Genomic DNA, 72089 nt, shown 5'->3' on the forward strand with positions numbered 1-72089 from the left:
CCACCAAAATCAGGGAGAGAAAGAGGAAGAAGAAAAGGAAGGGGTATGAGTCTAGCAGGAAAGTACAAGACCAAAAGAAAAATAGATATAGAAGTGGAAAGTTTGGAATCGGATACCCATAGCACAGAGAAAAAGAGACAAAGAACTGAAAGTCCGATCGAAACTGAACAAGAAACCCATAAACAAGACCAGGAGCCCCTTTTGTTGATCCTTTTTTATTAAAATAACTCTTTCCAGGAGAATATTATAATAATTAGACAAAAGAGTAAATAAAAATCAGAATAATGAAGAAAAAAATGGTATCCCTATATACGTGTACCTGCAGTGTTGGTGTACGACGCGCGTTTTTGATTTTCGTTATGTTAATTGATATGGAAAAAATTACAAAAAATAATATTTTACTTGTAAAAGTAAATCTTGAGCCTGTAATAGCTGCTCTTCTTGTTCCGTTTGAATTAATAGAAACAACGCTGTTGCCTTTTTTGTTCTCATAGAATCATATGATATGAGCTCAATGTTTTGTGAACGTCTTTCTTAACTGTCATATTAGACTGACCAGTGCATATCGCGCATGGAATTTTAAATGTATTTTGGCGCTAAAATTAACTTACATTTAGATGGATTTATTGCCGTCGTAGTTCCATCTTGTCGCCTTCGTACTTTTATTCGATGGCAACATGACGGGATTACGTGGTCTTCACGAAGTCGTGTTGCCATCTTAAGACCTTAGGGTAGCTTCGTGATTCATTCGTGTAGACATCGTAATGTCAAAACTGCCCGATGGAAACGATGGAAACACGAATGCAATACGATGTTCACAGATGCATTCCCGGTGACATTACGATAGTGAGGATGGTGATACGAACTCAATACGAACCCTCAACATCGGACGCACCTTCGGGGAATTTTTAACATGTTAAAAAATTTAGAACCCTTCCCGAAGTTGTCCCCGAAGGCTAGAAAAGCAGGCCGATGGTTAAAGATGGTTAAAGATGGTACTACGAATAGCCCGATCTGGATACGATCAGTCCCGATTTTGAAATGTTTTACAATCGTGTTGCCATCAGCGTACAAATCGGGACAGTGTGACGCGGGCATTAATCTAATGCTCATTTTGGTATATGAGTTTCAAACAGTATATGTTGTGCTTTGTAATGCATGGTCCTGTATCCTTAATTATCTGAACGTAAAACCTAAACACCATGTACATTTTTTTTCCATTTTTCCTTAAGAATGATTTGTATGATTTTATTTTAAAACTCTGTTCAAGAGGCATAAACGATATCTTTAAACTGTTATTTTCTTTAAAGAAATGTATCATGATTTGTTTACAAAGGATGCATAGTAATCGTTGTTCGTTGGCTTGTAGGAGATTAAATTGTATTTGGTAAACTGGAGAGTATTGTATGTTCGGACTATGTCCTATGTAGGTCAATCATATATAACAGAAGTTGTTCTACTTCACAGGTTAATAGAGAGATAAGAGTATCACGTTCGATATTAGAAATAGATTCATATGTAAAATGATGGAATTACTTCGTTCTATCGTGTTTGGTAAGTCTTATTATTTCTTTTCGAAATATGGTAAACAATTGACTTTCAGTCACAAAGTTATATGGTTTAAAAGACATATTTACATTAAAGTAGATATAAAAGGGAAACTGTTTAATCAATCCTATTATCTTAATAATGCTAAACTTTATAATTGTTACTCTTAAGAATTGTCTTATCAATATTATAAGGTTAAGTAGAATATAGGTTTTTTTGTGATCTTAGAAGCAAACCTTAAATGCTGCTATAGGTATTTAAGTCAGATTTTTTGTTACTAACATGTCGCGAAGAAAAAGCTAATTGAAATACAATATGTATTCGTCTTGTATGTAACTTTATCAACAATTATCACATCATATGGTCGAATAAGAAAAAAGGAAAATATTGTATTGAAATAAATGTGTTTGTCCTTATCCAAATCAGGAAACTCGAACCTTACTATCGTAGATATTTTATTTAACAATTTGACATTTTTGGGTTGAAGACAGATATTCTTAAGTCTCTAAACAAATGCTTAATAAGTCTAAGACTACTTTCTAGTTGGTTTGCTCTGTATATATGAATGTAATTCAAGACATTATCATGTTCAAAAGAACGTAATGAAGCTTATGAGTGTCGGTCTAATTTTCTTTCGTTGATTTGCATATTCCATTCTGTAGTATGTGCTCACTTGGTTTTTTTTACTTTGAAAGCTGAAATCATTTCTTTAATTGTAAAGTTTTTTTCAACTGACCTCATTTTCAATTTCGAGATGTAAGTTCTAATCAAATGGTAAAATCAAATGTTCAAACACATCAAACAAAAGAATAACAACTGTCATATTCCTGACTTGGTACAGACATTTTCTTATGTAGAAAATGGTGGATTGAACCTGGTTTTATAGCCATAAATCTCTCATTTGTATGACAGTCGCATCAGCAGATGCGTGAACAAAACAAACATACATAGGAGGTAAAAAATCAAATTAGGGGTACAGCAGTCAACAGTGTGTTATAATCTTAATCACAATTAAAACTATATACCAGCTTTGATTATTTGGAATATCTCCTAATTTTCACTTCTTCGTACTACATTTGTATAAACTTCAAGATTTACCTGTATTAATAAAAACCGGGTTTTTTTTTAAAAAAAGGGATTATTTTCGAAGGGTTAGATATTTCGCAGTGGTGTCTTTCCGTGGCTTTGTTTGGACTTTTTGTTTGCTTTTTGGCCTTGAATGATTGTCCCATATATTTTATTAACTGTTCATGTGCATTCATGTATCGCAGATCAAATTTATTCGTTCATAATGTGTTAATTTACGTTTTTTGATCGAGTTAAGCCTGCCAATTTTATTGTGTGTTTTTCTGTGCTGAGATGTTATGTTATTGTCAATCTGATCATTGAATTGTTTCGTCCTTTCGTCAAAATACCGAATAAAAATTGCTTTCGACTTATATCAACTTTACTTTCAAACAACAAATCCAAATGTTTTGATACTTACGCTTTGTTGTAACGAATGGCTTCCTAAAACTTAATCACATGAACAATAAGATGTGTGGAATGGTTAACAATGAGACAACTCTCAACTAAAGACTTTATGAAATAAAAGTTTACATATATAGGCCACCGTACGGCTTTCAATGATGATAAAAACAAAAATCCATAACGCGTAGTAACTTATAAACATGTTCATAGGCTGTATAAAATTTTTAAACATGATTCGGGTATCAAAATCAAAACATTTTGTGTCAGTTTACTTAAAGTCGTATAAAACTTTGAATTAAAAAAAAAGTTAAATGTGATATATAGTTTTGACTATTTTTTTCTATAAAAAATATGAATGCTCCGATATTGAAGTATTGTCTTCACAGCCACGAATTCGCCGATATTTCCCGGTATGCAGTGACTTTTACTACGAGACATTCCGTTAGTACTACGGCTACCGCATAGCGCAAGTGCGAGAGGAAAACCCTTATGAATAAATGTTAACAAACGTGGGTTTTTTTTAGTAAATAGACATAACAAATTATTTAAGAACAAATAAAACAACACATTATTAAAGAGCAAATAAAACAACAAATTATTAAGGACAAATAAAACAACAAATTATTAGAGAACAAATAAAACAACAATTTATTAAAGAACAAATAAAACAACAACATAGTACCCCAAAAATTGAAAACAACACGTTTAATAATTTCAATGCGTCCGAAGTGCTATTCTGGATTTACCTTCATCAGAAACGCTCAAAGCCAAACAACTGTTGAGGAAAAGTTTAATTAACAAATGGGAAAACTTGGAAAATAAAAAAAGAAATTTTATGACTTTTTCAATTCACTTATCTATCATGTTCTCCGTTTGCTGTTTTATTTTGTTTAACAATGTCACGATCGGGTAATCTTTGGTAACAAACTCAATAGTTAACTGACTTACGATCACCAATCACTAAATAAAATATTATATTAGACTGATATCATATAAATAAAAGTTGAATCTCGACTGTTGCTACAATGTTCTTTCAGTCGTGTTGGTTTCAATTTCGTACGCTGATGTTTGTGAAGATGTGGATACGAAGTCATGTGAAATATTAGCTGCTTTACGTACAGATTTATGTTCCAATCCTTGTTTATCTAAGCTGTGCAACCGACATTGTGGCCATTGCCGTAAGTTTAACTCAATTTTCATTAAATAAGGTAGGTTAATATAATATACTTGTTGTAACAAATGGCTTCCATAAACTTAAACAAAGATGAAGATAAGAACATGTGGTATGTGGAGAGTTGTCTCATTGAAAATCATACCACATCTTCTTGTTTTTATCTGTGATTACGTTTATGGAAAATATTCGTTAAACAAATATCTTAAGTTAAATATAAAAATTGTCTTGGCAATTATTTATTCTAATCAATCACTATTTCTATTCTATTCATACATTTGTTTTTATTTAAAGAATTGCCTCTGTAAACGAAGAAATGTTTGACTTCATCAATCTGTATATTTAATCTTGACTTATTGATTTATTGTTGCTAATCAACCATTTGCAAATATGACAATCATGCATGACCATATATGTTCATTATTTTCGGAATATAATCAAAACAAACAAATATGGCTCTAATTGGAAAAGTGATGTTTAGGAGATCTTTGAACCTTTACTTATCTGAATATGATTAATATTGATTTCACTGGAGAGTGGATGCGTACTTACAAAAACTGTTTTTCTGTAATGTACTAATATGTTTGATCATTTTTTTTCTATATAAGCTGTTAAGTGTTATCAGTGCCATGAAATTGATGATCCATCTAATTGTACCAATCTCATTGCCTGTCCAAGTGCAGATCACGTGAGTATAAAAAAGACCATCATTGGTGCACATCTTTTTATTCTTTTACGTATGGAGTAAATCTGTAAATCCCTACAAAAAATGCAATCAGCAGGTAAATAAAAAGAGGCCTCTGTAAGGACCAAGATAGGTTAACACGTCCTTGTTGACTCCATGCTATTGGTTCAATATAATCTATTTATTTCAAATTGATTTTATCCAAATTAACCAAATTTTCTTAATAGAATATATATGTATGTACTAAATAACTTTAGATCTGTCGGTCAAGAACAATCATATGAACAATCGGATTGATTTATCAATTTATATTAAAGAACAGCAAAAGGCAACATTTAAAAGTACGTTGTAATTTTAAAAGATACATATCTATCTACTAAAAAAAGTATTGAAGTCTTGATTTAGCACTTTATTTTTAGGCTGTCATTACGTACGTGGAATAACAACATTTTTTTATTTAGTAACAGCCGATGATATATTTATATGTTCTTAAAAGCATATTGATTATGTTAATGTTTACTTGGTGTTAACCTCCAGTGAAAACTATTTGATGAATATCCGGACATTCACATATCACCACATCCTGACCCTTTATTGTAACTCCGAACCAATGATTCTTTGCTCTTACTCCTAAATTCCGCGTGCTTTACGGAGAAGCAACACATATCCATATTTTAAAAGTCTTTGATTTTGATCTTGTGTGTAATCAAAACAACGACCTCTCAAACTCGAGGTAAACACGCTATATCTCGGGAACAGGTAGATCGTTTATCATAGTTACCTCAACCGCTAACTAAAGTACTTCGAATGTAATTTAAATACGAACACTGACAACTGACGCCTAATAACGCTATTTAGTAACTGAAAGCTACATATAACGCATAGCATTATACAACCGCTATCTACCATCTAACATTATAATGCACAACCGGAAATTGAAAACTAAACAAGCGAAGCCTCCAAGGATATCCGATGTTCATCATAGTTAATAGCGAAGGACGCCATAGCTTACAAAATATATGATATTAAACATGTTAAAAATGAGTCTACAGCAAAATGTGTTTTAGGAGACCACTTTAGGGAGAGTAAAATAAGTGGTCTCTTATTAAAGGCGATCTTTGTTCCAATTTATATGAAATGTACCACAGAGGGATCTAAAACTGGTGGTCTTTTATCATAGGTTTTTGACAAATACAGATGGTCTCTCAAGCAGGTTCGACTGTACTTTGACCTAAATAGTTGTTTACTTTTAAGAATTATGAATTAGATAGAGAGTTGTCTCATTGGCACTCATACCTCATCTTCTAATACTTATATGTCTTATTTACAGTACTGTTATACCACACAGACATTTACAGACGATTTCACAGAAGTCTACAAAATGGGCTGTGCCATTAAAAGTGTAAGTAGAACAATTAGTTTTCTTATTTTCCGAGAGAAAAAAAACAATCTTATTTTATTTGCAAAAATTATCAATATAGTTGTTGCCGTTAAATCTGTATGATTTTATTAACCATTATTGTAAAAACATTTATTCTCACAAAATAAATCGATCAAAGTTCCAAGTTCTACAAAAGTTAATGTTATCAGTATATGTATAACAATATGTATTATAGGTATGTCAGCAGTACCTAGGTGGTGCAGAAAGTATGACAAGAAATATAGATGTAAATGGAGCTTGTTGTATGCAGGATAAATGCAATAACAAACTACCGTTAGTCATCATGGGCGCAGAGGTTCCAACAACACAACAACCAGGTATATTATGTCATATACATTTGTAGTTAAGCATAAACAAAGATAACGGATACATAAATTGAAAGAAATCAATAAACTTTATCGAGAAAAGTTTTTCTTGCAACTTTTTTCCATGTACAAATCTTTCAAAATAAAGTTGATGCTACTTCGAATGAAATATATGTCAATACACATACAGAATTATTTATTCCAGAAAAAAGAATGTTTTTCCTTACTCTTTCATCCGCTTTTTGAACCTGTTTAAAAATCGAACATATAAAACCCCTCTGCGTAAAAATATGTGTTCCAATCATCACACTTCTACATATTTATAAAGCTGATGGTAAAAACATTATGAGTTATTTTTGGTTTGAAATCTTTTCTTATTTTTTTAAGTTACATTCGTTAATACAACAGCAGACCCCAGTTCATGTAAAAATCTAGATGATGGCGTATGTCAGAGATTAGCAATGGCAAGCCCAGGCATATGCTCTGATAAATGCTTTGCCGAAAATGTTTGTCCACGTATGTGTGGATCATGTTGTAAGTACACTCTTAACTTGTAGCAAGACTTCACCTTTTCATCGGTTTCGTCTCGGTATTACATTTTTAATTTTTGTTTTCTTTTTTACCCTTTTTCATATAGTCAAAATTACACTAATATCGTTTACAGCTTATCCATAGGTTAGCTGAAACGCATTTTTATATAAATTAATGTATTAGATTTTCTAAAACTTGTTGTCTTTTTTGTTTGTTGTTTAGTTGTTGTTTCTTTACATTTATCTTTCATCGAAACATATTGTATTAAGCATCCAATCCGTTCGAGAATTACTTTATTGTTGTTTGCCTAACGTTCAATTCAAACACATATATTATAATATTATTACACAATGATAATGCTGCATTTGTCAATATATATTTTGCAGTGAACTGTTACACTTGTAATGATATTGACAACATAACAGACTGTACAACCATTAACGTTTGTCAATCTGGACACGTAAGATTAATAATATATATTGTATGTATAAAATCAGCAAAAGATATGAAAATATTGTCTGTTCTATGGTTTTATCAACTTTGATAAAATCCAAAGCAAATGAAACTCAAGTCTCGAATGTTTAGATCATAGAAGACATATCGTTGATTTATTTTTGACAGAATAGAGGTTTCTCTTGAAGCGCCCAAAATGTACGTTAAACTTACGTTCATGTAGGAGATTTATCTGACATACATAGCATTCAACTTATATTGGTGATTAAACACTGGTTACAACTGAGTTGTCTTCCTTTTGGCAGAATTCAGTAGAATCTGTTTGGAAATAGTGTTAAAAGGCTTTCGCCTGACTCTGTATACGTATATGAAAAACACGGTATTTTTAACAATTGAAGACTAAAGAGTTGTCAATTTTTGTTCATCTGAGAGAAAAAGACTTCTAATCATAATAGTTTTGCAATTAAGATGTATTATTTTTTAGGAATGTTTTACCCTTGAAACATTAAGCATTGATCTGAGACCAGTGTTCAGAGTTGGATGTATCGAGGAAAAGGTGATTATTTATATTTAAAACGCAATTTCTATCCAATTTCAGTTTAAAAGAGAAAAACAAAGAAAACTCTATTTGGATCAAATCGGGAAAACCAAAACGGGGACCATGGCTTCGTACGTACATGGCAATAAAAACATTTGCACGTAACCCACAATGTGTTGCCAATTTGTTCTCATTATGTGTTGTTATACCACTTCTAAGGAGAGAGTTGCATGCCCATTTTCTATATTGTCACTACACACGATTATGTAATACAGTGGTTCTACTTTGTTGTGGTATATCATATTTTTTCGTTAATATGTTTGTACATAAATCGGAAAACTAGTTTTCTCTTTTGTAATGGTTACAACTATTATTATTTGTCATGTCTGGGCCTTAATTGCTTTCTATAATGTATTAGTTTTGCTTATTCTTACGGCCGTATGGTGATCCATTGTAGTTAACTTAAACATCATTTGTTCTCTTTTAGAAAGTTGGTTCGTAAATAAACACAAGGCTGTTATTTTGTAAATTCATGTGAGCAAAACCCTAATTTGATCATTTGTGTTTCCCGGTTAACATCTTATTGAAGATTGTTCGGCTAAGACTTATTATTTTCTGCATATTTTCAGTTGTGCTCGCGATTCCAGGCTAGCACCGGTAATATATTTGGCCGACGGGATGGATTTTCCTTAAAAGGAGGATGTTGTAAGAGCGATTTGTGTAATGACCATGTGGGAACGATAAACAACCAACCGACAACAACAACAACTCAACAACCAACAACATTAGGTAAGTACTCATTAAATGTTTAATGGTGTCAAAATAACATTGATTTTTCTGCACCAAAACACAATTCGGCATTTGATATCAATTCAATGTTGCCTTAGAACAGAATCTGGAAAATATATACCCTAATATAATTAGTTATCAAAAGTACCAGGATTATAATTTAGTACGCCAGACGCGCGTTTCGTCTACATAAGACTCATCAGTGACGCTCATATCGAAATAGTTATAAAGTCAAATAAGTACAAAGTTGAAGAGCATTGAGGATCAAAATTCTAAAACGTTGTGACAAATACGGCTGCGGTAATCTATGCCTGGGATAAGAAAATCCTTAGTTTTTTCGAATAATTATGTTTTGTAAACAGGAAATTTATAAAATTGACCACATAATTGATATTCATGTCAACACCGAAGTGTTGACTACTGCGCTGGTAATACCCTCGGGTATGACGATTCATTAAAACCAAATACTAAAGGAACTGACAGTTGTTTTCGACTCGGTCCGTTTATTGGTAACGTTCGATATTGTCAGTTTTTATGGAGATCCTCATTCTTAATTTACATTGGAGTTCGGAGTATTTCTGTTATTCTTTTTTGTTAGAATAAAGTTTATACTGTAATATACAAGTAAGATTTATATGTTATCATGATATGTAATTTGTATAATGATATGAAGTTTGTTTTTTTAATTAGGTTGTACCAACTTACATCAGCACTGTCCGGCAGGATTCCACTCTTTAGATTCCTCTTGCTACATGATTGGACCACAACGGATGTCTTGGCAAGATGCTAAGGTTAAAACTCAATATTATGCATTTGTTTTACCCTACATATTCCCCATGTAAATGTCTAAGTCAAATAGCTTTATTTTTCAATTTGCACGGGGTGTTGACATATTATTATCAGAGGTAGTAGTAGTAGTAGTATAAGTATTTTGATCTATATTTTTATTTGAAATATTACTGTAATGAAAGTAGCGTTCAACAACGTCAATCAATTAACCAATCTGTTGAAATTACAGCAAAATGCGTAGGTTATAAACTCGTCATATATACCAGGATATTTACTTTACAATAGCAAACGGACTTGCAAAAAAATATCCTAGTTTGTAATAACTAGGAATCATTTCAACCGCTAACTGACAGTCTAATTTAATTAACTTTGAAATTCTAAAATCACGCAAATCTATACCAAGAGATATCTTTTTTATATAACTAACGTCTATTAGTGTTATTGTTTTTATCCCTTCAGAGCTACTGTGAGTCTCACTGTGCCAGACTAGTTGACTTTTCATCTAGGTCTAATATGCAAGATATTTTTGCTTTATTAGTTCCACATCGTCAAGGAAACTATCAAGGTTAGATTATATTTTGTTTTTCATTGAACCGTGATTAACATTTAATTGTTTTCGATAAAACGATACGATAATGATTAGATACAATTTACTGATATTTCTGAATGTGATTTAAATAAGTGATACTAAAAATGTGTTTATTTGAATGGCCTGTCCTGTAATGTGTAACGATATTTCCATTGGCTTTTCGTTAAGACAGTAATAACTCTCATATTTCACCGGGCTACTTTCCACCCGTAAAATTTCTTCCATACTATACATAACGTATTTATATAATCACCCACAACGCTCGTTATTAAATTCTATATGCAATGCTGACTGAATTTATCACATACTTGTTTGGATTTTATTGTAATTTAATAATTAAGGTCGTGAAAGATCTGGTATCGCATTATTTTAGATCGTGAATGGGATCATGTAAGAGATTGTGTCGTTTATATGTCATTGCAGTAATTATTAATAGTGATCGAATCATTTTGTAACTATATAAGCTTATTATGTCCGACAGCTAAAACAGGACATTAATGACTCGTTCATTTTTTGTTGGGAAATATTTTTTTATGCTATAACGGTTGAATGACAAAGGACCTGGGTTTTCAATAACATCTTATGAACACACTAATCCGTCGTGCCCTTACGCAATAACTTCCTTTATCTATCCGTCCGTCAATATTTATGTATCGTTTTTAATAATTATATGTTACGTTGTTGTGAAGAGTTAAATTATTCTCAGTTTTACAGCAATGTATTATCATTGTTTTGTCTTTCTGTTTCATTCATATATTTCTCATTTTCACTCATTTATTTTTTTTAAGACGAAAGAGTATGGACCGATGCTACATATAGTCGGAGTAATTGGGTATGGAGTCACAATGGTAATTACATCAGCTCACGTTCCTTTAGAAATTTGGTTCATTCACACTCAACCACCCATGCATGTGGATTTGCAATGGTTCATACCAGTTCAGGAGGGATTATTTTTTCACCTACTACAACCGAAGACTTGATAGCCGATAGGTGTAGCGCAACATATCTTCCACTCTGTGAAGCTTCCAGAAATTAATTTACCTGGTTAATTCTCCAGTATTGTATGTGAAAGACAGAATGTGAATAAGTAATAAATTAATTGAATATTTGTGTTGTGAATGTTAATTGATATTTTTTGTTTATAATTTCGAAAGTGGTTTGATTTTTGTGATTTTACTTTTTTTTTAATTAATGTATCTTACTCATACATGGCTTTTATTCCTTTCCGAGTTTAGCTTTACATTTGGGCTTTTTCCGTTTGCTATACCCGCCAACGTTTGTTTTATATTTCGGATGTAGAAACAGTTTTTCCTCAATCACTATGGAAATAAACTCATCATAGATACCAGGACTAAATCTTGTATATACACCAGACGCGCGTTTCGTCTGCAAAAGACTCATCAGTGACGCTCGAATCCAAAAAAGTTTGAAAGGCCAAATAAAGTACGAATTTGCAGAGCATAGAAGAGTCATTGATTGTTGAAAGCGCATTGGTAGCATTTATGATGTAACGAAATATCAAACTCCCTTTGCGTGCTTTTGTACTAATTTAAAATTTTATCACAAGATTTTTTTTAAACATGTAGGCATATTAAATAAAATAATGTTCGTACATTAAAAAAAAACAAAAATATCTTTTCCAAGACCATTATTTCAACCGTTGGAAAAGACTAAATCTCCCTCTTGCCGACTAGATCATCAATTCAGGTGAGGCAGGATTCAAACAGAAGTTTATAATAAAGAATTGAAAGACACTAGCATTTTTCCTTTCTTTCACGGTCCACTTTAAAAAAAAAAAGTTCTATCACCTTAATGATTGCGTAAATATTCTCATCATAGATACTAGGATAAAAAAAAGAATCAACCATTAAAAGAGGAAAAACAACAGTTCAAGTTTCAAAATAAATTTTCACCATGAAATAATAAGTTATATGGTTTGCTTCTAAACCCTCTATGAATCCATAGTCTTAGAAAATTCCATTAGGGGTGGGACCAAACGCAGAATTTCCCATGGATTTTACTTAACATCTATGGTCCTTAGTGGCTCAGAAGTGAACCGGACGTATTTACCTGCCGAGTTTTGCAAAAAAAATAAACAATGAAATACAACAACATCAACAGATGACATCACCATTAACAATAGACGTGACCTCAGGATTTCCAAACGAAATTTAATAACCACTTTTAAAATGATCCATAGGGTCCTCGTGTGACCTATCACTGCGTCATAATTTACCGGCGGTGCTATAAAGTAGTAAAATTTATAGGATAATAATAATAAAATTGATTACGGAAATGGGGCATTAGTACCTTAGGATTAAAATATGAATTTAACAAAAAAAAGTTTTGAATAACTTTAAAATTTATACATTTCGCAATGTCCGGATGACGACAGTTTGGTATAAACATATCCAACATTAGTATGCCGCTGTTCAAAAGTCACAAATTGACTTAGAGAAAAACTAATCTGGGTTACAAACTAAAACCGAGGGAAACACATCAACTATAAGTTAAAAACAACGAAACATTGAAACACTAAAATGCAACAAAAACAAACGACGATGGAACATACATAGAAACAAACTATATGATAACAGCTGCCATATATCTAACTTGGTATAAACATTTCAATGCCTGGATGACGATATCAAATGTTGATTTACGATCAAAAGAAGTATCAAATATATATACAAATTAGAATGAAAAAAGAATCAGGCACTAACTTAAAACATTATATGTTGCAACAAAAATTTGAATTTGAAGAACACGCACACCAAGATTACAAGAAAAGGGTGAAAAAAAATATTAACGGAAACATTACTATAAGACGTGTCACGGTACTTTTCTATCCCAAATTCATGTATTCAGTATTAATGTTATATGTGTTATTCTCATCGTATTTTGTCTAATGCTTAGTTCGTTTCTATGTGTGTTACATTTTATTGTTTTGTCGTTGTTCCCCTCTGATATTTAATGTGTTTCCCTCAGTTTTAGTTTGTAGCTCGGATTTTTTTTATATATCGATTCATGACTTTCGAACAGCGGTATACTACTATTTATTGCCTTTACTTTTAAGTAATTATTCATGAAAACCATCATCAAATATTAGAAAAAAAATAACTGTAACATAGATAATCAATGATGTGTTTAGAATGATGTTTCCGATCTTCTGTCCTCTTCATGAATTATTACCGACTAGCTTCTACATGTTCTATCAATGGTGTTACATGTTACGTATTAGATACTAGTAGTTTTAGAAAGACATCGAAAGGTCATTCACACTGTTATCGCTATTGTGTGTGAAGGATATTCCTCGATTACGTTCATATAATATTAAGTAACTTTAGATAAAACATTGTATATATGATTATCTTGCCACCTAACCTGAGTGAAGTAGAAATCCTTGTTTACACATTTGCAACTTTTTGCATTTACGAACTTATAATTATTTTTATGAAAGGGTATTAACTGAATGACATGGTATTTACTGTCTCTCTAAAAATTTCAAACACTATTGTTGTGGCTATACTTAGTCATATAACAGAGGCAACAGTAGTAATCACAGAAATGCCAATCAAGGTAAAAAGAAAAAATCCGTAGGTAATTGTACAAATACAAACGGAGCCAGTACGTTTGTCTCGATAGTGTTAGTGTCTCAATGGCTCATGTTATGCATGCAATACATGCCATACAATACATGCCATGCATATTTACAATAAGTAAACAAAAATCACATTGTCAGTTCATAAATCGGACGTTTGTTCCGGTATCTTAACGTTTAAGACAGTAAAATGTTGTCGTTAATGACACGAATGATAATGACCATAAAACTTATGATGTGCCGATCTCACTCGTTATTCCTCGTATAAACTCTTTTGTGGTAGCACTACCCTAATAATGAAATCTATAATTTTACAGCATCCACGAGAGTAACGTATAAGCTGGTAACTGTAATTCGATTGTTAATATTACAGTGGAGAAATGGGAAGAAGACAATTGAATAGATAAAGGCATCAATCTTGTCATAGATTTCAGTCCTCGAGCCGTGTCTTTATAAGAAAAAAAGATCATGAATTAAAGCAGACCTTAGTGTTTAAGATGAATTCTTTGAAATAAATTAACAAGGACATATATTATATGTGCACTTCTATGTATTAAATGTAGACATTAGTGGTATACCGCTTTTCAAAAGTCATAAATCCATTTAGAGAAAACAAATCCGGGTTCCAAACTAAAACTGAGGGGAAAACATCAACTATAAGAGGAAAGCCACGAAACAACAGAACACTGCAACAAATACAAACGACAACGCAACAAACATAGAAAAGAACCATTAGATAACAACTCCCAATTACAGGACATTTTAAGAAAAAATGGTGGATCTTACCTGGTTAGTGGTTAGTGTGGGTTTTTGAGTAACCGAACATCTTCAATATATATGAAAGTGAAATTAAAGGAATTTGGATGAACTTTGCTCCTGATTGTGTTTGGAAATGGCTTACATAAATTATGTCCCTACTGTTTGTTAAAATGTTAATATATCAAACTAAACATACAATAGTTTGCATGACCTACAACAAGGAACTTGTGTCTAAGATGCCCATATTTTTCTCGAAAAGTTCTATTTGTTGACACAATGTACTTGTTTTTGAATATAAGGAATCTAAAGTTGTATATTACCGGATAATTGCGATGTGTATGATTTGAAAATAAACAAAACTAATCTTTCTATGTATAAGGAAAATACTTGTCAACAAAATGCCATCATTTTAGTGGGTTAGATGCAAAAAAATACATTAATGTTTGTTTAAACATTTTTACATTTTGAAGTTACTATGTATTTGTAGATGTTTGATCGTGAATCAAGTTGGACCAAACTTTGCGGGAACAGAAATTATCATTAGCACACATATTGACCTGAAATAATGAATCTATATATTGCTTACCAACCATATCATAACTAACACAATTGATAAGGGAAAAGTAGATCAAATGTTGTACTATTGACAATCTTCATTCTTACTTTCATCATGGCTAATATGATATGGGCTCTTCTGATGGGTAATTATTAAACTAATTAAAATCATCTTTATTTAATATGTTTATGCAATTTCCAAAATTTGATTGAGGAAAATTCAAATTGCTGAGGTACATGTATGTGTAAGCAATCCCATATATATAATATATACACATCTTCATTAAGATTATATAAATTCAATTATAGTAGATTGCTATAACTGCATTTGTCAAAGTCATATGAAACAAGTAATTGGTGAAAAATAATGTTTATCTAATTTTTGAACCCAATGCATGTATATATTATTAACTTAGTCTTCTGTGCACGATTTTATCATTTTATTACGCAAATCTATCGTATAATCGTCAATTGTGTTGGCTCTCTATTTGTTATGATGTAAAAATATAGCGTCTCATTACTTATGTCGGTGAAATACTTTCTGAAAGCAAGCTATTAAAAAGTAAACTTCTAAATGTGGACAATTTAAAGAATATTCTTTAAAAAAAAGATATGTACATTAGTTTAAGAATTAAAACTATCAATTTTGTTATAAAAAAAACCTATGCATCAATTTTGTTTTAATTTGAGGTTTCATATGACTTTAAATTTGTCTTTACCCAGCGGAAGCTTAGACGGTTAGTCGTTAAAAAAGTGTTAATATCATTTCTTTTTCTTTTTCATACATTCAATACAACTTATTTCTAATATTCTGTGACATTTCTGAATGTTTTTTCATATTGTTATTATTTCGGGTTTTTGATTACATGCGATTGCGTAATTTTTTTTAGTTTGTCACCGTTCCCTTAAAGTCATAAGAAACCTCAAATTAAAACAAAATTGATGCATATGGCTTTTTTTATTATTTGTCTGTCATTATTTTTAACAGTTGCAGGTGCCACGCTATGTGTATCAGCATGTGATGATGTGGACACGAGGGCATGTGAACTACTTGCTAACAAACGACCAGATTTATGTAGTGACCCATGTTCGTCTGCATTATGTAACCGCTTTTGCGGACAGTGCTGTGAGTACCTTAGAGGCGAAAGAAAAAATGAAGATTACATTTTTGTTAATTTTAGATTTGTTACATCATTTCTTATCCAGCATTGGTTCCTTTTAAAGTAATGGCATACTTCAGTTTACAGTGCTATATATTTTATTACATTCCATTGTAATCTACATTTTTTGCACAATTAAAGAAAAAACATTTAATTGTATATCTTTATGTTTTCAGCCGTGAAGTGTTATCAGTGCGATGAGGTCAATTTTCCCCAGAACTGCACAAACGTCGTAGAATGTCCTTCAAAAGATCATGTAAGGTTCCTTCAATTATGCACACATAATGCAACGCGTTCTTGTTGGTACTTTGAACTCAATATTTTTTTAGAAGATAAATAAAGGCAACAGTAGTATACCGCTGTTCGAATTTCATAAATCATATCAAAAATAAAACAGTTCCGGGTTACAAACAAAAACCGAGGGAAGTCCATCTCCTGAGAAACAGGAAGAAGATAGTTAGCAAGTAATCGGGGAAAAAAAGTAGACGAAAAACACAAAACTTGGATCGAAGAAAAAACAGAAGGTCCACAAACTCTACACAGAAAACCTTATATTAGGCAAGACTTATCGCCAAAAGAGCAGTGGTTATCATGACAGTGTTATATTCTAAAGGTTTCTGTGACAATAGTGGCACTCGGGGTTTTTTCATAAAAAGTAAATATTGGGTGAATAGTTCCATAGGATTGGGTGATAAAGTTGATGGGATTGCGAGAAAGACAGGTGAAACATAGTTCTAGTATTCCATAACATTCAACAAACTTAGGACAGCATCAGTCAAACTTTGTTAGTTTTTTAATACACCTACTTATAATAGAGAGAATAGCGGTTCTCTTTTAGTTGCAATTTAATTATTCGTACATTATTTCCTTATATTTAATATGAGTAACAAACTAAAACAATATAAATTTTGCCTTAAAAAACAATGAATAATATGATCCAAAGTGTCAATATTTTTATATTTCAGTATTGCTATACTACACAAAGTTTTGCCTCTGATTTTAGGGAAATCTACCGGATGGGATGTGCTCTAAAATCTGTAAGTTTTATTCATATTTGGGCTTTGTCATATCATTTTAAGCTGCTAAATGTTTTGGTTTATTTACATAAAACTCTTATTTCAGATACCGCCTTCAATTAAGTGTCACACTCTTTACAACACTAAACAACTTTCTGCGACACCTCATAAAAGGTTAACAGGGAACCAGTTGCAATGGATCCTTTCCCCCTTAATAATTCATCTGGACAATATCTGGTTGAATTTTTTTTTTAATTTTGTCACATGTTTAAGTCAATTAAATAACTAATACATTGAAAGATACAAATTGGAAATATATCAACTATAAAAAAGGATAACTTCCCTTTTATTGGATTTGGAATTGCATTTTCCTCTAATGAGATTTTCAGATATAAATAACTCAATATTGAAAGTTGTATCATAACAGATATGCAGTCTTTACCTGGGTCCAGATACAAACAGGAGAAACATAGACGTCAATGGGGCCTGCTGTACGCAAGACAATTGTAACAACAGATTACCCTACGATATAATTACTTCACAGACGCTCCCTTCTCAGTCCGTCTCTACAGGTTAGAATTTACTTTGTGTAGGAAGGCGCCCAAGGTGGCACGGTAGTATTTGCTTTCCAGAATTTAGGTTGCTCTTTTGTGTACCCTACTTAGGTAAATGTATCTAAACAGTGTGATTGGACAAAAAATACAGTATCAACTGAACATACTTTCCCAAACTGAGTGATGAATCAGGTGTAGAAAAATATGAAATAATTTTATATACAGATGAAAATGAATTTTTGAGAATTTTTTTAAATTTTGCATTCCCTGCACCATAAAAGACCTAAAAGTACTAGTGGCCTTAGGATTTTAAAAATAGCAAAAAAAGTAAACGGTCATGGTACATATCCAAATTCATTTCTGAATGGTAAAATGAAAGTACTTCAGTTAACTGTGAATGTAGAATTTTTGCAGTGTAAGAAAGTGGTGAAAATTCTAAAAAGGCTATCATTATCCCTTTTGGCCAGGAAATACTACCGTGCCACCTTAAGGGGGATATATATTTTTACACTAAATCAATAAAGGAACTTTTTTTACCTATGCAATTTGTAAGTTTATCAATACAAAGTTGATTAATGGCAACTATGAAAAAACAAGCCTTAAATTCCACCCCTGAGAGTAAAAATTGCTGATTCAGCAAATTTTGCCTGATCTGTAGGTAATAATGTAAAACTTTACCTAGATAGTAGAAATTCATTATTTTTATGTAACTTGCACTACATTTTTAATTATAAATGCTCGCTTTGACTTTTCACAGTGTCTGACACATGTGCAACCACTGAAATTTGAGACGCGACATTCTTCATTTGCATGTACAACCTATTATTTTCACCGAAATAAATAAATTGCATAATTTCTTATTTTTTTCAACACAAATACAGCTATACTAGTTTTCTTGAGGTTTAATTTGTAGTTCTGATGTAACATGACACCAGTTGGAGCTTTTGGGGAACTAGTAAGTGGTTAAGGGGTCCTTACTTATTCATTAAGCTCTCATACTGGTCTGAAATAGAGATAGAAATAGGGGTTTCTTTACATTGAATAGACCTTATTTTTTACAAAGAATGTATTTATGATGTTATATCAGCAAGATTAAATGGTTTATTCATTTTCCATGCAAATACCATTAGTTGTTAAGATTTTCTGACAGTGAAAAGCACAATAAAGGCAAATTGATGATGTAAGGGGACATAATTTAACTTAATGCATACATGAGAAATAGACAAACAGTCAACTTAGAGATGTGTTCTAGTACATGTATTGTCAAACAGATTTTGGAATAATAGTTAACTGCAATCTAAAGACTCTTGTTGTATTATTCTCATAATCTGAAAATGTTTAAAGTAATATAAGGCATGCTGTCAAATGTGGAATGGACTTTAATACCAGTTTTCATGATTTGGTGCTAAAACTGTTTCTTTCAGTCAGATTAAACATAAACAGAGTTGTCAATCTACTAATTCCTCCTGAATCATCATGTTTGACTTCTGTGTTGATTTCAAACATCATATATTTGGGTTTTGTTCACTCCTTAAGTAAAAATGGTAAGATGAAAAAAAAGTGAAAATCTGCCAGATGGGGTAGGGGTGTAATGTTTCATTTTTTTTTGGTAAGAAATGAGTGCAGCCTAGTATTCTTTATTATAATATGTTCCAAAATAAGAAGTCTATGCATCATAGGTGTCATGACTGGTTTCAAGTTTGTTATGTCTTGGTTAAGGTGGCACGGTAGTATTTGCTTTCCAGAATTTAGGTTGCTTTTTTGTGTACCCTACTTAGGTAAATGTATCTAAACAGTGTGATTGGACAAAAAATACAGTATCAACTGAACATACTTTCCCAAACTGAGTGATGAATCAGGTGTAGAAAAATATGAAATAATTTTATATACAGATGAAAATGAATTTTTGAGAATTTTTTTTAATTTTGCATTCACTGCACCATAAAATACCTAAAAGTACTAGTGGCCTTAGGATTTTAAAAATAGCAAAAAAAGTAAACGGTCATGGTACATATCCAAATTCATTTCTGAATGGTAAAATGAAAGTACTTCAGTTAACTGTGAATGTAGAATTTTTTGCAGTGTTAGAAAGTGGTGAAAATTCTTAAAAGGCTATCATTATCCCTTTTGGCCAGGAAATACTACCGTGCCACCCCAACAGGCAATGAAATCATAAATATAATGGTTAATTTCATATGCAGGTATGTATTATGGGGAAATCTTATGTTTTATGAATGTCGAGATATTGATATGTTTTTTCTAGTACATTTTTACAAATGAGTTTCGCCGAAGTTTCTGGAAATACATCACATTGGTTATCACACGCCCGAAAATTTGTCTATTGTTTTCTGCATGGCCATAATATTTGTTTTGTTTTTTATGCATTACGATTCTCTGCAGGCATCTTTTAGACAGTGCACAAGGTCACATTTTCATTACTGAATTTGATGTTGTGCATTAAATCACATTTGAACTAGAGCTTTCAAAATTTACGTGTGCAACGAAATAATTTCATAATAATTTTGTTCGTTTTCATCGTCATTAAACATATTGCAATGTTGTATTGATTATCATACTTTTGTTTTTGCTTATGTTTATCACCTTGCAGTTTTAACAGCGTGATTTTTTCCCTGTAATATATTTTAGTAATTATTTATACCACTTATTAACAGCAGACTATCATAATTAGGTATATCACCGACACACGTTTGAGAGAGTTCTGCCTTTTACAGATCCTAACAGATTGATGTGTTTGGATTCATTTTTTTAAGTTAAGGATTGACTGTATTACATTTTCTAAAGATAAAGAAATAAAATCAAATATGTGGTGCACACTGAAGGGTGTACTCGAAGTGTGCACCAAATTTTATTTTGTTATCTCAGATAGACACAGAACAAAAATAAACCAGTCATTACTTATAATTTGATTCTTAATTTCATTGATGACGTCGCGTTCACATGACAAATATATGTCTTTGAGCTGATAGACAAAATACTTTCTGTCAATCAGAAGACGTGCTAAATTCCAAAATTAAAGGGTAACTTATGTTAATGACACATAAAGATAATTTTTTTCTACGCTTTTTGTACTGTAGTGATATTACCATCGGGTGCTTCAACGTTGAACCAAAATAGTTGCACCAATCTTGATGATACTGCATGTGCACGAATGAATCAAGCAGATCCGTCACTCTGTTTATCTGGTGGATGCTTTGCAGCACTGTGTCCAGGTTTATGTGGGAGTTGCTGTGAGTATGCGAAGAAAAACTTCTCATAAAGTAGCATGTTTTCCGAAGATATAATAAAATTACGATAAAGAAGTGTTAATGATGTAAAAATGCTATGGCATAACTCCGTTTTTGGCTGTTGGTATGCTTTCATTGATATTAAATGTACACATGTTCTACCATAATATTTATTCAAAAGATAACCTACTCTGTAACAAAAGTTAAAATTTATTATACTCAACAGAGCTCATAGACCCTTGCAATCGATTGAACCGTGTATGTATGACATTGAACTATTTGTGTTTGGTTCTGTTGACTTGCTTGTACTTCCTGCAAGATATTAAAGCACAGTCTGCAACGAAGTCCATCATCATTATAAAGTCCTTTTACATTGCAGAGAAAAACCCGAATTTAAACTCTGAAATTTTTAGAAACAAACGTTTAACGCCGCTGTCAAAACCTTTTTCTTTATTCTTCAGTTAATTGTTACACGTGTGATGATATCAACAGTCTCACAGATTGCAAGAATACCACTCACTGTTCATCAGGAAGCGTAAGTTAAACTTTTATTTCCAATTCACCGATTACTGTTCTGTGTTGACACATGGTCATAAAAATATATAACCTGTGAAAAAATCATAAAATTGAAAAAAATGTTACTTCAAGAAAATATTACATTAGCTGTATTCGTAACCTTTTAGAATGTTTGTCCTCAATGCTTAAACTTTGTTCTTTACTTGGCATTTTTTTAGCGTCAGTGTTGACTCTTTTAAAGTCGAAATGCGCGTCTCTGCGTACAAAATCTAAATATTGTATATGTGATGAGTGTATTGTTCCATGAATGAATAAGAGAAATTAAACAGTTTATATATTCATTAAATTGTTTGCAAAAACCTGTCTTGTAGCACTTTCATTATTTTTAAATAGGCAATTGAATAAAAACAATGTATATCAGCAACAGCACATTTGAACTTATTGATTAATCGACATTAGATTGTGCTATTTGCTTAGTGACTTTGTATTTAGAAGTTTCGGTATTTTTTTATTTTACTTTCGACGCATAGTTGTAAAAAAAAACCATGATAATGACTGTCTGTAACAGAAAGGTGAATGATACCAAAGGTGCGTTCAAACTCAAAAATCGATCTATACGACCAACAAACATAACAACAGTACACAAAACACAACATAGAAAATTAAAAACTGAGCAACACGAAACCTACAAAAGGAGGATGTAACTGTCTATTGAAAATTACAAGACATTATTTCAATATTGAGTTACAACTAAATTTAAGAAAATTTTTCTAGAGAATATTCAAACATCTAAAAATTTTATAGTAAAATATGCCGTCTACGAAATATAGTTGACCTTCAAAAAAATATACAAGCGTCTAAAAAGTATGGTTATCAAATGTAAATAGTTATGCTCATGCTGTTTTATCTAAAGGGACTGAAAGATGGAAAGCATTGAATACGTGTTGTGTAGATGCATACCGATATAGAAATATACAGACTAACAAATACATTGATATTCCGCCTGGAAAAAGGAACAGCTTGCCAGTCACTTTCATCAACAAGATTTTGTTGAATAAGATTTTTTTTTTAAACAAATGTTAACAAAAATACTCGACATCTAGGAAAATTCAATATAGAATGTTACATAATATAAATATCGATAGAATTGTTAGTATTGTTTATAGAAGCATATGCCGAACTCAAGAAAAGTCACCAAGTAAGTGTTCTGGTTGACAAGCAATATTCGTAAACTCGAGTTCATTGATCAAGCATGCAGAAATATTCAACTGTCTAGTTTTCCATGGAATTAAGTTATATATTACTACTTTCAGGAATGTTTTGCCTACGAAACTTTGACTAAAGACTTCCGTCAAGTATACAGAGTCGGATGCGTACAACAGCAGGTAAATTGCGTATTCAATAAGGATTCGAATGACCAAGTGATTCGTGTATTACAGGAACGCTTACCCGGGGTTAAGCATTCAGTGATGTCGCTTAAGGTTCCCAGAGGTCTGTATCTGTTTGATATATGCAAACTGTATTAACACGTTCTTAACATCGGTCAATGCTCTTCGTACTTTATTTAGCCATTTAACTTTTTTTGGATTCGAGCGTCACTGATGAGTTTTTTGCAGACGAAACGCGCATATGGTGTAAATACAAAATGTAATTCTGGTAACTATGATGAATTTATTTCCCAATGTTTTCATTTTTACGGTACTTTTAATATTACCATATAAGCGGGAGGTTATGCTAGCCATCAATCCAGGTTCAACATACCATTTCTTTTCTTAAAATGTCCTTGGCATATCAGGGACATGGTAGTTGTAATCAAATCGTCCATTTCTATATATGTTGGAGTTGGGTTTTGAAGCAGGTCAGTGTTTATGTTGTTTCGTTGTTTTCATCTTAAAGTTGATATGTTTCCCTAGGCTTTTGTTTTTTGACTCGGATTTGTTTCTACTTATTTGATGTATGACTATTGAAAAGCGCTATACTTCTATCGCCTCTATTCATTACTACTTACTGCTATATTTTGATAATTAAGCGACTGTAACTGATTTCGGAATATTGGAACTGATATATAAAACAGGAAGTTGTGATATGATTATTGAATACAAAAATCTAACACGGATAAAATACAATGTCAAAATTTAAGGCTCTAATTAAATCAAAGTTTATAAAATCATACGATCTGCTTTGTTTCCAGACAGTCAGAGACAAATAATGTTATATAATGAGTAGATACATTAATTAAGAGCTATCAGAGACCTGTAATACGATAATGCAGTAATGTCTCTGGAGTCACATCAAGTAGTTCGTGCATTGAACTAAGTGGGTTTAAAAACATTGCAAACAAACGTACTTTACTGCTGAATAGCATTCGTTATCATTCACCATCTTTTAATAGATTAACATTTGTTCAATTATATTGATTATTTAGAATTTTCTTTAAAGCTGGAACTTGAATGCATTGTTAATCCACACTTTTGGTGTGTCATTTGTATGCAAGAGTAGTGACATCTCTTTAAACTAAGAAGACTATATTCCCTTGAACAGTTTCGTTATTTTACTTTTACCAATACAAAGAACCTGTTATAATTTTAAACATATCCATTCATCAAAATATTGGAGTATTGTCTTATTATACTCTAATAGAAAGGGTAGTGCATCTGCCACGAATTTATCATGATTTGCTTAACTTGATTATCTAACGACAAGTACGTGTATTTTTTGTTAAACCCCATCCACAAACACACAAACACATGTTTAAACTCCATAACATTCATTACTTCCAGAAAGTTTAAATTTTAGACAAAAAATTGCGATGAAACCTACCTTAAGCATTTGAACTATTTTGAAAAAAGACGTTACACGAAAGTCAAATTTATTATCTCCCCATAATGATAAAATGATGACAAAATTTAATCAGAGTTATCTTACATTAATCGCAAAAGTGTCTCTAACACGCAATCTTAATTTTCAAATACAAATGTATATGAAAAAAAAACATATCATTTCCCAATAAGCTGCAAAAGTATAGATTGCATGTGATGTCTATTGTCGATGACAATACCGGCGTCACACATTAGCATAAAGCCCCGACAAACGCCGGACGTGGTAATACAACATGAACGTTGCCAATACGCTGGTAATCTGGTCAATCATATCTGTATCGTGTGCACAACGATCTTTTAGCGTGTATTGGAAGTACGAGAAGCGTACCTAAGCGTTTAAAATGGCGTTCAAGTAACGTATGTTGGCGTTTGTCTGGCGTTTGTCTTACGTAGATGGAATGCACGCTACGAAGGAAAAAAGGTCTCTTGAACGTACTTGAGAAATGCTTTCGGACGTTTAATTATGGGGTGTTTGTTACAAACATATCCGCATACGTTTTACTTAAAGTCAAACGGTCTTGAAGTGTACACAACGTGCCCTTCGTGTGTCTCAAACTTTTATGTAGCGTTTTCAACGCGCTTGTAGCGTATGTTTTACGTGCGTGTATACGTAGCACAAAGGTATTCGCTTGGCACAGGCCTGAGCTGGATAAAAAATTGTTATGCTGCATACAAATTTCCTGTAGTTAGAGCGTTTACCAAGGGCACATCTTTGCATTTCGACGTACTTCAAACTTATGAAACGTGCGTTTTACGATTTCTTAGCGTTCCTCTGACGCGCAACCAACGTATATGGAATTTTTCAATTTTTTCTGTACGTCTGGTGCACGCCGGTCTATACGCTAATGTGTGACGCCGGTATTATATTACAACTGAGTAAAACAAACAAGCGGCTTGAATAAGCTCGTTATTATATTGTTCAAGCATAAAAACATAACCACATGAATATTGTGCGACTTTGGTTATGTTCATTGTTGTTAAGTTTGCTGATGTTCCGAATTTGTACAATATAAAATGTACCTCGGTCAACGCTTTTATATCTCAATAGAACTAAAGAAGCATTCAGCTTTTCATTGAAAATCTGTTTTGTTTTATTGTGTTATTTGTTTATCTAGTCATGCAATAATCATCCACTCTGCTCTTCAAGTTTGTACTTTTTGGGGCGTTTTTAACTGATTTTATTCGAACGCCACTGGTGAGTCTTTTGTAGATATTAAATATAAACTCATCACAGATACCAGGATTGAAATTTAATATTAACGCCAGACGCGCGTTTTATCTACAAACAACTCATTAGTGACGCTCGAACCAAAACCTGTTTAAAAGGTCATATAAAGTACGATGTTAAAGAGCATTGAAGACCAAAAAGTCCTAATCGTTTGCCAAATACAGCTAACTAAAGGTAATCTATTCCTTAGGTAGAAAAGCCTTAGTATTTCAAAAAGTTTTGTGAACATTTATTATACTGAGCATATCAATGATAACTCAATGCTGACTTCTGGACTAATGATACCCTTGAGGAAATGAATCTCCATCAGCAATGGCATCGACCCAGTGGTTGTAAATAAACTCCTCATAGATACCAGGAATGCACGTCTGACGTTCATAATGTTAAGCTTGGTTTCTATGATGAGTTTCTATTGTAACTTGATATTTTTAAATAGATTATTATATCATATGCAGACTTTCTTTGTGGACATGAAGTAGAATACAAAAGCAGGTAGATTGTTTATCCTATAGAAATTAATAAAGATTTATTTTCTCTACTTTGTTTTGATATTTGGTCGTTTATACAAATTACATCCCTCTATTCAATCGATAATAAAAAGAAATGCACTAAAACATCAGGTTTAAATACAAGAATTGAATTAGGTCCTCCATTTAAATTGTAAAGAATGTGAATTAAAAATTTATATAGAAAATTGTTTTGACCTAGTTAAAGATAATCATAAAGCTATTTGTCAATATGAATGTGAATGTGAACTTAATATTAATTTACATAGAAGGACAGTTAATTTCAAGTACTTTATTTATTCAAAACTTGTTTCTAATGATAAAAGGGTTAGATAGTCTGATCAAAGTATGTATAATGTTTGTAAGCATACACAAACTTTGTGTTTTAAAATGAAATAATTGTGTAAAAATTTGAAAATCCAAAATTATCTGATTTTACATACAGAACGCATAAAAAACCAAGCAAATAAAAATTTTGAACTGACATTTTGTTTTTCAACAACTTTTTTTTTCTGTTATATAGTAAGTATAACTACGTCATCAATTAAGTTAAATTATTATAGTTGAAAAAAATACGAAAATATTTGTCCGTGTGATATAGGAATATATCATCAAATCAAAGGAATACTAGTATTATACTTTAAAAAAAAATCATCTTTATATAGCAAAATTAAATATATTCTGTGTTATCACAACAAACCGTATGATGGGCTAATGGACATCTTTGAAAACATCAGAGATTGAACCTTTAGTATTGCAGTAATTTGGTATCGAGTCTTTTTTTTTTTTTTTGGCTGAAACTAAAGATTTACAACTTTCATAACTTTTATAAGAATTGAAAATGTATTTTTCAGTCTGTAATGCTCTTAAAATTGTTTGGCCTTTTAAACATTTGTTTATTCGAGCGTCACTGATGAGTCTTTTGTGGACGAAACAAGCGTCTGCTGTAAATATAAAAATTTATTCCTGGTTTCTAAGATGTGTTTATTTCTTGGGATCCAGGACAGATTGCTATATCTTTATCTGAAATTCTTGATGACCTCTCTTCTCCCTACCACCTAACCTACGCACACATGTTTTAATCAAATAACTGTGCCATTTTACCACATACATGTATGTGTTAAGAAAACGTGTAGGACGAGAGACAACGTATAAATCATATATATAGTATTTAATTATATAATATCTCTTGTGTGTTTTCTCTTGCATAACATTTATAACGGTCCGGTCGATATAATGCTTGAATTTATTATGGCAACCATCATTCCAATTCTGTATATACATGATATATGGGGCAACCTTTACTTCCTATTGAAATAGTTTCTTCTATTATGGTATTATTCCATTGACTCCTTTTTATGAAGCATTGATAAGCTAAATCGATATGCGAGTATTTGTACTGACGTCTCATGTTTCAATTAACGTTTTTTTTTTCACTTTAACAAACTATAACAGCAAGGATATAGATTTTATTTTTTTCAAACTTAACATAAATTGATTCATTGTTGAAGTATGATATTGACTGTAGAAATTTAACACAAAGTGGTATTTCATATATAGTAAAATTGAGAATGGAAATGGGGAATGTGCCAAAGAGACAATAACCTGACCATAGTACAGACAACAGTAGAAGGTCACCAACAGGTCTTCAATGCAGCGAGAAATTCCTTCACCCGGAGGCGTCCTACAGCTGGTCCCTAAACAAATATGTATACTAGTTCAGTGATAATGAACGCCATACTAAACTCCAAATTGTACTCAAGAAACTAAAATTAAAGATAATACAAGACTAATAAAGGCCAGAGGCTCCTAACTTGGGACAGGCGCAAAACTGCGGCGGGGTTAAACATGTTCATGTGATCTCAACCTCCCTTTTTACCTCTAGCCAATGTATAAAAGTTTAAAAGTAAACGCATAAAAATACACACATTAAAAGTTCAAGAAAAGTCAGAGTTTGATGTCAGAAGATGAAACCAAAGAAAACAAACAAAATGACAATAGAATTAAATACATAATACATAAATAACAACAGACTACTAGCAGTTAACTGACATGTCAGCTCCTGACTACATTTAACTGATTGAAAGATTATGTATTCATCATACGAATATAAGGCATAATCTGTCCCGTTAAGGGTTAAGTATCATACCATCCTCACATATATGAAAAGAACAAAGCCCGTGTCATGCCAACAGCTGGTTTTTATAAATGTGTTTAGTTTTTATATAAAATATAAAATAAAATATTAAATAAAATCTATTCATGGAGAATCTGCTTTCACCCACCTCTTTTGTTTTAGATTACATGTACACATAAAGGATTGCATCATTAACGATTTATGTCATTGGACAATTTATACTTTTGCAGGGTGAAGAGCATTTTTGTAATGAAACTTTTCGTAGAAATAGTACCAAAAAAAAAAACATGGCCAATTTCGAAAAAAAAGACAACTTTTTTCTCTTAATATATCTCACCTTATTTGTTCTTACATATTACAGGTGTTAAAATTTTGCTTAAATTGTGATATTTCTTTTTGAAAATTTCAGTTTTTCATTAAAGCACTCTTTGTTTTTAGTTTTGTTCTAGATTTACTGGAAGTGGAACTGGACAAAGCATTATTGGACGTCGAGATGAAGGATTTATTTTGAAAGGAAGTTGCTGTACCAGTAACCTTTGTAACGACCATATAAATTTTATTCAGCCACCGACTACCAGTATACCACAACAAGCAGGTCAGTTCAATTTATTTACAAATAAATTGCTATGGTAAATATTCATCAATCTTTCAATTTCTATTAAACTTCGTAGACATTTAGATCCTTAGATCATTGTTTTGATTTTGTTTTAATTTGGAATAAAATAATAAATACTAAAACATGGATCACAACTGTCATACAACGGGATAATGATGTCACCTAAAACATTGTCGACCTCTGTTGGTATTCTTTTTAGGACTAACCAAATGTATAAAGAGTAATTTCATGTTTGCACTTCATACTACAGGAAGTCTGGGAAATGCGTCTTATAGATTACTAAAGAACTTTTCCGTTCTCTGTTGTTTTATTTACACTATATTCTAGAAGCTGTCTCTATTATTTTGAATTAATCATGACATGTTCTTTTATTAGTGTGTACCGGCAGTTATGGCAGTCAAGATCATACTTCTTGTCCAATTGGTTATGCTGAAACTAGAAATTCATGCTATATGGTCGGACCAATTGAATTAGATTGGGGAGATGCAAAAGTAAGCAGTTATTATCAAGAAAGTAGAGGCTTTGAGCATGTGATAGATTAAACCGAATGCTAATAATAATATAATTAGCAGCTTATCGCACGTGTCCTTCAAATATATTGTGTTGTGTAAATTGTATGTTCCTTTGGTCTGTCTGTCCGTCTATCTCAAAGTTATGGGGTTTCATTCATTAAAAAAGGAGATTGTTCAAGGTTTGTTTTACAATAGCTCAATAATGCTCTGATAAGTTTTCATGAAACTTTCGTGAATTGCTTTTATCAATTGATGTAAGCTCCCTTACATTTTTAATAAATTTTAGATTTTACGTTCAGAGTTGTAGGATTTATTCTTAAAAACGGGTGATTTTTTCTAGATACAAATGACATCAACGTGAATGTGGGTAAACTTTTTGTTTTCAATGTTTAAAGAAGGCTCAACATGCCAGTTTGATATTAAAATATTTAGTGAAAACTTACCGGAGATCGCTGAATTAAATAGTGTGATCCCCCCTGGTCTTTCAAGTTTTATAACATTCAATAACCTTGCGAACTACGCGTATATGCAGATTCAATCAAAAAGGATTTCCCGGAAATATGTCATCTTTGATATGTACGGAGGTTTATTAAGTGTCTCTTTTCCTTAAAATTGTCAGAAATTAAGATTTTATACTAAAACTGACAATTTAAGTCCTCCGTAGATATCGAAGGTGAATAATGTTCAACTGACATGAATCAAAATTTAAAATGAATTATTTTGATTTTTCAATAATTTTGTCTTTAGGGGACGACCATTTGATATTCTGGGGGGGGGAGGATTTGGAAAATAAATAACTCAGCCTTGATAATCACAAAAATAATTGGTTTGTTCTTTGGTAGATTGAAAATAAATTACCTGACTTGCAATGTATTGAAAATAAATAACTCAGCAGGTCTATAGCTTATTGGGCCTTCAGCGGTTACAACACCCTTCCAAAAAAAAATTTGCCTCGCTTCGCTCGGAAAAATATGTTTGACAATACTTTTGAAAGAGGCTAGGTAAAACCAAACTTTAATACTATGTATGTATGCATTACATGTATATTGGTTGGATATATAAATGATTCATTTCGTGAAGGAAAGTATAAAATATGTATATGTATTTTTCAATAGTTTGTGTATACTTCTCAAAAGTATGTGTGTATTTTTCAATAGTATATATATGTGTATTTTTCAATACTCTGTGTATTTTTCAATGGTATGTGTGTATTTTATAATGGTATGTGTGTATTGTTTCATGGTATATGTGTATTTTTGAATGGTATATGTGTATTTTTTAATGGTATGTGTGCATGTTTTAATGTTATCCGTGTATTTTTTTAATGGTATGAATGTATTTTTAAAATTGTATGTGTGTATTTTTCATTCATTGTAGGAATACTGTGAGAAACACTGTGGTCGGCTGATTGATTTTGCTAACAAAGATGAGTTGCTAGCAGTGACAAATTTGCTTATTCCTAATGTTGACGGGCAATTTCAAGGTAATAGTTATCAAAAGTACCAGGATTATAATTTTATACGCCAGACGCGCGTTTCGTCTACATAAGACTCATCAGTGACGCTCAGATCAAAATAGTTAAAAAAAGCCAAATAAATACAAAGTTGAAGAGCATTGAGGACATAAGTCCACTGAATATTGGTGTACTTATAAAGATAAGAAGTGGTATTATTGCCACTGAGAAAACTTCAATCAGAGACAAGACATAGATGTTATCAACTATAATAGATCACCGTTAGGCCTTCAACAATGAGCAAAAACCATACCGCATAGTCAGCTACAAAGCTCTCAAAATGGCAAATGAAAAAAACCCAATTCAAACGAGTTTTAACTAGTTAACGGCCTAATTCATATTCAAAACAATGAACAAAACAATAATACGATGAACCATAACAAACGACAACTGCTGAATTACAGGCTTCTGAATAATGAATCTTTATGTACATCACCCATACAGTCAAAATTGACACACAATGCTGTCTCGTTCATAATCTACATTAACCACTGTATTACACTGTTCATGAACCACTAAATCAAAATTTACATAGACCAACAGATCACAATTAACATGTGTTCGAGTACAAGATACAAACTACTAGTGTAAATATAATATCGAAACACGACATGTGTATGGTATAAGAATAAGAAGATACGTTATGATTGTCAATAAGACAACTCTTCACAAGAGACCAACTAGCACAGAAATTAATAAACATAGGTCACCGTAAAATCCATTTAAAAAATCTAATTTAAATCCACTTTAAAAAAAAACATATTTCTAAGCCCCGCTAGGGACATGCAAAGAAAAAAAAATATATTGTGCGCACAACTTAAATATATTGTGCGCACAACTTAAATATATTGTGCGCACAACTTAAATATATTGTGCGCACAACTTAAATATATTGTGCGCACAACTTAAATATGTTGTGCGCACAACTTAAATATATTGTGCGCACAACTTAAACATATTGTACGCACATTATAATATACTGTGCGCACTTAAATAATATGGTGTGCTCCCAAAATTAGGAAAACAGTTTTCACTTGACCATGACCTCATTTTACGTGTTCGTGTTATGTGTTCGTGGTTTAGACAAAATCTAAGATACCAAATGCAATAGTTTTTCGATATTTGGTTGTATTGAACGATTTTAATGTCTAAATGTCCACTTCACAGGTGTCATCTGACCTTGACATCATTCTCAGGGTTAAGTGGTCCGGCTCCGTACATTTCAAAGAATGATTCAAGACTTAGGCATTTTAAAACTTCTTGTTCACTCTAAACGGTAACGATGTTGTATTTTCTAACATAAATTTTCTTCCTTTTCTAATACAGATGAATTTGCCTGGGTCGGTGCTAAATATATTAACAGAGAATGGGTTTGGACGAACAATGGTAATTTGGTAAATGAAAAAGACTTTGACAGTCTAACTAGTTCCCATCCACGGACACATATATGTGGTTTTGTGAGAGTGTATATGGACACTAACCCAGGACAACTAAGAGAGGAACTATTCGAGGAGAATTGTGACCGATTGTTTTCACCGCTCTGCGAAGCTCCCAAAGTCTAAGCGTTCATTATAAGAAGAAATATTTTTTAAGTAATGTATTTACATAAATTTGGATTAAAAGTAATGTCTCTTTTTTCACTTTCTTATCTTTTTCAAAAATCAATAAGAATATCTTCAATGCAAATAGTATAAAAAGACAACTGTGACCAGTCTGTGGAGTTGATTAACCAAAAAGATATCCTCTATCGATAATGTTACTGATAGTTGATTGTAATTACATCGAAAATATTTATTGCAAATATCACATAAACTAAATAATATCACTGATCCGTGGAGATGCAGTCAGGGTTATATGCAACATGCAAGACGGACATGTAAACCGTACATCCATTACATACACAACATCGTTGCAAGGCTTCCAAAATGCCTTAAAATGTTTTCACAAAAAATCGTTTTGATACAAGGCAATCTGTGATATTCCAAAATAGCGTCTAGTAAAACCAATCAGAACTTTTGAAATAAGATATATGACAAACTTGCCAATCGCACCTGCTTGTAAAGTTTGTTTCAAAATGCTGTATGCCAATGACATCTTTACATTTAATCCATTGGGTGCTCGATGTGTACTTATTGAATCTTTATATATAGAAACATTATTATTTTTATTAGTTTTTATTAGCTCTGGAGTAGTTACCAGTAGCTGCGAGTACTATCAGATATGTTTGTCTTATTTGTTGTAGGGATGTATAAATACACTGCCACTTCTTGTCTGTGTTTTTGTAACTTGTTGTATCGATTTTATGAATTAAGCCATTTTTCAACTGATTTTAATGGTCTGTTTAATAAACTCATCATAGATACCAGGATTAGATTTTGTATATGTACTGTTACAGCCTTTTCGCAGGTCATGGAAGGGGAGTCACCTGATTACATTTTAACCACGCAACATTCTGTATGTGCGTGTCTCAAGTAAAAGGCCTTTTGTTCAGTGGTTGCTGTTTTTTGTATATTATTTGTATTTCGTCAAAGTCCTTGTTTTTAAACATAAATTAGGCCGTTTGTTTTCTCGTCTGAATTTTTTGACATTTGGCATTTCAGGCCAATTTATAACTTGACTACGTGGTATGGATTTTTCTTATTGTTGAAGGTAACGAAGTGACCTACACTTTTGTAACTTTCATTATCATTTGGTCTCCGGTGAGGAGTGGTGCGATTTGCAATTATACCACATCATAATATTTTCATATTTGACTTAAGGTGGTACCTAACATTACGGGGAGATGACTCTGTAAAGTCAACTAAACGTTTTAATTACGTTGTGTTGTATAGGGAACATTAAGCTTCTCAATGATCAAAATTGGTGTTTGTCAAACTGCGATATAACCAGTGTAATTTTTCTGACTAAACAGTTGGTTCAAAATTTTTGAAATTTTTATATTTTTTTTAAAGGGTCAAAGTAAATACTTAGTCAAAATTTTATGAAAATTAAACGAGCCAAATTAATTTTAGTGAAAGTGTTGGGTACCACCTTAAACAAAAGTAGAATTAATTCAAACACTGGATATAAACAACAATAACACAACGTTTAGCTTAAGTAGCATCTTATTTTTTTTATTTGACATTAATTAACAAACAATAGAATTGATGCCAACAGCCATATTCTAATTGATATTGATGCTCATCATATCTTTTTTTACATTCAATAACCATTTATAAATATAATAAACAATGTAACATAAGTATCAGAAAATCGTAATTCTTGATATGTAAGTATAATGGATATCTGCTTACAGTGTTATAGTACCAAAATTTTAAAGAAAATATATTTTGAATATTTAAGAAATCTATGTATCTGGGATAGTCTAAAATCGCTGGTCAAATTTCTGTGTTGGTCAAAACCTTATGACCGATGAAAAACATTATGGAAGTATTTCAAAAAAATTCAAAAACGATATATATATATTCCATGGAAACACAGGCGTTTGAAATTTACGGTGCATTTTGTTTCGTTCAGAATCTCTTTGAATCATTTTCTGGTCCCGCTGCAGTTTAACTATTTTTGGCAACAAAAAGTTTTGAACAACTGTCAGACTTATTATCCATGACCTGCATTTCTTCATTTGATTCATCAAAAAGATGGTCGCTTCATAACAATCAATTGAGTCTGAAACAACATCTTATAATACTTAAACCGAAAACATTGCATAGTTTGCTTATCACATGTTCTTTCAATAGCAGATTAACCAAACAAACAAACTGATTAAAACGTGACTGATTTACATAACACCAATGCAAGTACACACAAAAAAAGCACAAACGTCTTTTGCCCGTCTACCGAAACGTCAGAATTTTCAGTGTTTGCAACCAAACAATTCGTCATAGTTTCTGACCATGGCTTAAAACCCAAAAATCTAAATAACATAAACATAAACATAAGTAAACAAACAATAAATAATAAATGCGTGATATGTAAATAAAATGAAAACACATGTATCATAATACCTTAAATTCAATAATGTAAATTATGAGATGAAGGTCACAAAATAACGATTTAATTAACATAATATGTTAAATATGATAATCGTGAAAACGATTAATATGGAACCTCAAAATCAGACTTATACAAATAATGTGATTTGTCATAGATTCTCATAATACAAAAGCAAGCGATTTTCATTTTATACATACATGTGTATGTATCATCATCTCAGATCGTCAGTTATCGGCATACATGTGTATGTATCATCATCTCAGATCGTCAGTTATCGGCATACATGTGTATGTATCATCATCTCAGATCGTCAGTTATCGGCAAAATGACGTTCGTCATATTTCTCATGATGAAACGTTTATTCTACATGCATAATAAGTTCAGAACACCAGTAAAAGGCAAAGGCGTTCGTCATAGATATTATGTTGAAATGCTACTAAATCGCAGTGGTGATTGTCTATTTGTGTAACATAGACATCATGTAAAAATGCTACTAAAATCGTAATGTGATTGTCTAAATAATGATTGTTTATAAGCATAAGTATATATATATATATGAATAACCTCCGTTCACCTCCAGAACCATCGGACCATCGTTTTTTCGTACATATCTCAGAACACTTGTTTGGGAAACTTGATGTTCGTCATAGATTGTCTAGAGTCCTACATAAATTGTACCCTCCAATTACATAGAATTAAATGATTTTAATCATTCGTGTATATATCTCTCTCCTTTTACATCCAAATGAATAATCTTGTTTTGAAAATCATACTTATTTATCGACGAGCCTATCCAACAATAAGATGATGAAAATAACTCATTTGCTCTTTTCTGTTTGAAATTCCTTTCTAGTGTCACCTATTAGGTTATTTTCGACTTTTGATGAATATTTTCGATTTCTTATTTAATAATGTCTGTATTCGTCCGCTTTTGAATGGAAGGCATATCGAAATTTAGTTGTCATTACTACACGCAAGGAAGCAAGTTCCTGTAAAAAATAAACTTGAAACTATTTCGATGTTAAGTGCAATTTTTAACTGTAAAACAATGCAGCAGAAAATATGGAGGGAATTAAAAGTGCATGGGTATTAAAGCTTCTGACAAATTCAATGATAAATACATTTTAATTATACAAATTTAGTTATGAATGGAAGGGTGACATGTTTAAAAAGTGCATTGAATTTTGCTTAATCTCTAAATAAATTACAACCAATTATATTTCTACAATATACTCTGTAAGGCTTTTTCCTCGAAAGATCCTTTTGATTCTTGTTAAAGATGGAAAGGGCCATTCATATTCATTTGGAATGATTCCTTGACTATTGTGTTCCGATATATTCACTATAGGAAACCACTTTCTTAATAATCCATGTCTTCGTTTTATCAGGCTCATGTTATCACCTATCACGTGATGTGCAACAAACATTTTAGACGCTATAAAGAATGCTACTATTACGTCTATTGAATAATGTCCATGGCTTAGGAATATGAAACTAATTCCTGTTAAACCTAAAATCCATATAAATATATGAAAAAAGTACCATCTCTGGGGTGTATCTGAAAATATAAAAAGACAATAATATTCAATATGTACTCATAAAGACAATAATATTCAATATGTACTCATAAAGACAATAATATTCAATATGTACTCATAAAGACAATAATATTCAATATGTACTCATAAAGACGATAATTTTATCAAATGCAAACATTTTCGAAGTCAAGAATAATGATAAAAATTTCATTTTTAAAAACTAAATTGTATAGAATTTCTTATCCGTGTGCTTATCACTGCCCAATATTGAATAGAGAAACTCATCATAGATACTAGGATTCAAATTGTATATGCCAGACGCGTTTCTCTATTAAAGCCTCTTCAATGATGCTCCAATAAAAAAAAAACTTTATTAAGCCAAATAAAGTACGAAGTTGAAGAGCTTTGATGATTCCAAAAGTTTGAAAGGTTTTGCCAAAAGCAGCTAAGACTTCAGACCAATTTACTAAATCCAAGTATAATAATCATCAGTCCGGAGTGAAGAAATTTGAAGGTTTTTACCAAAATCAGTTAAGAATTTAGACCAATAACTTAACATGAGAATAATACTAATCGATCTCTTGTTACAATACTTATAATTAAATAGGTTTAGTTTAAACATATTTATTTATAGTGGATTGGGAAACAAGTTTTACAACTTATAGTAATCCCTTTCCACTTTGCGGGTGCGAGTGCTTGTTGTAGCGGCATTAGCCTACTCTTTTTCGAAATCTACAAGGGTGTCTTTAACGTGCAAGAGATATGGCTCTCTCTTAACACGGGTCAGTCATTTATTGTCCCCTTCCGACGGACTATCATCGTTTCCTCAAGACCATACTCGCAAATGGTGTCAAGGGAGAGCCGAAAATTGAGTTCCTGAAATTTTCATCCCGAACGGGAATCGAACCAGGAACCTTTGTGTTAGTGGTCCAATGCACTAACCACTACACCACGGCTCTCTTATAGGTGCCTTTCATACAAAAAACAATCTCCCATAATTTTGTGTGCTCAATATGGGAACATTTAAGTTAAATCAATATATAGGTTCCTGGTTGAATGCTTAAAATATTAGTTTGTAAAATGCAAGAAGACAGCAATGTCTTAATAGGTACTTACATTGGTTAATATATAGTATCAGCAAGGTTATAATAAGAGTATGACCACTAAACATGTAATCTCCACAGGTCTTCATTCCGGTCACTTTCATTCCCATTCCGAGGTAAATTATCAATGCTCTTCTTAACTTCGCCCAGTTGTTTGTAAATTCCTGTAAAAAAAAACACATACATGTAGGTTGTTTCTTTGTTTGATAAGGTACTGTACAAATTATTACATATTTGAAAATAAATAAACAACTTGTTTCCTTTCTAAAGAGACTACTATTGATATGTTAGTGCGTCTTTCTATACTGGGATGTTGCATTATTGTTTCAGGTAAGGGTAAAGATTGGTACCTATTAAAACTTGTAAACCCGTTGACTTTGTTAGAACCTGTCCATAAGTCAGGAACCTGATGTGCAGTAGTTGTCGTTTGTTTCTGTGGTTCATCAGCTTTTTTCGATTCTCTTTTTTTTTTATATAGATTAGACCGTTGATTTTTCCGTTAGAATGGTTTTACACTAGTCATTTTTATTACCCTTTATAGCTTGTGGTTTGGTTTGAGCCAAGGCTCCGTGTTGACCTATACTGGTTCACTTTTACAAGTTGTCACTTGGATGGAGAGTTTTTCATTGACACCCATACCATGAATCTTCTCATATTTATAGACACCGAATAAACATTAAAAGACGCTTTGGTGATTGATGGAATGTGCGTTAAGCATTTCGCTGTCTTAAAATTTACTTTGTGTAATGAATTTGTTATTGTTAAAATATCATAAAAAATATGGTGTGAGCCAAGGTGTTGAAGACGTACTTTGACCTATACTGGTTTACTTTTACAAATTGTGACTTGGATGGAGAGTTGTTGCATCAACACTCATACCACATTTTCATATCTATAGCAACCGAATAAACATTAAAACAAGCTTTGGTGATTAATGGAATGTGTGTGTAGAATAATAATGCTTGAAATCTCTGGTTCTAGCAGTATTTGTGTCGTGGCATTTCCCTGTGGCACTATAGAGCTTTCAAAGTTTTCATTTATTTAAATGTATAGTTGGTTTTTATTTCTATATTTTTATGTTGCAACCAAAAGAATTCATTATTCTGCTGCTCTACGATGGCAGCATTAACAAGCTTTGAGATGATTGGCTCTCTCACCAAGAGAGAACATTAGGCTTTGAGATGATTGGCTCTCTTACCTAGAGAGCACCTATCACACACCTTGATTCACGACCGTTTTTGTCGTGTAGAGGGTGCAAGACCTCGCGAGTTTGGGGTCAATTGAGAGGAGGAAATGAATTATTCGGGTTATCTTTGGTGCAGGACTGTGTCACAAAAACGTCTTATTTATTTAACAATAATGAACATCATAATTAAAGGTTGCAACATAGGATTTATACTCTCAACTATGCTGTTTACTAGTTTTGTCTAGTTCTATTCAATTTCTAAATACTAGCAATACAAAATGATGAAATATTTGCCTCTTCAAAAGCATATTTAGTATAAAAATAAAATGCAATCATTTTTTGTCGGTTGGATTGAAGGTGGTACTTAACACTACAGGGAAATAACTCTGTAAAATCAGCTAAACGTTTTAATCACGATGTATTTTTTAAGGAAATATTAAGCTTCTCAATGATCAAAATTAGTGTTTGTCAAACTGCTATCTATCCGACCATTTTTTTTCCGAAAACTGATTGGTTCAAGTTTTCTGTTTGTTTTTTTAATTTTTTTCAAAGGGTCAAAGTAAATATTTTGTCAAAATTTTATGAAAATTAAACGAGCCAAATTAATTTTAGTCAATATGTTGGTTACCACCTTAATATAGTAATAAACTATTTGACGTTTTGAAACCAAAAATACTTAGAAAATCAAATCATCCATAAGAATAAAAATGTACATCGATTTCCATTCTCAATTTTATCTACTTGAAATACTATTGATCAATTTAAATGTACAACATAAGTATGCCTACCAATCTGTCACAGTTGTACTTTTCTTGTGGCATGGGCAGATTTGTCATCACTATGCATATGGCACGTATGAAGTACACTGTTCCGCTAATGAATAAACCTCTTCTTAATGCTATGAATCTGAAATACATTTTAATAGATTCAAATTTGATGTGTCAAGGTACAGTTTGCTTCATTACTTAATTTCATACTTAGCACAGCTATTTTTCAGAATTAGGACAGTTAAAGTTATCCTTTTATATTATCATAATCTTCAGACATTAATTCGCCGATCTTTTTCAGTATGCAGTGACCTTAACTACGACACCTCTCGTTATAACTTCTGTCATCGCACAGCGCGAGTGCGAGGGGGAAACCGCGACAAATGTGCTCCAGAAGAAAAATTGCAATAACTTATTCTAAAGAACACAGTTTTATTTACAAATGGGAACACATAGAAAAATATAAAAAAACAAAATGTCCTGGCACTTTCAATTCACTTATTTGGGATTTTTCTGCTTGCTATGTGTTTATTGTTTACAATGTCACGATCCGGTTAACTTCGGCAACCAATACAAAAGTAAATTAGCTTGCAATCAATAATAATTGAATGAAATATATTTGTCGATTATACGTTATTGATATGTTAATAAATATACAAAACGTGCATACAAGACATAGTTTAGTATATATGCTTGCATTGGTGCAATAATTACGATAACATTAAAATTTTAAGAAACTCATTGCACGACTTTCAGTTTCAGAGTAGCCAGGTAAGTTTCAGATTTAGCATAGTTAATCTGCAGACTAAGCACAGTTAATATAAAAAAAAATGTAAATAATTGCCATTCAGACAGCTCAAAATAGACCACATGACACAGAAATTGACAACTTTAGGTCACTGTACAGCTTACAACATAGTGAGCTAGAAACAGCCCCCGAAAACTAAGAAAACTAATGGCCTAATTAAGTATATTAAAGCAGATCTACATTTTAAAAAGATAATGAGACTTACCTATTCTTATGGAGTATCATCAGTATAATTCCAATAAGAAATAAGGAATAAATAATTCCTTCTGTAACTCGATATGCCCATGGTATGTATGGAACATTGTCTAATAACAAGTCTGGAAGAGGTCTAAATTTTTTTTTATCAGGCAAACGCGATTGAGCTACTACGATACAAAATGTCGAAAAGAAATGGACGAAAAGTACATAAATAGCTGCAAGGCCGAATTTCCACATTTCTTGGTCCAGTTTTCCGTTGTTTTTTCTTCCTTTAATACCAGGCACAATTTCGATAAACTGCACTGAATGCCCGTTTGTGTGGCCATTTTTGTAGCCGTTTGTATATCCATTTGCATGGCCATTTTTGCCAGAAACTATAGCACTTTCACTTTCAACTAGTTCGTTCTTACTGCCATTCTGATTGTGACCGTTTGTTCCATTCTGAGGCTTTAAAGACTGCATCACTAACATAACTTGTTTCGGATTATTTAAGTCCGTGACCGGAAGTGCTGGTTGGCCATTTTCGTCAGTTAAAGATAGAAACACTCTTCCATCCATCAAGTGTTGTTCACAGTAAACCTTTGTACTCTGATGTATTTCTTTGTTTCCATTCTTGTCGTGTTGTGGAAGAAGAGCTTCATTATTTTCAGTTTCATCATCGTCTAAGCCAAATATATATTTTATCAGGTGTTCTGAAAATTAACAAAACATATTTTCCATATTGAAAAGGTCATAGTCATGAAGTGTAAAAACAAATATTAATATAATACTTTAAGTGTCTAACCAAAGACACCGTTCATAAACTTCATATGTTCACCGGGTTATATTTTTAAACAACTGTAAAAGGGAGAAGAAATAAATATTACAAGTTAACTTATATGAATAAATTGCATTTTATAACTGTTTATTTTTTTACATAGAGGTTTTACCATAAATATTTTCGATATAAACATAAAACTTTTTTTTCTGGCAAGAGCAGGAGGAGAAACAATATATCAAAAATGTCGAGATGCTGATCTTTAGTTGAGATTGGTTGCGCATGTGGTCAGTATGTTTATTCATAAAAGAAAATATGTCAACATATAAGCCCGACGAAAGGTAAGCGAAACAAGGGAGAGATTAGAAAACAACCTTTTCATTGACTGTCCACATCCCCTGCTCTAATACATGCAAAACAGAAAAAAAATCAATTTTAAATATGTTTGTGGCTTTATATATATTTATATGCTTATATCTGGTTATATAGCTGTCAACAGACTTCTAGAATGATAATTACATATAAAAAAGAAGATGTGGTATGATTGCCAATGAGACAAATATCCACAAGAGACCAAAATGACACAGACATTAACAACTATAGATCACGGTACGGCCTTCAACAATGAGCAAAGCCCTTACCGCATAGTCAGCTATAAAAAGGCCCCGATAAGACAATGTAAAACAATTCAAACGAGAAAACTAGCGGCCTTATTTATATAAAAAAGTGGTTTTTTTTTCCTTTAATATGCACGAAATCCTGTCACTCATAGCAATTCCATGTTGTTTTGTTCAGGACTTTTTTGTAAATCGGATAAATTTTTTAGTATGTTTTGTCATATACGAGAATTTGGGTCTAATTCGGTTAATACGAATTTGGGTCAAATTCGGTTAAAACGAATTTGACAGCTAATGCCCCTTTAGACTTAATCAAATGTCTTAGTCTGCCTGATAGTCATAATGTATACTTCAATATGTCCATGTCCCATTAAACAACCAGTCACTTCATAATTTTCTGCTAATAATTACAAGTATATACATACGTATTCCATTGTTAAAATCCGATAGTTCAAGGTTGCTAAACGGGTTACGTATTCTAAACTTTTTCATTTTTGTGTTTTGTCTTTATTTCCGGGTTTTAGTTATTGTTGTTCCAAAGTTTCTGGCTTCATAATCCTGAAAAAGATATATATTATTAATATTCTTAAATAAAACGTTTTGATCAATTACAACAGATTGCATTGAGTGTGTAGCCAAAGTAATATATTTGGTTAGCTTGCTTGTTAGCTGAACCGTGAAGTCATTGTTAGGTTAGGTAAACTACCCTCCTTTCGAAGTAGCATAGTCGAACAGACAGATTGATTTGTTTTCTGTAGGACTAGTCTATTCTTAAAGTAGGATAGTTTACCTAACCTAACAGCACTGCACGGTTCAGCTAACAAGCAAGATATTACCTTTGGCTACACACTGAATGGAATCCGCTGTAATTACAATATAGATTTTCAAAAGTAAGTAATACGTCAAGATGCAAATTTCATTTTTAAAATCAAGTTCTGTCATGTGCTGTAGTAAAACAAAATGAAACAAAATATTCGTACTGGCACAAATGTTTCACAAATCTTAAAATAATGGGAGAATTAACTGTTTCCCACGTTAAATAGGGCAATTAGTCGGATATGATCCATATAAGGGACGACATCAAAAGTTCAATGTAGGATAAAAAAAAACTTAATTCACATATTTTTTTCCCTGACCCCCCTCCCTCTAAACTTAATTTGGGAAAAATTGATTTACCTATATGAATATATGTAAAATCCATTTTGGATTAACAAAACGTGTAGCAATGTTGACCCCCACCCCCAAACTATTTGATTTAAGTTTTTTATCCTACATCGATCTTTTGATGTCGTCCCTAAGATGAATAACCTGCAACATATCGTATATATCTGTTCACCTCAGCATAAAAACAAGGGTAGAAGAAATATGCCTTCAAATAGTGTGTCGCGCTGGTTTCCAGTCGTCCCTGGGCACAAACTATCACTTATGGACATTAATACCATATACGGATTCGGTAAATAAAACCACGCCAACTGATTACATTTACATATATTAAGCGGTCTCGCCGTATTCGCTTTTAACCAATGATATTCCTAGAAATGTAAAGGAGGCTGGTAATGTGTATTATAATTTGGTTCCATTAATAGTCAACACACTCCATTGAGTAGAAGATTTCAGAGTAAGGAGCAAATTGCAAAGTTTTATATGAACCTATTCAATATAAATACCTCAATTACTGAATCTGTCAGTGTGTAAACATTTATAGTTCTATAATTTTATTACAACCTTTCCACGATCATGTAAGTTATATTCATTTGATGAATCTTTTCAAACAATTTTAAAGAGACTTTTGTTCAACTTCGGGCGTCAATGATGATACTTTTGAAACAAAACGCGCAGGTGTATATAGTATTTTAACCTGGTATTTATGATGCGTTTATTTAATACTTTAAGATAAATCAATTTGTCATGTAAAGTTCTGTCATTCCACTTAACTAAGTCTCATTTCAAAAAAAGTATTTTAAACATCCTAACATATTAGTTTAAGTTGTTTAAAGCATACCTCGGCATGGTAACAATTAAACAAACTGACGCAAGTTCAGTGGAGTTTTAACAGGTGAATAATAGAATACGAACTTTAAGGTCATAATCATGAAGTATAAACACTTATTAATATTTTAACGTCTAACCAACTCAAGGACATCGTTCATACAACCGTTTAAAAACTGTAAAAGGGAATAGAAATGAATATGACAAGCTTCCTTATACAACAACAACAACTATAAGAATACATCGTTTTTTAATTGAAAGGTTTTTTTTATAAAATTGAAAATTGAAATGGGGAATGTGTCAAAGAGACAACAACCCGACCAAAGAAAAAAACAACATCAGAAGATCACCAACAGGTCTTCAATGTAGCGAGAAATTCCCGCACCCGGAGTTTTATATTTAACATAAAGATCTATGAATTATTAAGTTCTTCAACGATGACATTTTCGGTCCTACATTATGTACATTTCTTGTCAATATTGTTATGGTTGAGTTATATTTTAGTAAAATACTACAACCTTCTAGTGAGTCTCTTACGATCAATTATGTAATTATGTAAAAGCTTCATGGAATATTCGATCAAGTATAGTCTAATAACTTTATATGTCAGTGTATTATACTATTGTTCTCTGCTGTCTATTCATGCTTTATATTATGTAATATATGTTTTTAGTTTTGCCAATGCATGTCTATGCTTTTGCAATAAAGATTCATTCATTCTATATATTTTAATATGACATCAAATGGTCATTTGCGGTTTTCTGAAACAATACAAACACAGGGAGAGGGACTTCAACTGGCCCCGATACAAAAATGTGTTCTAGTTCTGTGAACATAGACGTCATTCTAAACTTATAAGCATATAAATGGACTAGAACAAAATTTAAATACAAAATTATGTTTACTTCCAATATCTTAAATACAATGAGAAATATTTAAATTTCATGTATATGTATTAATGACAGATTAACAGATTAAATGAGCGCGACTTTTTTTTAAATAGTGAAAACATTTAAGTTTCTATTCCAATAACAATTGAACTTTTTATATTACATGTAATTCGAGAATAATTCAGTTGTGTTGATCTGTAATGTACATTTGTATTTAAAAAACTTGAACAACTTCTTAAAATCAGACAGACCAGTCCGTAAGCGTACAATCCGACCGTGCGGTTCAAATACGCATTTACACTCTTAATGCAATCGGCTGTAATTACGTACGTATCTGATAGGATTTGAAGCGTTTTATTTTGGCTGACCACTATATGAAGTTGACCCTTTTGATGCGTTACTAATATTGAATTAAAAGTTTAATTTGAGAAGGAATTTTAACCTTACAGAAAACATAAGCTCTTTTGAGCTTTTAATTCGTCATATAACAAACTCAGCGTATTAAGGGCATACGATACAGTTTTCAGTGATCCCGTATTTACATTTTGATAAAAATTTCTATAAAGACTATTTTTTATCTGAATAAATCAACTATGTTATAAAATTGTACCTTCATGTGCTACTTTTTGAGTAAAATGAGGTCGAAATTTTGTATATTTGCTCAAAATTCGGATCTGTGGCCGTATTTTCCCTTTCGAAAAAAGACATAGCTTTTTAAAAGATAAACCGTGACAATTTGTTTTTTGTTAAATAAATTGTAATTTCTGTATTTTATAAGAATCCTAGATTTAGAAATAACTCATATATATCAAATAGATATAGGAAGATGTGGTGTGAGTGCCAATGAGACAACTCTCCATCCAAATAACAATTTAAAAAGTAAACCATTATAGGTTAAAGTAATGTTCATGAATGAAGAAGAAAAAAATCATTTTTGGCTGTATATTTATCCAAATTAAAAAAACAAATGCACTATTTACGTTTTTATGAAAATTGGCACACATAATCTTCTCGCGTAATAAAACCAAATGGCATTTTTATAAAAAGAGGTGTACATGAACTCGTTTACAAGTTAAATAAGTTTGAATGACAAAAATCAGTCGAAAACTGAATCTTTTCCCGAAAAGTCATAGTTTGACGTCGCGAAAATAACAATTTACTTTTGCAACGTTATTACCTCCCCTGTAACTGTATCGTATACCCACAATACTTTAGAAAGAAAGAAAAAACATACCAATCATGCATGCAGAGAACAACGTCTTCAACTCAAAATTTGACACATAAATTTCAATAAATGAATTTGTATAAAATGTTATGAATAATTAATTAATCAAACTTAAATATTTAATGATTAAATCGATCACTGATTTATCAGTTAATTGATAAAATATTATTACAAATAAGCAAGTGCATGAAAATTTGGAACTGTATGGTAAATATACACACATGTTCATCAAAACAGATGGTCAAACATGCTGGTTTACAGCTCGGTATTCACTCTGAGTACAGACATACATATGCAGTTAACACAGTTTATATTGCTGAGAAACGCTAGATATAAAAGTTGCAAGTATGTTGGATGTTTTGTGTTCCAAAAAGATATAATAGGGACCTTAGTGAGCGTTTTCTTCAATCGACAGACACTGGTATTTGTTTACTACCACCTGAATTGTATTCGATACTGTCCACTCAGTAACACTGTTTAAATCATCTATGGTTGTGTATATATCTATAGTCCATCTCATCAGGAAGGTATTGCATTTATATAATACTTCCATGATCTCAATAAATACAATGTATACAATACAATTGTTACCAGAGATGGAGGGCGTCTCAAATATTTGTATACAACAAACACATGCCCCTCAAAAATTAAAATAATAAAAAGTTGTCCTTCTAAAAAACTAAATGTATTGAACTTTTATACATGTATAGAGGATGCTTATCTGGCGTGTCTCTACTCAAGGTAATTTTTAAAATGTAAACAGCCGAACAGTCTTTTTTTTTAAATTAGTTACATATCTTGAACCTGAAATATGATTGCTCCGCTTGACAGCGTTCGATATTTGTGCTATTTTACATTTCAATGAAAAAATAAATAAGAAGACTATAATCTTCTGAAAAATGATATTCTTACCATTCAAGAAATAAATATCCCGACTTTACTGGTATCCCGACAGGGAATTGAAATCAATGATCCTTGTTATTCTGCTCCAAGTCATATAAATCTTTTATATATTAATTCCTGTCCGTGTTAAGCATGAATTTTAAGGTGTGTATGATTACAGGTAAAAAGACAGAATTGATTGGGGTTTCTCTCTCTTTTAATTGGACGGTGTAGAGTACAGTTTAATTATTGTGTCTCACTTAATTTAAATTTCTTTCACTGACCACTCAATGTGTTTAAAGCTCCTAAAGGGAGATCAAGCTTATACATGTAATAGCATAATAGAATTACATGTAGGTAAAAATGTATGATTAATTTCTTTTTAAATATTTATTCAAAACTCTGTCAGTGTTTTTATATAGTTCATGTTTTAATCCAACAATAGAATAAAATGTCAAATATTCGTCCATATACAACACGCGAACGTCACAATGAACACGTATTGTGTGTGTTTATTGTATACAAACTTTTAAAGCAAAGCTTCCCGTTATTTGATTCCACCTTTTAAAATAAATTACAAATTGCATATTAAATATCAGTTATACGTCCTTGTTTGCATTCATGTCTTAATAATACTTTTGTCTTTGGCCTTGTTACCACTTTTTTTTAAAACTAATCAAAAACAACTTTTTTTAGCTGAATTAAAATCAAATACAGCTTTTTTTTAAACATTGAGTATTCAATTGACTTTTGCATTAATGCAAGACTTGATGCATGATAAATAATCGATTAGTTAATAATTTAAAGATGTCAGCAATGCAACTTGTGTACACAAATCATGTTGGGTAGTGTGAATGAGGCCTCATGTGAACCGTCAAGTTGTGTAGCTGAATTACTGATGTACAGGGGATTTCATATACACAAAAATACTGTTTTTTCCTCATTTATCCCCTATTGATTCCCTTATCACTTTTTCAGCATGTGTACAAGACATTTGCCACTTAACATGCAGCAAAAAACAACAAATAATATCTACTGGCATGTACCATGTACAATTTTTTATAGACACCTTACCTTTAAAAATATTGTCGGCCATGATTTTTTCTAAATTTTCAAAAGCTCCTTTGTATATGCATGGCGGGTCCTTTAGCGACCAGGTATTTAAATTGAAAAGGGAGATACATATCGACCTCTGCTCTACGTCAATCAATTCTCTGTTTAAAGCAGTGATTAATAAAATCAATATTTAAAGTTTTTAACAGAGCAAACATATTGTTTCATTTACAGTGCCACGGTAAAAATATATTTCTAGTTACAACAAGCATCCACAAAGATGCATATCAAGTGAAGGAGTTTAAGGGACATTTTGTTTAGTGATGCATCATAAAAAAAAGCAAACAGTTTGTAGTCAGATTAGTTATGTCCAGCAACATACCAATCCGAAAGCATTAATGGAAGAAATAAGGTTACAACAAACAATAGGTCCTGAGGTCGTCGTCATACGATGTGTAAAGACCATACCGTATGGTCAGCTACAAATTCCATCAATAGCAAAATGAGAAAAACATCATAAATATCTAATGAACTGATTTAAGTCAATATGATCGACGAACGAAACATAATTATGGCAGACGAAAATTATGACTACAGTCGCCTAGTTTTTATCAGGTATATACAGATTGAGAAGGGTTGAACATAATTATGTTTGAGGACTAACACACACAACACCCACATACACACGAACTTGATAGAACAGCACACACTTTTAAAAAAAAAAAACGATAACAACCAATTTGCAAAGTACCTAAGTGAAATGCTTTAAATCTTATCTGAATTACTCAAGAGAGCACTTGTTTTTGAAAGTCTGGAGGTAATGGAACGCTGCTCAGAAACTTAGTCAGTACGACTAGTAGAGGCGTCAGACGCCAATATTTGTAATAAATTGTAAATTATATTATTATTCTTTAAAAGGTATGAATATAGCAATTAATATTTTCTATACCAGTCGATTAAAAGGATATAAATGTTACACTTTTTATACTTAAAACTTCTGAAATTTTAACAAATACTTCCGTGTTTACACCTCAACATTATTTTGAGTACAGACAAACTTGCAGATGGAACAGTTTAGTGGCAAAGTTGGACCAAGATTTCACAAAATTGAAACTTGTCTTATATTTCACGTTGTTTTAATTATGTAATTTTACCATGCAGTACAAAAAGTTGCAGTGAATCCAGTATTAAGCAAACACATATTCATACATAGGACATAAACAATTGAATACGCACACAAATAGTTCTTTAAGGAATGGAACTACAGTACTGAAAATATAGTATTATAAATATAAAAAAGTAGATGAGGCATGATTGCCAATGCGACAACTCACCACAAGAGACAAAATGAAAACAGACATTTAAAAACTAAAACATGTCATCGTACAGTCTTCAACAAAAAGCAAATCCCATACCGCATCTAGTCAGCTATACAAGGTTCCGAAATGACACATGTTAAACAATTCAAACGAGAAAACTAAGGGAGCTACCATTTGATTTTTAGGGGGGGGGGGGGGGGGGGGTGGTGGCTAGGATGAAATTTGAAAAAAAATAGGCAGGACAGGAGTTTTGAGTAAAAAAAAAAGGCAGGATGAGACACTTGCAAAAAAAAAGTCAGGATAACAATTTATGTGAAAAAAAGTCAGGATAAACTAAAAAAAAAAAAGCAGGACCGGATAGAGTGAAAAATAAAAAGGCAGGACAGAGATTATACATGTAACTAAAAAAAAATGCAGGACAAAATTTTTCATCCTAGGTATATGTACTTCTTAAATACTTCCAAGACCAATATATAGTTTAGCCATAATATCTAATGAAAAGAAAAATTCAAAATTATACCAATTTGTATTTTGGAGACAGGGAGATTTGGTTTATAAGTCTTTAGAGTTTGATGCTAATTTATGTTTCTTTTCCATGTGTTTTCAAAGATGGCATCTTATGAAAGAAGAAGGATGGTATTTAAAATATCTTTTTACGAAATCCTATGCTTTTGATGTATCTGGTTGTCATTGTGAACTTTTGTCGTATTTTTTAGTGATGGCAAGTCATTTTTGGTGTCTATAGCCAGAATGAGATGCATAAAGCATCGGAAAAGATTTTTAGTTATTGTAGTGCAATAAACCAAGTTAAGAAAAGTGTTTGAGATATTCCCTTCATTTAGTAATTGTATGGCGTTGTATCAATTTACACAAACAATTAAGGACAATAGATATGTGTACAACAAAAAACTATTTAGATTGAGTGGACCATATCGAGTGAAATTTAGGTATTTATTGTACATCTCCTTTTGGCTTGAACAAACTCAAATCTCAAACTCCCAAAAAATATTTCCTGAAACACATAAAACGTTTAAATATCTGCGTCTGACGGTACAATAAACGACCTGATTTACATAAATACCATTGAAAAACAATTATGTCAGAAGAAAGCCTTAAGAATTTACTGCTTCCTGGTTGAGGTCAGATGTAAACCTAATTTGGATAGTGGCAGAACAACACATGTTGTACTATTACTGCATATTATCAAAGAGAGGCGAACGATGCTAATGGTACAATCAAACTCATAACTCGAAATAAACTAACAACGCAATGCAACAATCTACTGAAAAGGACTCGACAGATATGTACTAGTAAAAATAAACGACGGACAAAATTCGCAAAGTACGATCTAAGAAGTCCTGAATTATATTACAAATAATGGAAAAGGACATGAGTATTATTTCATGACACAAGAGCACGATATTAAACACTTCAAAAGCCATATATACGAGTCATAGAATAAAAGTAAACATAAACAAATGAAAATAGTAACAGACCTGGTTGTGTAGACATACAAATAGTGTGACCAAGTGACGTGTTTGGAGATTTTTTAAATGTTGTTCACGCTATAGTAATATTCAAACCTATCTGTATCTTGATCTTAATTTTGTCATGTGAGATGGCTACTTATATACACACGTAGAAAACTTTGATCAATGGAGTGAATGAAATAAATTTAAATTTTAAGAAACTTAAGTAATTGTGATTATTGAAAATTAAACAGTTTTGAATTCCCACTTTTAAGTAAAATCAATATATTACCATATTTTTCAGAGGTCAGAATGTAGGTTTGGAATGTTAGCGTCTTTTCTTTATATTTGCGCGGCTTGTTTTACATGTACTCTATTTTTCAGTCTTGGAAGTCTAACATACAGGGATATATTGTCAAGCTTTTAAATATCAGCATTACAAGTAATTTTCTAAGGAGCAAGCATTGTATTTAAATTGAAAAAATATAAATTTGGAAATCAAAATCGTTATTTTTTAAATGTTCCGGTTAATCTTCCCCTTGTGTTTTTTTTAAATTCATAATGCTTGACACAGATCAGGAACGAAAATATGTTGGCAAGATATCAAATATTATATATTATTCCTAGATTTTCCAAAAGGAATTCTTTTTTTAAATCAGGTCCATTACATTTTAAAACATGAAAAATAATGTTTAAATTAGTGATTAATATGTCGATCCGTGCCAATAAGTTATTTAAACAAATGCCTTGAATTTTAAATATCATTTACAAATGGTTAGTTTCATTACATAATAAATGATACCGGGGGGTTATGAAAACAGAAAAGAGATATGTGTCAATTTCATCGCAATTTATTTCACTCAATTAAAAAATCTCCAAATGGCACTAAATTCCCAAACCAGCAGCCTTTTGTATATACTTAAAGGTTCTAACAATATTTTGGTTTATTGCATAGAAATATAATATTTCCCACAGAAAGTAGCCAAACGTTAGCGTGCAATAAATTCCAATATTCAGTGCAATAAATCTTCAAAATTCATGACGTCATCAACGACAAAAACAATGTTTTTCTTTCAAATATTATATTGCTATACAATAAAAGGGTTATTGCACGAACGTTAACTCGCAAGCTCGTGCAATATAAAATTCTACTCGGGACAACATTCCCCTATTATTTATGCTATAGTATTGTGGAAAATGTCACAATATTTATGGTAACTTGAGTTAGGTTGGCTGAACCGATGACGATTAATTTACTAGACATCTGTAACCCTTCATTCATATATACGCTGTAAGACCGAATATAAATACATATTTTAAATTTATAATGTACACGTTGACAATCCCATATAAGGGTTAAGCAAGCTATTGTTCATTTAAGGTTAATAATTAATGTAAACATTTAAATTTTATATGGTCGAATTATAATATGTTTGGATTTAATAGCTGTGGACGTCGTCAACACAAATGGTTTAAGCCATAATCAATAACTAGCTAATAGAGTCGTCACAGCCGTTATATGTTCTCTTATTCTAACGCCAATAAATCTTTTAGTATCACTAATAAAACACTTTATTGTACAGCTATACACGAAAATATTTTAAGGAAACGTAGTCAATAGCTAGATAGTGTATTTTTATATAGATATAAGAAGATGAGGTATGAGTGGCAATGAGACAACTCTCCACCCAAGTCACAAATTATAAAAGTAAGTCATTATAGGTCAAAGTAAGTATGTGGGGCAGTCTGGTTAACATGTATGAGGGACAGGGTTCGGTTAACATGTGTGAGGGGCATAACCCGACATGCACTCCTAAATAGACCAAATTATAATATGTTGTGTGAAAAAATTCAACAGTAGTTCCATCTTGTTTGGTTGGCAATGTATGTGTCCAAGACACTACTGTAGATTACCGAAATATCACTATTAAACTAGACCTTTAACCAGAACGTCCATAGTGTCGCCGGTCGGCTGGGTCAGTTCTCTGATATAAAGACCTTCAGAGAAGTTCCACACTTAGAATTAAGTACTATCACTTTAAACATTTCTTTTACATTGCACTCGGGCAGTTATGTCTCTTGTGTCTATTGGTTAACTTTGAATATTGACGTGTATGTTTTTAAATATTGTCGTGTGTCTTGGTAACAATTCAATATTTGAACTTTGATATATGAATACGTGTCCTCAATTGCACAAAAGTATAAGCAAATTTAAGATTTCACATATTTTTTTAAAGACTTGACCAAACAAATGTGAAGTGTAAGTGGGAGGGTCGAGATTTTAAAATATTTAATTTGTCAATGGTATCTTAGTACTTTAAAAGTATAATGTTTAAATTTGTAATCTGAATTACATTAGAACACTTTCGATGATAGTCTATGAAACCGCTAAGTGACTGGTGGGGACTTATTGGCCGGTTTGTGAATCGTAGAGGATTTAGTCAGCTATATTTGAGTGACAATGTATTAAATATATATTAAAATTCGTCAGAAGAGATGAATGTTAAATCAATACGTGTCAGTCAACAGAATATTGATATACTATTATTCAACTTATATTTATAAAAAAAATATCTATATTGTCTTCACGCCACGCATTTGTAAAATCCATATATTCATACGCTCTGCTTTACTTAGGAAACGGTTCGAAGAACTAATAGAAATCAATAGCAAAAAAGGTAAACAATGGTGAAATTTTACTTCGCAAACCTACATGCTGCTATAAGACATTATTTGTATTAAGGTTTCTGTGTTTGTGTTTCAAGTAAAAACAAAGTGGGTTTCGTGAGGGAAAACATTACCAGGAATATCAGACATTTTGAGTGCCTTTTTAAGGAGCTTGGACCCCTATCAGTGGTAAACACACACGTAAATAGTGAAAACCATGGCGTGTACACATAATAAATCAACTGCTACCACCGAAGAATAAATCATAAACAATCTCAAGTACCTATATGGTAGTAATAAACATTAAAGATTTACAACAGGGAAGAAGCATAAACTAAATGAGGTTGAATTGGTTTGGAAATGTCTTTAAAGAATTGTACAACTGCGACTTTACTTAAAACCAAACTGTATAAAATAGCCCAAAGTGTTTACTCTGTTAAATCGAATAGCAGATATTTGTATAAATAAACTTAAAACTTTATAAAAACAAAATCAATATTTATACAAATTTTATAAAATATAAATTACTCTCACAATGAGGTCAAGTATTTCCATTTAGTTGTTTAGTATGACAGCTCTCGTTTGGAAAAAAAATTGAAATGGTTTCACGAATTCCCTAAGAAAAGTGGAAAGGCCCATTTAAAAAAATCTTTATTTACGCATACCATACCTATTGACTGTATCCCTTTTTTAAACCAGTCAATATCTTTTTTTAAATATATTTGCCTGCTGAACTACCCTTCCACATCGGTCATCGGACACCCAGGTATTATTGTGTTTGGTCTTAAAAATCGAGATGCGCTTTATCTAAGTTATAACTATCAACTTCTAATTTTACCCGATATTATGTAGACCTACAAAAGAATATTATACGATAAACGATTATACTAAAAAAAAGTTGTTTAAAAACTGAATAAATTTCATTATTATTCTTACCTGATAGGTGTTGTTACAGGTACCCGTTTCGAAATGGCAGATCGTGTACCGGATAGTAACGACCGGAACTTCGCGTAAGCAAATGATTGACGCAAAGCAACGCCTCTTTCTAAAGTGGTAGGTCAACATTTAATGCAAGAGTAATTTTCAATAATTTTTAAAGAATTTATTTTGATTCACTAGTTTAACCTAGACCAACACAGCTGTTTCGTTTAATCCACTGGCCGGTTTTTAAAGAGGAGTATTTATTCAATACCAGATACAATGTACATAATTTGTAACGATAGTACAGATATATGTTTTGCCCATTGTATTCTGTAAACCCCAACCGTATTCTTATAAGACAAAAAAGTTAAGGTATTTTAATTATTCCAATTGAAGGCACATGAAGAGCAAAGTAATTTATTACAATGATTTAGATAATTGACATAATAATAGTGACAATCATATATAATAACGAATATACTCATCTCAATTCAAACATCTTAAACCACAGACAGACCAGAGAGATATGAATATTTTAAGCTAAAAAGCATGACAGCTATATATGATGTAGTAACAGGCAAATTCTTAAAATTGAGAATTTTCTGAGTTCAAAACATTTGTTTGAATAAATTGCAATAATTTCCTATACCTTTAGGATAGGTTTTCTTGAAGTAAAAAGCCAATTAAACTTAGCAGTTGTGTTTAACATTTCAAGATTATATCATATACAACTCCTTTCTAACGAGATTATAAAGGGAACATTTGAAATGTTCTTTACCTTCAACTTATTTTACATAATCTATTCTTTGTGATTTATCTATATATATACTTGGATTTTTTATAACTTGTTAGTCCTATAATATTATAACACGTGGTTTAGCATTGATAGTAAAAATGAATATCCGGAAAAAAAATGATAATTAGCATGAGCGCAAGCGATATGGACTAACGAAACCTTATATCATATTCGTTTAAATAGATGCACAGTTATACACTAATTGGGATGGTGGCATACAAAATTATCATGAAATCATAGGACTAGAGCATGTGTTTGAATTCGTTTGATGTGTTTGAGCTTTTGATTTTGCCATTTGCTTAGGGACTTTCCGTTTTGAAATGCCCTAGGAGTTCGGTATTTTGCTTATTTTACTTTTTACGTTATGAAGTAAGACGGATTAAATGGACAAAAAGACAGAAGGACGAGATGATCATTATACTGTGATATTTACCCAGGGTTCATCATTTTTTATAATTCTATCATGTAGCACTTTATTCACACTATTCTTTGTTTGGTCAACCATTACTTGCTTTGTTATAAATTGAATGCTCTTTGGAAATTATGACAACAGACTTACAACAACCGTAAAAAATGTAAAAGATGAGAAACAATAACACATATGATTAATGTAGCTTTGAAAATGGCAAACAATTCATTAAATCACATTAAAAAAAAACCTTCTTTTTATCGAAAACGCTTTAAACAGTACACAGACATTTTTATATTCCATGCCGCATGTTTACCACGACTGAGTATGCTTTATTAATTTGGAATAATTCTGCTAATCAGTGTTATAGCCGCTGTTATTATATGCATTTCACGACATATTACTAACAATATTGAAAGTATATAAAAACAACAATAGTTTACGTCAGAAGTTTCAATTGATTTTGATATATTCAACAATTCATGATATTAAAGGGAGTGGCATGGCACTCAGGGTCAAAATATGTCATGTCTTATTTAGGCATCTAATTCATATGTGGTTTTGGTGGATATTTGAACAATTCTTTAAAATATTTAACTTACTATTATACAAGTGGGAGGGGCGTGACCGCAAGTGGCAACACTTAATTGAATTGAAAAGGTCTTGTCATGGTTTTATAATGGAAATAAAAGATCAGTATATAGTTTGGTTTAAAGTATGGAAATAAAAGGTCTTGTCAAAGGCTAGCAAGAACTTAATTGTTTTTTAGATGGAAATAAAACGTCCTGTCATTGGCTAGCAATAATATATATTTATAGGGTGTTTTTTTTTATAGGAAATAAATGTTCTTGTCAAGGCTAGGAGGAATGTAATTTTGTTTTACAATGGACACTAAAATAATTATTTTACCTTGTAATTTAAAGGTTAAAGTAAGTATCGATGTTACACGACACGTTGTCTTGAGGTTGAGTCCTCATGTGGATATGTCAAAGTATTATGTACCCGTTAAAAATAATGCTGATAGTTTTTTGTTTAACGTCCAGTGACAAATATTTTAAACATGTTCAGGCCCTTTTGTCCGGCTTATCTGACAAGCGCAACAAAAAGACATTTCATAAACAATAAAACCAAACCACGTCATCGTTAATAATATGTATGAAATATTTGTACATTAACGAAAACAACAGTCAATCAAATCATTTCAAGCGGCGAGAAGGCCAATTCTTGATACTTAATGATTTTTGGTTAGTTGGTATAATTGTGTACAGGATTCGAAAAGACACTAGGGTAAATATGACGTACAAAATGCATATGACACTATAGCCTTGAAATTTCAAGGCTTATGCATGTTATGCGGTACCTTGCCTGACATTGGCTTTTTACAAATTTATCCAGAGAGTAACAATATATATTATGTAATGTTATGTTGGCATATTCGCTGAAATGACATTTGGAATTAGCCTTTTTGATTATCCTGCTTATTGAAACTGTATTCTATGACTTTTTATTAAGGAATGCGCTTTATAAACTACAACCAGCTTGACTGCTGTATTGCATTTCATTGGCAATTAGTAATCTCAAACAGCGTTTTTTAATACACATTTCAAATTAATTTAATTGAATGCAAAACCAAACATGTACACTTCTTTGATTTCAAATAATGAAATTCGAAGTTGTTGTAATAAATATAAGTTCGTATAATTTTTCTCTCAATAAAGGATGATCGAAAAAAAATTAAAAGTTTCCAAATAAATATTTTAATTTGTTTGTCAACTTAGATTCGTGATGCATGTCTCTGCACCACAAGCCATGCAAAGCGTAAAAGTTAATATATCGGTTACAAAATCCTATTTATGAAAATCTATAAGGTATACACATTCTTACCGTTATCAATCTATGTAATTCGAATAATGTTCATTTCTTCAGACTTAAAAATTGTAAAGTTTTATACATTTTCTTCACCAATACTTCGACATAACAATTTAGGTTCATATGAATTAAGGAAATGAAAGAACCATGCATCTCATCTGATAACAGTTTATGTACATGTTTGATTTACTTTCAATGTACTGTTTATATTATTTTTCTCCGACCTTCAACCTTTGAAGTCAGATGCGAATTTTTATATTTATTTGTTTGAGGTGGGCACCAGAGAACGGACTAGGCTAAACGGTTACATGTTATGACTTTTTTCAAGTGCAACTTTGAAAACAAAATTTTACGAAAAAGAGATGATTTCAGCTTTCCAATTGTGAACTTTCCGTTTCTAAGTAGCAACATTCCAGCAGCACCTGCAAACGGAGTATATTTCTCCTAATTGATACGATATTCCCGTGCTTGCTTTCTTATCATGATTTTCTTGATAGAGAGTTGCTGCTCACAAGGAAGCTATTAAACCAAGAGTTCCAAATGGTGAAGTTGAAATCATCCCTTCGTAAATTTTACGGATGCCATCGCGAGTTGGTTGACCGTTATGGAATAACTGTTTTACAAATGATATCGGATATGTTCCTTACGTCGTAACTACAATCCCCTTTCCTTTCATGAATGTGACCTACCGAATAAGACTATTTACCGGATTTGTAATCACATAAGCAACACGACGGGTGCCACATGTGGAGCAGGATCTACTTAGCCACTCGGAGCACATGAGATCACCCCTAGTTTTTGGTGGGGTTCGTGTTGTTTATTCTTTAGTTTTCTATGCTGTGTCATGTGTACTATTGTTTTTCTGTTTGTCTTTTTCATTTTTAGCCATGGCGTTGTCAGTTTGTTTTAGATTTATGAGTTTGACTGTCCCTTTGATATTTTTCGTCCCTCTTTTTAACGTTGCCATGGTATCTCCAAACTTTAAATAAAAATATCTAGATCCAGAACTCGAATTGCATGCATTTTATATTTTTAAATCATAGAACTTATACTTTTAAAGACGCTATCAGTCTTATGGAAGCTAAACTATTTTACATTTCCTTTCGATATTTCAAACTTACTATTATACGTCGAGTGTGAGGGTTATGACTGCAAGTGGCAACACTTAAATGAACAGAAAAGGACTTGTCATGGCTTTTAATAATATTTTGGTTTTAGAATGTTCGTGTCTTGCAAGTATATATTTTGTTTTAGGATCAAATGAAAGGTCTCGTTATGGTTGGTTTAAATATAATAACGAAGATATGGCATGATTTCTTATGAGACAAATCTCCACAAGAGACCAAATGACACAACAATTGAAAACTATAGGTAACCGTTATGTCCCCAACCATGAGCATGCCCATACCGCATAGTCAGCTATAAAAGGCCCCGAAATACCAAATGTAAAACAATTCAAACGAGCAAACTAACGGTCAAATATATGTACAAAACATGAACGAAAAACAAATATGTAGTGTACACAGTATGGAAGTAGAAGGTCTTGTCAATAGCTAGCAAGAATACATTTGGTTTTAAGATGGAAATAAAACATCTGGTAAATGGCTAGCAATACTATATATTATGATATTTATTCTTTGATCGGTTGTTGGTTTCATGATGATCAGTGGCAAATTTTTCAAACATTTTAGTCTTCAGATCAACGGTCAAGCTTATGTAAAGTTCCTGATGATATGCAAAATAATCTTTAAAAGTAAAACAAGTTCATGCCAAATAATATAACACAATGTAAAAATGGCCGTGAAAGGTTGTACGAAAAGAACCAGTATAAAAAGAAACACTACTTAAAGATATTTAAAATGTCAGTAAACTTTAAGCGCAGCAATAACATATTTAAAAACAATACAACACAAACCTCGTCATCGTACTAAATATACACGAAAAATTTGTCACTGGAAATTAAAGCAAACAACATTCAACCAAATTATTTCAAGCAGAGATATGTTTGTGTAAAGTTCATTTCATTAGTAGCCCACGTCTTGATTTTCAATGATTTTCTGTGAGTTTGTAATTCTTGTGTTTATGATTCATGAAAAGACATGGACTGAAAACCTAAATTAGTCAATCATTTTGACTACTAATCATTTGACTAGATGGTAAGTCACATTTGATTGAGTAGGGTGGTAATTATGACTATGTTAGGAAGTCAAAATGACTATATGTCATATGTTATGACGAATTGGATTGTTTAATTGACTATGCAGATTTGTCAGTTTGACAATTGAATGCAGTCCATATGACATATTGTAATGGTCGAAAGTGACAATGTTGGTTAGTCAACATGATTACTGTAAATAGTTACGACTATTAGACTGTTGTTTTAATGTATGTTATATTTTTTGTAATACCAGAACACGTATGTGTATTCAATGTCGTTAACAACCAACCGCATTATCATAACGTAAATAAATATTGTATTTCATTGGCAATTAGTAATCTCAAACAGCTTTTTTGAATACATATTTCAAATGTTTAAAATTGATGCAGTACAAACAGTTCTTTGACTTCAGAAAATTTAAAGCAAACTTGTTGTAATGAAGTTCGTAAAAAATTGGTCTCAATGAACATGATGAAGGCTTGTCGATTTTTTTTAATTTGTTTGTCAACTTAGATGATCTTAGATTAATGATGCACGTTTCGTCCCCGAGGATATCACCAGCCCAGTAGTCAGCACTTCGTTGTTGACAGGAATATCAATTATGTGGTCATTTTTATAAATTTCCTGTACAACATTTTGGAATTTGGGGTCCTCAATGGTCTTCAACTTTGTACTTGTTTGACTTTACAACTGTGTTGATCTGAGCGTCACTGATGAGTCTTATGTAGACGAAACGCGTGTCTGGCGTATTAAATTATGATCCTTGTACTTTTGATAACTATTAAAACCACTGGCTCGATGCCACTGCTGGTTGTCGTTTCGTTCCCGAGTGTATCAACAGGCCAGTGGTCAGCATCTCGGTGTTGACATGAATATCAATTATGTGGTCATTTTTATGAATTTCCTGTTACAAAACTTTGAATTTTTTTAAAAACTTAGGATTTTCTTATCCCAGGAATAGATTACCTTAGCCGTATTTGGCACAACTTTTTGGAATTTTGGGTCCTCAACGCTCTTCCACTTTGTACTTGTTTGGCTATACTACCATTCTGATCTGAGCGTCACTGATGTGTCTTATGAAGACGAAACGCGCGTCTGACATATAAAATTATAATCCTGGTACCTTTGAAAACTATTTGCACTACTAGGCATGCAAAGCGTAACAATAGATCGTTTACAAAATCCTATTTATAAAAATCTATAAAGAATAAATATTTGACCTTTATCAATTTATGAAGGTTCAAATAATAGATATACGAAGATGTGGTAAGAGTGCCAATGAGACAACTCTTCATCCTAGTCACAATTCATAAAGGTAAATCACTCAAGGTCAAAGTACGGTCTTCGACACGGAGTCTTGGCTCAGACCGAACAGCAAGCCATATAAAGGGTAAAAAGGTACTAGTATAGATCAGTGTAGAACCATTCAAATAGGAAACGAGAAACACGTATGAACCACACCAACAAACGACAACGGCTACTGAACATCAGATCATATAATGCATGTATTAAATTAATCTTCAAATTCTATACGATAAACATGATCAAGTAATTGTCTGTGGTGACGATATCAAATTTATACAGCATGAACTTAGTTGAACTTTTTTAAATGGCTACGGATAAATTTCTTTATAGTATTTTATTGACTGACACAATTAGTACACCCAACAATGGGAACTTGACGATTTTAATACACATTTTGATATGAGGTACGTGAAGTGGTACGTAAAGTGTTACTAAAGAAACACAACATTAAACATCGATTAGCTAACAAAAATTGATTATCAGTGCACTGGTCGTGTATGAAAAGATGTATCTAGATTTAATACTAGAAAGATTTATCTCAATAATTGTTTAACGAATAGATAGTTATCAAAAGTACCAGGACTATAATTTAGTTTCGTCTACATAAGACTCATCAGTTACGTATAATATAAGTTATTTCAGGAATTCGAAAAAATGAAATAGAATTATAAAATGTCCATTGGATAATTCAATAATAAGAAATTAAAGAATTATATACAAAGCCTCATTACCAAAATAAGGTAGATTTCAGTAACTTAAAAAGAAGACTGTGTTGCATAATGTTTCACTTTTACATTTTCTGAAAGAGAGCAAACAACTGTTTTGTATTGTAGTAAATTTATTATTGAAATACGTTGTCGAAGATTATTTTATTAAACCGCAATGAAATTCAATAATTTTGTATTTAATTAATTAGTGGGTATTTTGATCAAGTTGATAGAAAGTTTTCGATTTCAAGACATACAGAACTTCCTTATTTTGCCTCAAAACATTTGTCATTGGACTTTAACGCAAACAACAATCAACCAAATCCTTTAAAGCAGAGAAATGCTTGTGTAAAGTTCATCTAACTGTTTACAAAATTTAGAATTTTAAAATTTCTAAGGCTTTTCTACCTCATGCATAGATTACCTTGGCTGGATTTGGGAAAACTTTTAGGAATTTGGTTCTCAATGCTCTTCAACTTCGTACTTTATTTTGCCTTTTTTACTTTTTTTGATTCGAGTGTCTCTGATGAGTCTTTTGTAGACGAAACGCGCGTCTGGCGTATATATAAAATTTAGTCCTGGTATCTTTGATGAGTTTATTCATTAGTAGTCCATTTCTTGATATTCAATGATTTTCGATGAGTTTGCTATAATTATGTCCAGGATTCAATAATACACTAGAGTAGAAATGACGTACATAATGTATATGTGATGAGTCATACGATTTCCAGGCTTATGCATAATACGGGGGCTTGAAATTGACACTTTTGTATATTTATCCAGAGTAAAACAAAAACACTTTGTTGTGTTATTGAGGCATATTTGTTAAAATGACAATAGAATTAGACTATATTCTATCACTTTTAATGACGAATGTTAGAAGTGGATATTTTGTGGTGAATTTCGTATTACGTCGTAGTCCGAATCCGAAATATTTTATTATACGAAAATTCGTGAAAATATGTTTTTTTTTTATGATGAATCAATGTTAAAATTTTTACATATTTTCGCAGTCTTTTTTATGTTCGTTTCATACATTAAAGATTTAATTTTGATAGCCTTACTAGTAATATGGATTTTAAGAGACAGTATTCATAATTTTACTATAAAAAAAAATCCCATTTAAAAAATATTTCAAACACAATTGTATAAAACTACTTTTAAAAGCGTATTTAGTTTGTTACCCCGGTTTTGTTTTTTGTACATGGATTTATGAATTTGGAACAGCGGTATACTACTGTTGCCTTTATTTATATATACCAACTGGGTCATCATAACGTAAATAATTATTGTATTTTATTGGCAGTTAGTAGTCTCCAACAGCGTTGATGAATACATATTTAAATGTTTTAAATTGCATGCAATACAAACAGTTGTTTGAATTCAGAAAATGTAATTCAAACTTGTTGTTATAAAGTTCGTATACATTTTTTCTCAAAGAAAGCTGATCGATTTTTTAATTTGTTTGTTGACTCAGATTCATGATGCATGTCTCTGCATCATAAATCATGCAAAGCGTAACTTAACAAAATTCTATTGATGAAAATCTACGAGGAATACAAATTTTTACCTTTTCCAATTTATGTAGGTTCACTTATAATGTTCACTTCTAAAAATAACATAAAACTTCTTTAGACTTAATATTTTTATGCTCTCTCTTTCAGAAAAAATACATTAAGCCAATGTTAAGTTTTATACATTTTCTTCACAAATACTTCGACATGACAATTTAACTTCATTTGAATTTAGGAAATGAGAGAACCATACATCTGAAAATAGTTATAAATTTGTATATTATTTTCACCGAACTTTAACTTTTGAAGTCAGTGGCGGATTTTTATGTTTCTTTGTTTGTGGTTATTTGAATGTATGTTGTATTTTTTGTAATACCAGAACACTTATATGTAGTCAAAGTCGTTAACAACCACCCGCATTATCATAACGTAAATAAATATTGTATTTCATTGGCAATTAGTAATCTACAACAGAGTTTTTGAATGCATATTTCAAATGTTTTAAATTGAATGCAAACAGTGTTTTGCTTCTTTCAGGAATTGTTATTTAATCGATGTATTGTAATGAAGTTCGTATACATTTTTGCTCAATGAAAGCTGATCGATTTTTCTAATTTGTTTGTTAACTCAGATTCATGATGCATGTCTCTGCACCACTAGGTATGCAAAGCGTAAAAGTTAATATATCGTTTACAAAATCCTATTTTTGAAAATCTTTAAAGTATACATTTTGACCTTTATCAATTTGTGTAGGTTTACTGACAATGTTCACTTCAAACAATAACATAAAAATCTTCAGACTTAATAAATATATGCAGTTGCCAGAAAAAATATGTTAAGCCAATGTAGAAACCAATGTAAAGTTTTATACATTTTCGTCACAAATACTCTGACATAACAATTTAATGAATATGAGGAGATGTTGTTTGAGTGCCAATGAGACAACTCTCCATCTAAGTCACAATTTGTAAAATGTAACCATTATAGGTCAAAGTATGGTCTTCAACGCGGATCATTGGCTTAGGTATTTGAATCTAACAGAAATTGAAAGAACCATGCGTCTGTAAACAGTTATAAAATTTGTAAAAGGTTGATATACTTTCAATTTATAAATCATTTTCACCGACCTTCAACTTTAAAAGTGAGTGGCGGATTGTTATGTTTATTTGTTTGTCGTGGGCACTAGAGAACGCATAAGGCTGAAGCTACATATTATGACATATTTTTCAAGGTCTAGCCTACTTCTATCGTTGCCTTGGTATGCGGCCAAGTTTTTAATCAAATCTAAAGCCATAACTCGAATTTCAGACATGTTTTTCTTTAAATGATTGGACTATACTTATAAAGATGCTTGCATTCTTATGTAAGCTTATCTATTTTATATTTCCTGACAAAAGTATGTAGTCAATTAAAGCGTTCAAAATCATATATGATGAAGGGTAGAGTATTAAGTAGTAATGATTTTTTTTTTTTTTTAACTTAGATATTAAAAGAAAAATAAAAGGCTATTTTCAAGAAAAATAGCAAAAAAGCAGCTTACTCAAATTTAGTGTTGGTAACCCTTAAAAAACATTAAAACTGTATTGAATGCGTATTATAGTATTCGTATAGCTGTTCCTATGTTTCACTTACATTTCATATTGCATACATGGTAAGATATTTAACCTTTCATCATTACAGTTAGCCAGAATTTTGTTGTAAAGCTATATTTAGTTGCATCCATGTGGAAACCTTTCAAATGCATATTTAGTCCCAATCATCAGTGTGTGCATAGACGATTCAAGGTATATGTTTGGTTACTAAAGTTTCCAATTACTATATGTTAGAATATGCATTAAAATAATTTTCGGATTCTATACGATATAGTAATTGTCTGTGGTGACGATATCAAATACAGCATGAACTTAGTTGAACTTTTTTAAATAGCTACGAATACATTTTCTTTATAGTATTATATTGCCTGACATAATTAGTACACCCAAAAATTGGAACATGACGATTTTAATACACATTTTAATTTGAGATACATGAAGTGGTACGTGAAGTGTTATTAAAGGAACACAACATAAAATATCAATCTGCTAACAATAATTGATTATCAGTGCAATGGTTGTGTATGAAAAGATGTATCTAGATTCTATACTAGAAAGAAATATGAGTTATTTCAGGAATTCAAGAAATGATATAGAATTTCAAAATGATCATTGGATTATTCAATAATAAGAAATTAAAGAATATATTAAGCTTCATTCCCAAAATAAGGTAGATTCTCGTAACTAATGAAGAAGACTGTGTTACGGGGCGCCGAATGGGACTCTTGTGGTTTTGTACTCGAAATTTAATTTTGTACGGACAAAAGTGATTTTTGTTCAACAAAAATGAGTTCAGTTTAACAAAATTTGTAGCATACTACATATTTAAAATTGTGTCATACAAAATTATCTTTCAGTGGGCAAAAGTTACTTTGGTCATGACAATATTCACTTTTGTAACACAGACTTCACTTTTGTTACTTAATTTGAAAATTGTGGCGACAAAAGTCAATTTGGTATGCAAATTAAAATTGAGAATGGAAATGGGAAATGTGTCAAAGAGACAACAACCCGACCAAATAAAAAAACAACAGCAGAAGGTCACCAACAGGTCTTCAATGTAGCGAGAAATTCCCGCACCCGGAGGCGTCCTTCAGCTGGCCCCTAAACAAAATTATACTAATTCAGTGATAATGAACGCCATACTAATTTCCAAATTGTACACAAGAAACTAAAATTAGTTTAGTTTGGAATCTGTGAAATAATTTGCATACAAAACTGATATTATGTCACACAATTCAATTTTGTGTTTATTTTAATGTACACAAAAATGAGTTTTGTTAAACAGAAGTGAAAATTTAACACAAAAGTCAATGTTTTGTCACAAAAGTCAATTTTGTCTACACAAAAATAAACACAAAAGTCTTTTTGTCTACACAAAAATAAACACAAAAGTCTATATTGTCTACACAAAAATAAACACAAAATTCTATTTTGTATTTATATTTGTGTTGACAAAATTTACTTTTGTGACACAAAATGACAAATTTCAATTTTGTAGACAAAATTCCGTTTTGTAGGCAAAATTCCGTTTTGTAGACAAAATTCAGTTTTGTAGACAAAATTCTGTTTTGTAGACAAAATTCCGTTTTGTAGACAAAATTCAGTTTTGTAGACAAAATTCATTTTTGTTATGACAAAATTCAATTTTGTGTTTATTTTTGTGTAGACAAATTTGAGTTTTGTTAAACTGAAGTGAATATTATAAAATTCATTTTTGTCACAAAAGTCAATTTTGTGTCACAAAAGTCAATTTTGTGTCACAAAAGTCAATTTTGTGTCACTAAAGTCAATTTTGTGTCACTAAAGTCATGTTTGTATTCAAATAAGTTTATATTTGCATACCTATTTGACAAAATTGAATTTGTCATGACAAAAATGAATTTTGTCATGACAAAAATAATGAGTTTTGTCTACAAAAATGAATTTTGTCATCACAAAATTGAAATTCTCATAAAACAAGTCTGTAGTACAGTTTTATAAGACAAAAGTGATTTTGTTATCATAATGACAGAATAAAATTGTGTACAAAACCACAAGAGTCCCATTCAGCGCCCCATATGGGTTGCATAATGTTTCATATTTTGTATTTAATCATTAATTAAAACGTTTATGTAAACATGTGTATGGGCCATCAGTTTGATTGAATCTTTATGAATAATTTTAAATATAATAGTCTGAATAAAGAGTCTGAATGGTATTTATCATGTTGTGAATGACAACTAGGTAAAAATATCAGCGCCGTGTCAGAATAAAATAAGACATCAATAAAGTATGGAGCCGGATGGATACACAATTTTTAATCAAATAGAACAAAACTCTGTCTAACAAGTTGCTCGTGCATTCATGTGTAGAAAGTTAAATTAAGCTAGACGATTAACCAAATATTGTGTTGCAGACGTTAGTTTCACCAAGAGCTGTACTTAAAAACACCAGGATTGTATTTTAAACTTTTTAAATAGTTTTAGTAAAGACGTTCAAATAGGATCTGTTGTACAACCATGTCAAAATATTATGCTTCAAAACAGAATACATTTTAACGAGCGTCAATTGTTTAAAATGACATTCTTGAAATATTAGCTCAAATCATTGACCATTCACGGTCCGGATGGTGTTGATTTTGATGGCTTGTAATGGGCTAAACTATGAATCTAACATCATCTAAAGATGGTTTTGACTAATTGGGTTCAAATTGATTCAGTGGTTTAAATATTTCTTTAAGAAAATCTATTACTTTATGGAATGTTAACAGGTGGTAATAGTTCTTGTTGCCTGTAATACATAAAACATGGAGATAAATAAAGGCAACAGCAGTATACCGTTGTTCGAATTCATAATTTGATTGAGAAAAAACAATTCCGGTTGCAAACAAAAACTGAGGGAAACACATCAAATATAAGAGCATAACTGCGACACAACACTAAAATGTAACACACACAGAAATAAACTATAATATAACAATGGCCCTTTTCCTAACTTGGAACAGAACATTTTAAGACAAGAGTGCTCACGCTGAAATGTTACGCCTTCTTTACTAATCATACATAATTGAAGGCCGTACTTAAACCTATAATGGTTTAATTTTTAAATTGTTATTTGGATGGAGAGTTGTCTCATTGGCACTCACACCACATCTTCCTATATCTATATAATATGTTGATAGTCCTACATACAAAGCTTTATTACAACTGTCACATAAACTTAAACAAGAAAACTAAACATTAATAAATGAAACATGAAAACGAGGTCAAGGTCAGACAGGCATGTACAGCTAACAGTTTTTCCATACAACAAACACATTTGACCTATTGCATATACTTTAAGAAAAACAGACCAAAACACAAAAACCTAACACTGAGCAATGAACCGTGAAAATGAGGTCAATGTCAAATAAAACCTGCGCGACTGACAAATAGATCATAAAATATTCCCATACACCAAATTTAGTTGACCTATTGCATACAGTTTAAGAAAAACAGATCAAAACACAAAAACTTTACTATAACCACTGAACCATGAACATGAGGTCAAAGTCAGAAGATACCTGCCAGTTTGACATGTACACCTTACAGTCCTTCGATACACCGAATATACTAGACCTATTGCTTACAGTATCTGAGATATGGACTTGGCCACCAAAACTTAACCTTGTTCAATAATCCATGAAATGAGGTCGAGGTCAAGTCCAAACTGTTCGACGGGCATGAGGACCTTGCAAGGTACGCACATACCAAATACAGTTATCCTATTACTTATAATAAAAGAGAATTTAACATTACAAAAAATCGTAACTTTTTTTCAAGTGGTCACTGAACCATGAAAATGAGGTCAAGGACATTGGACATGTGACTGATGGAAACTTTTTTAAAAGAAGTTAGCTAACACCGCCGCCGCCAGATAACTATTCCTATGTCGAGCTTTTTGCATGCAACAAAAGTTGCGGTCTCGACAAAATAATGGTAGGTAGGACCTGGTTTTGTGGCTAGCCAAACCTCGTACTTTTATGTTAATGTTAAATATAACATTGAAATGACACCATTACATGATAGGAATACAGTACAAATAAATGCAAGAACATTCAGAACAGATAATTACGCAAATAAACAGTATACATGTAGTACATTTGACATAAAACATTAGAAACACTGAAGTGAACAGAAAACAAAAGACAATGCAACACACACATAAACAAACTATACAATAAAATTGCCATTTTCCTGACTTGGTACAGGACATTTTATAAAAAAATGGTGGGTTGAACCTGGTTTTGTGGCTAGCCAAACCTCATGTTTTTATGGCAATGCTATACATATAACATTAATATGACAACATTACATTGTTCATTTGTTACATACAGTGACAAATATTACAAGCAAATCAGTACAAATAAAGTACGAAGTTGAAGAGCATTGAGGACAAAAATTTCTAATAGTTAAGTTAAGTTAACTTTTTGGGATTCGAGTCTGATGAGTCTTTTGTAGACGAAACGCGCGTCTGGTGTATATATAAAAATTTAGTCCTGGTATATTTGATGAGTTTATTTATCAAGATATATTATTCTGACTCAGAGCAGACTTTCATTTGCAAATACTTTTAAATACTAAATGTTTAGCGAAGAAGCAGAAAAAAAACTTATAGTTAAATTAAATAATACGATTTCATTTGGCTAGGCATATATGAAAGCTGTCCTTTCTTTGTCCCAAATAATCCAAAATTTCTTTGTGCTTCAAAGTGTTATTAAGTCCTTCCTAACACCTTGGCAGAAATTATAAGCCAATTTCATCATTCCTAAATATGTTTTTGTCATCCAGATGATGGAAGTTTTTAACGGTCAGCATGACATGCAGGCAGTTGTTATGCTAATTTTTATACTGTCAGACTTATGGTACCTTGAACAGGACATATAATACATTAGTATTGTATTGACTATAAAATGCCTTTGCTTCACCATAATTCATTATATTTCCCAAATGTGTTTAACATCTGAGGCCATGCCAAAATATGTATAATATTTATATTCCGTCTAAGACCTCACCCTTCATTTAAATTATCAAGATTATGATTTAGATAGGAATAACAAATGCAGATCTAAACCAAGTAAAAACTTCATGAATGATAGACATATTTATTAACGTCTATAGTGACCAGTGCTTGATTTGTGTGGTTTGTACTTTATACGTTATCAACACACCCTTCTCAAGCACCTACATCACCCATGGTTTTAAGAGGGGTTCATTTCGCTCAGTCTTTAGTTTTCTAAGTTATGTTTGTCAATTCTTTATTTGCTATGGCATTGACAGTTTATTTTTATTACTTATGTGACTGAATGTCCTATCATATTTTTCGCCTCTCTTCTATACAAGGCTTGACCAGTTTCTTGTCCTGAACACAATCGTTGTCACTAGAAGAACAGGGACTGTTGAAACTACAGGAGCATGCAAATTCTTATCGTCTTGTAGTGTTTTAGGACCTTTGGTCATGTTGTCATTAAAGTGTCTTCTTCTCTCCCCTTTTTTTTGTTTACTTGTAATATTTACTTTTTTCCTGATGTTAGTATTACATAACTTCAATCAACAGCTTTTGCATATCATTATTTGAAGGAGAAAAAAATGCTTCACCTAGGTGATGATGGGTGTTTCATTATGTCATTTTAAAGAACTAATACAACACATACTGGATATGCATGGTTCCAATTGATATTGTTCTGTCAAAGTGTTTGGATTTATGTGACATTATTTGTTCTTATCTGTTTCAAAAACCTTAGTCAGTATATTGAATTGAGAGAAGAGTATTCTAATGGGTTTAATCTTTTGGGGCAGCTTCAATAACTATTTTCAAATCATATTTTTTCATGCTGGGTTGAACTATGTACATCAATACAACGACAGAGTTTGAAAAAATGTCACAGTGTAAATAAGACCTCACCCTTCATTTAAATTACCAAGATTATGATCTAGATAGGAATAACAAATGTAGATCTAAACCAAGTAAAAACTTCAAGAATGATAGACATATTTTATTAACGTCTATAGTGACCAGTGCTTGATTTGTGTGGTTTGTATTTTATACGTTATCAACACACCCTTCTGAAGCACCTACAACACCCATGGTTTTAAGAGGGGTTCATTTCGCTCAGTCTTTATGTTTTGTACTATGCTGTTTGTCATTTCTTTATTTGCCATGGCATTGACAGTTTATTTTTTTACTTATGTGACTGAATGTCCTGTCATATCTTTTACCTCTCTTCTATACAAGGCTTGACCAGTTTCTTGTTCTGAACACAATCGTTGTCACTAGAAGAACAGGGACTGTTGAAACTACAGGAGCATGCAAATTCTTATCGTCTTGTAGTGTTTTAGGACCTTTGGTAATGTTGTCATTTTGGTGTCTTCTTCTCTCACCTTGTTTTTTGTTTACTTGTAATATTTACTGGTGTCCTGTTGTTAGTATTGCATAACTTCAACTTACAGTTGAAGGAGAAAAAAATTCTTTACCTTGGTGATGCTGGGTGTTTCATTATGTCATTTTAAAGAACTAATACAACACATACTGAATTTGCATGGTTCCAATTGATATTGTTCTGTCAAAGTGTTTGGATTTATGTGACATTATTTGTTCTTATATGTTTCAAAAACCTTAGTCAGTATATTGAATTGAGAGAAGAGTATTCTTATGGGTTTAATCTTGTGGGGCAGCTTCAATAACTATTTTCAAATGATAAGATTATTATATTTTTTCATGCTGGGTTGAACTATGTACATCAGTACAACGACAGAGTTTGAAAAAAATGTCACAGTGTAAATAAATTGTTCTGTGTTTCAAGACCTTAAAAAATTAATGAAATTATAAGAAGTTCAATCATTTCCTGACCTTTGAACTCTTGCACCCGTATCACAACTCAAGACAATAGTAATGAAATCAAATACATTTTCAAATCTTTATATCCGTATTGTATGAATAACAATATACTTGATAAAGTTGCATTCCATAACAGATATTCTTGTTCCATATTAAAAAGTCAACATAACTATTGCAATAACAGTTTTCACAAAATTTTAATTTGAAGCAAAACCGGTAAGTCAGTACCTTTACTGATGCCCTATATGCTAATGGCATACCAGGCAGTAAGAAGGTAAGTAACTATTAGTAATAAATCAGTATAAACAAGGTTTCCAACTTGATTCCTAGCTATTTTTGGCTTTGTCAATACTACTAATTGATCAAAATAATTCCTTGATTTTTTATGGAGTG

The 72089-nt window shown here is 31.7% G+C and overlaps 3 protein-coding genes across 6 annotated transcripts; 2 read left to right on the plus strand and 1 right to left on the minus strand.

Annotated features, from left to right (window-relative positions):
• The first annotated feature begins 1429 nt into the window (after positions 1 to 1429).
• On the plus strand, positions 1430 to 11390 carry LOC134687637 (uncharacterized). The gene is made up of 12 exons (XM_063548082.1): positions 1430 to 1554; positions 4056 to 4196; positions 4798 to 4877; positions 6205 to 6276; positions 6491 to 6632; positions 7008 to 7154; positions 7538 to 7611; positions 8089 to 8160; positions 8772 to 8931; positions 9622 to 9722; positions 10180 to 10285; positions 11098 to 11390. Exons 1-12 carry the CDS (start codon positions 1524 to 1526, stop codon positions 11343 to 11345), a joined length of 1374 nt encoding a protein of 457 aa, XP_063404152.1. The 5' UTR covers positions 1430 to 1523; the 3' UTR covers positions 11346 to 11390.
• Positions 11391 to 15258: 3868 nt separating this feature from the next.
• Positions 15259 to 33014, plus strand: LOC134687636 (uncharacterized). The gene is made up of 12 exons (XM_063548081.1): positions 15259 to 15370; positions 16213 to 16350; positions 16561 to 16640; positions 17350 to 17421; positions 17828 to 17972; positions 21050 to 21202; positions 21661 to 21734; positions 23029 to 23100; positions 28904 to 29060; positions 29457 to 29572; positions 30971 to 31076; positions 32433 to 33014. The coding sequence occupies exons 1-12, from the start codon at positions 15340 to 15342 to the stop codon at positions 32666 to 32668; spliced, it is 1380 nt and encodes a 459-aa protein (XP_063404151.1). The 5' UTR covers positions 15259 to 15339; the 3' UTR covers positions 32669 to 33014.
• A 1178-nt stretch (positions 33015 to 34192) lies between these two features.
• LOC134687638 (sphingomyelin synthase-related protein 1-like) lies at positions 34193 to 54618 on the minus strand. Of its 4 annotated transcripts, none has more exons than XM_063548084.1 (6): positions 54504 to 54618; positions 42499 to 42631; positions 40707 to 41391; positions 39715 to 39832; positions 37754 to 37904; positions 34193 to 36657 (listed from the first exon to the last, which is right to left on the minus strand). In XM_063548084.1, exons 2-6 carry the CDS (start codon positions 42563 to 42565, stop codon positions 36314 to 36316), a joined length of 1365 nt encoding a protein of 454 aa, XP_063404154.1. In that variant the 5' UTR covers positions 42566 to 42631; positions 54504 to 54618; the 3' UTR covers positions 34193 to 36313. The 4 variants fall into 4 exon arrangements, with proteins under 4 accessions (XP_063404154.1, XP_063404156.1, XP_063404155.1 ...); XM_063548086.1 differs by lacking the exon at positions 54504 to 54618 and adding an exon at positions 50928 to 51019; XM_063548085.1 differs by lacking the exon at positions 54504 to 54618 and adding an exon at positions 48134 to 48266.
• Between the last annotated feature and the right edge of the window lie 17471 nt (positions 54619 to 72089).

This window comes from Mytilus trossulus, chromosome 10 (assembly GCF_036588685.1).
Source record: "Mytilus trossulus isolate FHL-02 chromosome 10, PNRI_Mtr1.1.1.hap1, whole genome shotgun sequence".
NCBI classification, from domain to species: domain Eukaryota; kingdom Metazoa; phylum Mollusca; class Bivalvia; order Mytilida; family Mytilidae; genus Mytilus; species Mytilus trossulus.

Bases quoted from the DNA above. Each gene is read 5' to 3' on its own strand.
- LOC134687636 (XM_063548081.1), top strand. From the start codon at position 15,340: ATGGCTAATATGATATGGGCTCTTCTGATGG. The intron at 16,641-17,349 runs GTAAGGTTCCTT...TTTATATTTCAG, and splicing joins AATGTCCTTCAAAAGATCAT to TATTGCTATACTACACAAAG. The intron at 17,973-21,049 runs GTTAGAATTTAC...TTTGTACTGTAG, and splicing joins TTCTCAGTCCGTCTCTACAG to TGATATTACCATCGGGTGCT.
- LOC134687637 (XM_063548082.1), top strand. From the start codon at position 1,524: ATGATGGAATTACTTCGTTCTATCGTGTTTG. The intron at 4,197-4,797 runs GTAAGTTTAACT...TTTCTATATAAG, and splicing joins CCGACATTGTGGCCATTGCC to CTGTTAAGTGTTATCAGTGC. The intron at 6,277-6,490 runs GTAAGTAGAACA...TATGTATTATAG, and splicing joins TGGGCTGTGCCATTAAAAGT to GTATGTCAGCAGTACCTAGG.
- LOC134687638 (XM_063548084.1), bottom strand. From the start codon at position 42,565: ATGAAAAAGTTTAGAATACGTAACCCGTTTAGCAACCTTGAACTATCG. The intron at 39,833-40,706 runs GTAAGTCTCATT...AATGTATTTCAG, and splicing joins ATGATACTCCATAAGAATAG to ATTCATAGCATTAAGAAGAG. The intron at 37,905-39,714 runs GTAGGCATACTT...TTTTTTTTACAG, and splicing joins AGTACAACTGTGACAGATTG to GAATTTACAAACAACTGGGC.